This window comes from Candoia aspera, chromosome 5 (genome assembly GCF_035149785.1).
Source record: "Candoia aspera isolate rCanAsp1 chromosome 5, rCanAsp1.hap2, whole genome shotgun sequence".
In the NCBI taxonomy this organism is placed as follows: domain Eukaryota; kingdom Metazoa; phylum Chordata; class Lepidosauria; order Squamata; family Boidae; genus Candoia; species Candoia aspera.
The window spans coordinates 75,239,046-75,300,807 of NC_086157.1; the positions used below are offsets into that span (position 1 = coordinate 75,239,046).

Below are 61,762 nucleotides of genomic sequence, written 5' to 3' on the forward strand. Positions count from 1 at the left end.
GATAAGCTTCCAAAAGCATCAGCAGCAACATTTAGAACTTAGATAAGGTCAGTGGGTTTTATGCATCATATATTCCTAAAAATAAGCAAAGCATATTGCAGTTTGCATTAGCAACATAAATAGATACAGTAGGAAATCCATGCAAATTTGCATGGCACCACATACTATGGAGGAACTGCTAGTACTGAGTATAATCAATCTAGAAACTCAACTGACACACCTTTTCATTACCAATATACAGTATCCTGCCTCCCTATGAGCTTTGACACTTTCTGCATGTAGTTATTTGATTTTTTTAGGCAAGAAGCATTCTCTAAAACACTTCTGTGGCAAAGCTTATGCATGTGACAAATTACAATTCCTGATTTTCCTAATCAGAGTTATGGTGTTCTGTTTAACGGGATTTCTGTGTATTCAGATTAATCTCACATTTTATGCCAGCTAGAATCATTTGAGAACTAATGGTTGACTAATAGCTTGTAATAAGGACTAGCTTGAGAATGAAAGAAACATAGTCTAAGAATACTCCTTTATTTGAATTAGTTTAGATCTCCAGGACCAGATAAACTGCCTCATAGGGTTTTGAAGGTATTACTGATGGTCAGCCTAAACCGTTACATAGTATATTTAAGAAAAATATGGAAAAATTATGAATTGCCAGATGAGTGGACAGGGTCAAAAGTTGACTCAATCTTCAAACAAGGAAAAAGATGTCCCTTCAGACTAGAAACCAGTCATTATGACATTGGTACCGAGGAAGATTCCAGAGCAGATAATTAAGAAATCAATCTATAAGCACCTTGAAAACAATGTGATAATTATCTAAAGTCAGCAACTAAATCTTATCTAAAGTCACCGTGTGTCCTGATTACCAGGAAACACACTGAGACAATGACTTGGTCTCTAATATTTATTAGTAGTACTTAACAAGAATCCTAACAAACTGAGGAAGCGTGGGAAAACCCAGCCATATAAACCCCAAAGGTTAAGGCGGTCCCGATCTGTCTCTCTTTGAATGGCTGAACAGTTCCTCAGTGCTACGCATGCGCTTGACAGTCTGGGTGGGAGCCCCCTGCTCGCCATCCTTACTCATGACACCGTGTAAATAAAAAATAAATCTTGCCACACTAAATTTTTCACCGATTAAGTTTCTTCCGTAATAAATTGTGTGAATATTCGAGACATAGTATATCTTGGCTTCAGCAAAACATTTGACAAAGTAGCCCATGATATCATTATTAGCAGCCAAATCAAACATGGACTTTAAGAAGCATGGTGATGGGTCCAGCAGAGTATTATAGCTGAGTAATATTGCAGTAAGCAATAATGTGGTTTATCTTGGTTGGGCATAGCACAGAATTGACTTAGCCCTTAATTTCCCCTTTACAGTGACATCTTTTGTCATGTATATGGTGAAAATATGTATAAAACCAATACAGTAGGCATTTATTTATTTATTTATCATATTTTTATCACCACCCATCTCCCCCACATGGGGGACCCTAGGCGGTTCACAATAAAAACAATTTAAAATTCAATAAAATTATAAATAATACCATTAATCAATAAATATAAAATACAATAAAATTCAAGTAAGGGCAGATCAAATTCAGTCCATAAAGGGGTAAGACCGATCCCAGCAGGGCTAGGGAACCAACCAACCCCAAGAATGGCTCTTCCTCTTCCCACTCCAAGCCAGGTTACACAACCAGGTCTTCAACTGTTTTCTGAAGTCCAGGAGGAAGGCGGCTAACCTCACTTCCGGGGGAAGGATGTTCCAAAGGGCGGGAGCTGCTGAAGAGAAGGCCCACCTCCTGGACCCCACTGATGGAATTCTCTTACAGAGAGAGTCCGTAGCATGCCCTCTCTGCATGACCAGGTGGGACAAGTTGATGTTATGGGGATGAGACGGTCCCTTAGGTAACCTGGACCCATGCCATGTAGGGCTTTAAAGGTGATAACAAACACCTTGAATTGGACCCAGAAGCAAACTGGCACCCAATGCAGCTTGCGGAGCAGAGGAGTTATATGTGCTGATCTTGAGGCACCTAAACTTGTCCGCACAGCTGCATTTTGGACCAGCTGTAGCTTCTGGATACTCTTCAAGGGTAGCCCCATGCAGAGCGCACTACAGTAGTCTATATGGGAGATGACCAGGCATGAGTGACCGTTTGAAGGGCCTCTTGCTCCAGGAAGGGGCATAACTGGTGCACAACACAAAGTTGTGCAAAGGTCTTTCTGGCAGGAGTCATGAGTCCAAAAGGACCCCCAAGTTACTCACCAGGTCTGTCTGGGGCAGTGTAACCCCATCCAGAACTAGAGATGGCAAATTCCTGGGAGCCGAGAGGCCTTTAACCACAGCCACTCCGTCTTACCAGGGTTCAGCTGAGGCCTGTTGTTCCCCATCCAGAGCCCAACAGACCCCAGGCACCTGGAAAGGGCAGCCACAGCATCCCTTACTTCCCCCGGGATGGAGATGTATAGCTGAGTATCATCAGCATATTGATGATACCTTATCCCGTGGAGATGATCTCACCCAGCGGTTTCATGTAGATATTAAAAAGGAGAGGAGAGAGTACTGAACCCTGTGGCATCTCACAAAGGAAGGGGCGTGGGCCCGATCTCTCCTCTCCTATTAACACCGATTGGCCCTGGAGAAAGGAGGTGAACCAGCGTAAAATGCCGCCCACCCCCAACTCCCTGAGCCGACCCAAAAAGATACCATGGTTGATGGTATCAAAAGCCTCTGAGAGGTCAAGGAGAGCCAGGATGCATGCAGTGCCTGCATCCCACTCCTGCCAGAGATCATCTATAAGTGCAACCAATGCTGTTTCTGTTCCATATCCAGGCCTGAAACCTGACTGGAAGGGGTCTAGATAATCCGCTTCATCCAGGATCTTCTGGAGTTGCAGTGTCACCACCTTCTCAACCACCTTTCCCATAAAGGGCAGGTGGGAGACTGAACGAAAATTATCCAGCATGTTAGGGTCCAGTGATGGTTTCTTGAGGAGTGGACGCAGCAGCATCTCCTTAAAGGCTGCTGGAAACACCCCTTCCTGCAAGGATGTATTTACCATCGACTGGGCCCAACCACATGTCACCTCCCGACTGCCTTCACCAGCCAGGAGGGGCATGGGTCCAATTGACAGGTGGTGGCATTTACAGTCCAGAGGATCTTGCCCACTTCCTCAGGTGCAACAAGATCAAACTGTTCCCAGATAACTGGCTAAGTAAGTTCCCCAGGCATCTCCACAGACCCTGTCTCATGCTTGGAGTCCAGCTTAGCATGAATCTGAGCGATTTTATCCTGCAGATGCTCTGAAAACTCCTCAGCACGGCCCTGTAGATGATTCTCCGGATCCCCTTTCCCCAACAGGGATTGGGTGATCCTAAACAGGGCCACTGGGTGGCGTTCTGCAGATGCAATAAGAGTGGAGAAATACTGGAATATGGGTCACTTAGACTTTAAGATAACTAATGTGGCAGATATCAATTACACAAGGAACAATGCAATATATATGTTAATCTCTGGAGCATTCTTCTCAAACTTCCATATGTTTTGGACTATAACTCCAGTCAACTCCAGCATGGCCAAATAAGATGGGAGTAGTAGTCCAACACAGGGTTGCAGTGATTATGTTAGTTGTACTGGATGTCATGCTGCTGGAAAGAAAGCTTGAGTAGCCTAGACTGCTAGAACAGCTTCTGCTCCCTAAATCCCACCATTCAGAAAATGTCGTGTTTGTCTTCTCCTTCAGTCAGCACAGGGAACAGGATTTTGTCAAGCCATATAAATGAGTGCTTTTTTTGTTAGGTTTCCATATGTCTGTTGAAAATCAAATGGCTTGAATTGCCCTACTTGACCTCTGAAAGTCTTGTGGAAATATTTTTGAAATGGAAAAATTCATTAAATATTTTATGCCTGCATTCCGTGCCCCCTGCTTCTTTTTTTTAGCACTAGATGGTTTTGTAACAACAATGGCATGCATCAGAATGGTGGGGTTTGGGGGCCAAATAGCTACATCAGGGCTAAAAAAAGAATGGCCTATTCCCACGACCATCTCAGCCCATGGCTGTCGTGTGTTTTCAGCAGTCCTGTTGGTAACCATTTACAATAGTTCATGATAAAATGGTCAAACAATACTCCAGAATTTATTTATTTATTTATTATTCAAATTTTGCTACCGCCCATCTCCCCCAAAAGAATCACACGTGACTTACCCTGGATCAAACCTTTGGCATGTGATGACGCAGGGTTTTTTTTTGTGTGCTATTTAAATTGTGCTATTTAAAAAAGCATAACTTTGCTTCATTTCATCAAATTTTATATGCTTATGAGCACTATAAATATAGATTCAAATCTTCTCAGGAAGCAAACTGGGTCTCCTCCCAATCAGTTGATTGCCATAATAGCAGGAAGAAGGCAAGACCAGGCATAATGGTGAGCGCCCACCAATGTCACCGACAGGGCTGGCTCTAGGCTAAGGCCGAGTAGGCACTGGACTAGGGGCACCAATTTTGGTGGGCACCAAAATTGAAAAGATTTCCAATTAAAAAGGGAAAAACAGTAACAATGCATTCTGTGAGCCAGCATGCCAGCTTGAGGGTTAAATATAATTTTGCAGGATTGTTGCCATATGGCAACAATGGGTGCTGATATAATTAAAATTACTTACTGTGTAAATAGGGTGAAAATTTCTCAGAAAATAAAAAAAAATTGTCCAGTGTTGAAAATCATAAGTGTAAAGCTCAAAAACTCGAAGAAAAAAAAAGAAACAAGAGGCTGCCTTTTTGAAATTCCTAACAAAATCAGAAGATGAGCCAAACCATTGGGGGTGCCAGCGTATGACTTTGCCTAGGGCACCGAAATGTCTAAAGCCAGCCCTGGTCACTGACGGTCTATGAGGGGATCAATTCACTTATTGCATGGATATGAAGCAGAATTTGGTAATGCTCTACGAACAGATGCAACCATAAATCAACATCAAATGGCCAAGAACTATCACAGTTAAACATCTCAAGGACAATCATGATAACAGCTGCAGCTCTGGGCAAAGTTGTTTATACCAGTTCTAGTTGTAACCAAGCTGTAATTTATGCTGTTTCCAGTGCCCAAGGGCCACTGATTGGAGACCACTGTCCAGCTGTTCTATTATTTTTCTTCTTTAATGGATATTCTCTGAAAAGAAACATAATGAAGGAAGAGGTGGCAAAAAAACAGCAGGTTACAAATCAAAGGCAATACTAGCTAGATTCCCTGCCCTCAGATTCCATAAATAATACTCTTTGATCCTTCAATAAGAATCAATTAAAAATATCTCTGGCTGTTGCCAGCTCAAGATGCTGCCAAATAGATCAGAAATATCTTTCAATATATGAGCTTTTATTGGGGGTTCTGCTCAAATAAGCCAGCCAAGGATGGGAATGTGCAGAGGCTGATTGATAGTTGCTGTTGTATTGTTTCAAAAATTGACAAGATCACTAGTCAGATGAAAAATTAACAAACAACAGAGAGGTTTCAGATATATCCAAACTACCACATGACTCAGTGTCTAGGCAGCATATTGGTTAGAAAGGCCATTCTTTATAGCTCTGCTATTGTTTAGCATTCACCCTGTCCTTCCGTGGGAACCTAGCAGATTGAGTCTATGTTAAATATCCTATTATCAACAAGGCAAGTGTAAAACCTCTCTCCTCCATGTGGAAATGGGAGATAGGCAGTGCTTATAGTAAATTATTTTCCTGAAATATCATGACATATATCCTGTAAATATAGCCCAGACCTTTTTGCCAGTGCAGTCTTTCACAGGGAAAGATACAGTAGAAAAATAAAGTAACTTGAAAGAAAAGAAAAACAAAGATCTTCAGTACATTAAATGTGTGTGTGTATATATGTGCATATATGTACGTGTGTGGGTGTGTGTATCTTTACACACACACACACACACACACAGATAGATAGATACACATACACATAGACACATATATACATACAGTAAAGTAAAATAAAATAATACTTGGTGACATCACTCTAGGCCTTTCTAGAGCAAAACACTATACAATATTTATGTCATTCATTTTTCAAAAAGTAATTAAAGCAGGCAAGATTATATTTTGCTTGGCAACCTGGCAAAATTATAGGACTGCCTTCCCCAACTGGCACCTTCCAGATGTTTAGGACTACATCTCCCACTATGCCCAGCCAGCAGGGTCGTGCAAAGCAGATTGGATCTGCTAAGAGATGTAGCCCAGCTTGCAATCAGCATGTTGGATATTCAAAACTATGACTATCAGTTCCAAGACAATATTATGAGCCCCCCCCCCTCCAAATGTCTAATTTCATGACAGAAAAGAAATATTGCTTTTTAAAGCACTAAAACTGCTGCAATAACTACTGAAAGAACCAGGAAAGAAAATTAAAAGAGTCACAAAATAAAATATAAGTTATCATTGCACAAAAAAGGGGCATCACCATTGCAGTGACACTTACTTCCTGGTAAGTAGGTACAACAAGCCAACTGTCACTCTTACCACGTATCATCTGAGTGGCCAAGGCCAGTGGCAGTCTCATAATAAACTTCAGTGTAGTATTCCCCATCCATGCACAAAGATGTTATGCTCTCCATACCCAGATCATCACACAACTGCAAGGCAAAAATGCTAGAGGTTAACTTAAAGAATATATCATGAAACATTATTCTAGAAAATTGGCTTGACTAGTATATTGTGTGTCATGTCTGCAAGTGGAAGGTGATAGAGCCATTAGCTCTGCCAGGGGATACCTTTGAGTGTATATCTTAACACATGATGAGTGGCAAATAGCCGTTTTCCATTCTAACTTGCACAGTGGTATCAACAAGCCATTCAGAAGTACAGCATGATTGTCTGCAGCCAGAAGTCACATAAACTGTCCACCCACACAGAAGCAGCCTAGTGTGTGTGAATGCTCCATTCTACAGAGAATCACACTGCACCCATGAAAACAGGCCAAACTACTTAAACCAATGCTTCTCTATCCATAAATAGATTTCATTTGTCTGTGGTTCTCCAACTGGTGCCAAACAATATCTCCTACAAACTCTATCCAGCATGCTGGATAACAGTTTCTGGAGGCCATCAGTTCCTAGCTTTAGAGTCTTAGGATGCTTCAGGACACTAAAACTTGTAATGCTACCAATCAAAAAACATCTTACTGTTATTTTGTTCTTCCCTCTCTACATTTTTGGTGCTTAGTGGTTTGCCTGCTGCACTTCATTGTATTATAGACAAATGCCCTTGGTCCAATTGGCTGCTCTGTACTGCTCTGTCCTCTGCAAGGACACTCCTTCCCCTACATTTGCTGCTCACGGCCCTTTAGAGATATTTTATCTTGGGCTGATGACTGATGGCCCCCTTTTGAAGAAGCCGTCCCATAATAGACTGGTTAAAGATTGGCGTGTGTGTTGTTTTTTAAGGTGAAATGGACATTTAGAAAAACCAGTGAAATTGACAAGAATTCTGTCAGTTTCCCCTATCTAAGCCATTTGTAAAAAGAATGGTTAAATTATGGTGGTTCTTTCTTTCTTTCTTTCTTTCTACAAGAAATTGTGGAGGATGTGAGGCTGCCAAGTACAAGCTAGAATCAACCCTGGGATCTCATAGGGACTTTTTTTTTTATTTTAAATTGAATAATAACAGAAAAAGAACAAAACACGAAGAAGACTACAATGCAAATACATACATTCTCAAGGAAAAAAACAAAGCATAAAAAGTGCTTTTAAAAAAAGTGAAAAAAGAGAAAAATATATTGTTATGACATTTAACAGTTACAATTCTATATATACTTATCTAATGTGTTATTTAAGTGCATATATATATATTTATTTCTAATACACTTATATAACTATCATTCTTTTTTAACCTACATTTTGAATAAATGAGTTCTATATTTCATTATACTTGTCCATACAAAGTCTATGTCTATAGCAATCCTCTATACCACCATACAGAGGTGGCAAGTATAATCAGGTTTTCAATCCATTGAGTAAATGAGGTCATACATTTATCTTTCTAATACTGCAATATTAGTCTTTTGGCCATAGTAAGGGCACAGAGAATCCATTTACATTGTCCAGTTGTCAAATTCCATGTAATAGGTATGTAATTCAAGAGGATATTATCCTCTGAAAATTTTAGCTTTGTCACACAGTGACATCTATATAGTCTGCTACATTCTCCCAAAATTTAGTAAATATAGGATATTGTAAAAACATGTGTTTTAAAGAAGCATTATGTCCTAACAACCAGGAAACACACTGAGACAAGGAACTGGTCTCTAATATTTATTGCTAGTACTTAACAGGAATCCTAACAAACTGAAGAAGCGTGGGAAAACCCAGACATATAACCCCCAAGGGTTAAGGCGGTCCCGATCTGTGTCTCTTTGAATGGCTGAACAATTCATCAGTGCTACGCATGCGCTTGACAGTCTGGATGGGAGCCCCCTGCTCGCCATCCTTACTCATGACACATTACCCTTATTACATCTCCAACAGAATGCTATCTTAGTCCTTTTTTATACAAGTGAAGTGGAGTCCAATAAATTCTAAATATTATTTTTTGTTGTATAAATCATAGTTTGAAGTCCATTGACACTGTTGCTGTAGAAGTTAAGATGTTAGAAATGCATAAAAAGTGCTTTTTATGTCTTGGCAATATCAGAACCTCTATTTCTTTATGCCACTCATATATTAACATCTGTATTTTATAACTGATTTTTTGATAGCAAATATCTATAAAAACAAATAGTATTTTAGTTTTAAAGGATTTAACAAGTTGTTCTAGTATCTCAGGTGTCTCAGAAGCTGGAAATGCTGCTGGTCCAAATGATGTTGTTAATAAATGTTGTAGCTGTAAATATTGCCACTGGGTTACATCTGTAGATGATATTTACCTCGTAACACAGCATATACTAAAAATTCATCTTCAACATCTATCAGTTGGTCCAAACTCAATATCCCTGTCTCTGTCCAATTTTTCCATATCACCATCTTTTTCCCCAATTTTTAAAATTGGGTTTCTCCATAAAGCATGGGAAAAGGGGTCAGATCTTTTATTAGATATTACATTCCATAACTTTCTAATTGATATCATTGTTTCCATAGATACTAGAATTATAGTATAGTTTGATCCTAATGCTGTCTATCCAACCTAGGTGATATGTGTGTGTGTGTATAAATATATATATATATATATTTATATTTCCCAAAGTTGCCCAAATCAGAAAATTGACACCAGTTGTTGGCTTTTAGTATTTAATACTTGACAATTGGTAAGCATGATGATATATCTCCAGATTCAGAAAAATGAATCCTCCCTCATTAATTGGTAGTTGCATTTTCTGTAAAGATATTCTTGGAATCAAAGAACCCCATAGAAATTTTCTAAACAACGAATTGATTTTCTGAAAATATTTTCCAGATATATGAACTGGAATAACTCTCAGAATATAAATTAATCTGGGAATAATGTTCATTTTGAGAGCATTCACCTTTCCCCAAAGGTGAGGTTTAATGATTCCCATCTATTGAAGAAACCTCTCTATATATTTTATTTATATTACATACTACTAACTGAATTATATATTTTGGTATGCACATGCCTAGATATTGAATGGATTTGGTACAAATACGGAATTGATATTCCTTAAATGGATGGGTAACCAAATTTTCACCTTGTTGTTTATTCGTTCAGTCACTTCTGAGTTTTCGTGACTTCATGGATCAGCCCATGCCAGAGCTTCCTGTTGGTTGTTGCCACCCCCAGCTCCCCCAGGGATGAGTCCGTCACCTCTAGAATATCATCCATCCACCTTGCCCTTGGTCGGCCCCTCTTCCTTTTGCCCTCCACTCTCCCTAGCATCAGCATCTTCTCCAGGGTGTCCTGTCTTCTCATTATGTGGCCAAAGTATTTCAGTTTTGCCTTTAATATCATCCCCTCAAGTGAGCAGTCTGGCTTTATTTCCTGGAGGATGGACTGGTTTGATCTTCTTGCAGTCCAAGGCACTCTCAGAATTTTCCTCCAACCATAGTGGATGTATCTTCCTTCGCTCAGCCTTCCTTATGGTCCAGCTCTTGCAGCCATATGTTACTACGGGGAATACCATTGCTTTAACTATGCGGACCTTTGTTGTCAGTGTGATGTCTCTGCTCTTAACTCTTTTATCGAGATTTGTCATTGCTCTCCTCCCAAGAATTAAATGTCTTCTGATTTCCTGGCTGCAGTCAGCATCTGCAGTAATCTGAAATACAAAGTCTGTCACTGCCTCTACATTTTCTCCATCTGTTTGCCAGTTATCAATTAAGCTGGCTGCCATAATCTTTTTTTTTTTTTTTAGGTTAAACTGCAATTCAGCTTTTGCACTTTCTTCTTTCACCTTTGTCATGAGGCTCCTTAGTTCCTCCTTGCTTTCAGCCATCAAAGCGGTATCATCTGCATATCTGAGATTGTTAATGTTTCTTCCAGTGATCTTAACCCCAGCCTTGGATTCATTCAGCCCAGCACGTTGCATGATGTGTTTTGCATACAAGTTGAATAGGTAGGGTGAGAGTATACAACCCTGCCACACTCCTTTCCCAATCTTAAACCAGTCCGTTGTTCCATGGTCTGTTCTTACTGTTGCTACTTAGTCATTATACAGATTCTTCAGGAGGCAGACAAGATGACTTGGTATCCCCATACCACTAAGAACTTGCCACAGTTTGTTATGGTCCACGCAGTCAAAGGCATTAGAATAGTCAATAAAACAGAAATAGATGTTTTTCTGAAACTCCCTGGCTTTTTCCTTTATCCAGCAGATATTGGCAATTTTCACCTACTGGCATTAATTCTGATTTGGAACAGTTAATGGAATATCCTACTATTTTACTAAAGGCATCTATCATTTGCATCAACACTGGAACAGTAGTGTGAGGTTTAGAAATAAACAAAACAATGTCATCTGCAAATAAAACCAATTTGTATTCAGCTGAGTTATACACTACCCCATAGATCTCTCTATGTTGCCTAATAACCCAAGCCAACGGTTCCACACAGATATTAAAAAGCAAGAGTGAAAGTGGACAACTTTGTCTAGTTCCTCTAAATAGCCGGAAAGTAGCAGAGAACATACCATTAACTTTTAGACATATATAGCTTGATCCATTTTATGAATTCCAGAGGAAATCCAAACCTGTTTAATATGGCAAGCATGTACTGTTTATATATTTTGTCAAAGGCTTTTTTCAGCATCTAATGACAAAACTACAAATTGATCTTTGCTTTTATTCAAATCTATTAAATCCTCAACCAGCCTAATGTTATCTGCTGTTTGCCTAGTTTTTATAAACCCTGCCTGATCATTCTTAATAACGAACAATATCACTTGCTGTAATTTATTTGCTAACACTCCTGTTAAGATCTTTGTATCAATATTAATTAATGAGATTGTATGATAATTAGCACACTTATCCTTAGTGATCTTGCCTGCTTTTGGTATAACTGTAATATAAGTCTGATTAAATGCCACAGATAAAATTCTCTTACCAAATATCTCATCATACAGTTGACAAAGTTTTGGCACTAAAAGGTCTGTAAATGTTTTATAGCACTCTGTAGGGAATCCATCCAGTCCTGGTGTTTTACCATTTGCCATTTTTAAAATTATTTGTTTAATCTCTAACTCAGATAGTGGAGCAAGTAAAAGTTGTTTTTATGTGTCATCCAAATGTGGTAGGTTAATTTTATTTAGAAAGGCCTCTATATCCTTATTCAATACATTCTCTGGTTTGCTATATAATTCTGAAAAAAAAATTATGAAACTGACAATTTATATGTATTGAAGTTTTATATATTTCATCTCTTTCACTGCTAACAATTGGAATCGTTGCCCTTTCTTTTGCTTTAAATGATTAGCCAAAATCTTGCTGGCTGTTTCACCATTCTCCCAGTTGCAGACATGTTAGCATGAATTCTGTCTGCTGTGATATTATAGTATTTAGTTCATATTTCTTTTTCTGTATTCTTTGTACAAAGTAGCAGATGGGCATCTAAGCATCTGTGTCCTTAAAATTTTCTTTCACCTTTAAAATTATTTTCCCTTTTATTTTTGATCTTATTTTTGTATGATGCATATGCAATAATTCAACCTCAGATGTATGTTTTATATGCTTCCCATTCAAAAATTCAGGCACTTAATGGTTCTGAGTTCAGAGTGAAGCATTGTAAGGTCTCTACCCACATTTGTTGTACAAATTATTTATCATTCAATAAGGAGACATTGAAATACCAATCTTGCAATACCTTGACTGGTTTCAGAAACACACATTTCAAAATAATTGCACTATGATCTAATGCATAACAAACATCAATACTACATTCTTGAATTTGGTGATATAAAGTCAATGTTATTAAAAAAAAAAAGTTCTGGTGCACACTTGAATAAAATGTATATTCTCTTTAAAGAGCAACCTACAGAAAGGAAAGAAATCAGTGCATGCTTTCCCAGCATGGGTGAGATGTTTAAAAAAGCAAGGAATCCATCAATCAGGAACCAGGGTAATCACCATTGAGACAGGAGAGTTCCACTGCCAAAGCTAAAGAACTATTGAAATCTGGACCACAATTCCTTATGATGGATACATTTCCAGCCAATTTCAGCATGGGAAACAAGCCAGCCAAAGCTGCCCTATATTCCATCAGACCTTCCCATCCCACTCTAATCTGGTACAAGTAAGGCAGAGCAATGACACAATAAAAAGGCACGGGACCAGGTTATCTGAGGAACTGCCTCTCCCTGAGGGTATCTGCCCATCGTACCACAGTGGACTGGGTAGGCATGCTCCAGGTCCCTTCCCTTAAACATTGTCACCTTGTGGGTCCTAGAAAGCATGCCTTTTCCATTGCAGCCCCTGCCCTATAGAATACCCTCCCCTTGGAGGTCCGACAGGCCCCCACCCTTTTAATCATAGAGCTGGCTCTTCCCTCAACATCAGGGGGATGAATGGAAAACAGCTTTTAATTGTGCATTTGGGGCTTTTCAGTATAAAGTGTTACCGTTTGGATTGGCTGGGGCACCTGGGGTTTTTATGCAGTTGATAAATGAGGTCTTGCACGACCACTTGTTCAATGGGGTTTTGGTTTATTTAGATGATGTGTTAATATATTCAAAAACCATGAGGGAACATGTGCAATTGGTTAGGCAAGTGTTAACCAAATTGAGAAAGGCTGACTTGTATGCCAAGCTATCCAAATGTGCATTTCATCAAACACAAATTGATTATTTGGGGTATAGGATTTCAGATAAAGGCATTGAAATGGATCCTGCCAAAATTGAGGCTATTTTAGTATGGGAGCCCCCACGCACACGCAAACAGCTGCAATCGTTTCTCGGATTTGCGAATTTTTATCGTCCATTTTTGGAAAAATTTGCTGAGATTGCCTTACCCCTAACCGAATTACTCAAAACAAAGGGTGTGGGAGACACCCGCAAATCAAAGAATCCAGGGGCACTCCTAAAATGGACGCCTGCTTGTCAACAGGCGTTTGACCAACTCAAGCAACTGTTTACCTCTGAACCAATCTTGCAACACCCTGATCCTGACAAACCATTTGTGGTGCAAGTCGATGCCTCAGACTTTTCTATTGGTGCCCTCTTATTGCAAGGCAATGAGCAAGGACAATTAAAGCCTTGTGCTTATCTGTCACGTAAATTCTCTGAGACAGAGAGACACTGGCATGTTTGGGAGAAGGAGGCTTTTGCAGTGAAAGCCGCTTTGGAGAATTGGAGGCATCTATTGGAGGGGGCGGCACACCCTTTTGAAGTGTGGACTGATCATAAAAACTTGGAGTCCCTTACTGCCTCTCGTAAGCTCAGCCCTAAGCAAGTGCGATGGGCTCAGTACTTCAGCCGCTTTGATTTTAAACTCAGATTCATTCCGGGAAAGAAAAACTTTTTAGCTGATGCACTGTCGCGCCAACCCCAGGATTCAGGAACAGCCCCAGATGTGGTGGGAACCCTCTGGACAGATTCCCAAATGGCACTAGCAGCAGTCACTCGCAGTCAGACGCGAGCGCAGCAACCTGACACCCCTGCCGGTCCTAGCGCGATACATGTATCCGTTCCTGCAGATTTGCAACAAAGGTTTCTGGCAGAGTTGAAATCGGATACTTGGTTGCAAAACAATCAGAGCGCGGTTACTTTGAAGCAAGGTTTGGCATGGAAAGATGATCGCCTCTATGTGCCTGTAACCTTGCGCAAAACTGTGCTATTCAGGTCTCATGACGATAAAACAGCTGGGCATTTTGGCTTTACAAAAACTATTCATCTAGTGCGTCGACAGTTCTGGTGGCCAACCCTCCGGCGAGATGTAAAAGCCTATGTCAAGTCTTGCCCTGTCTGTGCTACTGCAAAACGAAAAGGGGGGAAACCCCAGGGCTTTGTGCAGCCAGTGGCCAATCCCTCCCACCCCTGGGAGGAAATCTCTATGGATTTTATTGTGGATCTACCTCCTAGCCAGAGAAAGACTGTCATTTGGGTTGTTAAGGATTTTTTCTCGAAGCAAGCTCATTTCGTCCCTTGTGCGTCTCTACCATCTGCACAACAGCTGGCACGCCTCTTTCTAGTTCACGTGTACAGATTACACGGTAGCCCCGCCCGCTTGGTGACCGACAGAGGAACACAATTTACTTCACGCTTTTGGCGGGAATTTATGAAACTATTGGGCACTAAACAGGCGCTATCCACGGCTTTTCATCCCCAAACAGATGGGAATACTGAGGCGGTTAATGCCACGTTGGAGCAATATTTACGTGCTTTTGTTAATTATCAACAAGACAACTGGGTAGACCTCCTGCCATTTGCTGAAGTTGCTTACAATAATGCTGTGCATCAAAGTACTGGGGCGGTGCCCTTTCGTACTGTATTTGGCCATGACTTTGTCCCTATTCCTGAATTGCCTCCACCGTCTACTTCGCCCACCTCCCCGACCGATTGGGCCTCACAACTGGCAGATTCCTGGCCAAAACTACAGCAAGCTTTAGCCGATGCTCAAGCCACTTATCAACGACATGCCAACGAAAAAAGGGCACCACAACCTCTTTTTCAAATAGGGGATAGAGTATACCTTTCCACCAAATACATCAAATCCCCTCAACCATCCAAAAAACTGGCGCCCAAGTTCATAGGTCCATTTCCTATTGTTGCTCAGATTAATCCTGTTACCTTTAAGTTGGACTTACCTCACAATCTCAAGCGCTTACACCCTGTTTTTCATTGCAGTTTGCTTAAACCATTCGTGGAGTCTACCCATTGGCATCCTGAGCCGCCTGCACCTCCCCCCATAATGATTGATGGTCAACAACATTTCGAAGTCAAGGAAATACTAGACTCTAGACGTTTCCATTCCACTCTGCAATATCTGATTCGCTGGAAGCATTTCTCTCATCCAGAGTGGGTCCCTGCACAACATGTGCGCTCTCCCCACTTGGTTGCTCAGTTTCATGCTGCTTACCCTGATAAACCTGCGCCTTAACAATTAAGGTTTTTTTTCTTTGTGGGGGGGCGGTATGTCATGTTCCCGTTCCGATGTTTATGCTTCCTCGTAACGTTTCACATGTCATATCTGCAGTTGCGTGCCTGCCTGGGCACGCTGGTAAATTTCCTTTGTGCTGACTTGTGATCTTCTGGAATGTATGTTTGGGTTATCTCTGCTGTTCAAGGTTACTTTCTCAGGCCGATTCTAACGGTTGCTAGCATCTGGGGTGGGTGGTTGCTATGCTAGCCTGAGGGGAGGGTTCGCAACGGGAGCAAGGCTTTTTAAGTTTGTAATTGGCGCGCTTTTGCTCATTCTCAGCTTTCTTCGTACTTTGCATACTATTCATTCAATAAATTAGTTTTCTCTAGTAATTACTGATGAGACTCCTTTTATTGGAATAGGCAATCATTACAGTGGGAGACTGGGTGAAAGTTGTCCAGGACAGTAGGGTCCAGCAATGGCTTTTTGAGGAGCGGGTGTACCAGTGCCTCTTTAAAGGCAACCGGAACCACTCCCTCCCTCAAATATGCATTAACCATCGCCTGGACCCAACCACATGTCACCTCCCAGGCTTTCACAAGCCAGGAAGGGCATGGGTCTAGATGACATGTGGTGGTGTTTACAATCCAGAGGATCCTGTCCACTTCCTCAGGCCCAACAGGATCAAACTGTTCCCAGATAACTGGGTAAGTACGTTCCCTCAGCATCTCCCCAGACTCTGCCCCACGCTTAGAGTCCAACTTAGACCAAATCTGAGCGATTTTACCCTGAAGATGCTCAGCAAATTCCTCCACACAGCCCTGTAGGTAGGAGACAGAGCCTCCCCTACCTAATAACGATTGCATAATTTTAAACAGGGCTGTTGGGCAGCATTCTGCGGATGCAATAAGAGCGGAGAAATATTGACATTTCGCCGCTCTTACCGCCACAAGGTAGGGCTTAATAACGGCTCTAGCTTGTGTTCAGTCAGTTTCAGTCTTTGTCTTCCTCCAGCGGCGCTCTAGGTATCTTTTCACCCTCTTCAAAACCCGCAGTTCCTCCGTAAACCACGGGGAGTGCCGGGTTTGAGTGGGCAAGAGAGGCCGCACAGGCACGATCTTGTCCAAGGCCCTGGCTGCTTCTCTATTCCAGGTTGCAGCCAGGACCTCTGCTGGACTGTGCAGTAGATCCCAGGGTATAACCCCCAGCTCCTTCTGAAACCTCACTGGGTCCATCAGTTGCTGGGGGCAGACCAATTGAATGGGTCCTGTCTCCCTGTGGAGGGGGGCAGCACAAGAGAATCTCAGGGCCACCAGGGCGTGGTCTGACCATGACAATGAGGACAGATCTACCTCTCCCCTCAGATCACATTGCCACTGCTCCGACAAGAAAACCAAGTCCTGAGTGAGGCCACTGTCTCGAGTTGGGTCCCAAATGATCTGAAACAGGCCCATGGCTGCCATGGTAGCCATGAACTCCTGAGCCACATCCGAGGCACGTCCCAGGGAAGGTAGGTTGAAGTCCCCCAAGACCATAAGCCTGGGGAACTCCACCACCAACCCTGAGACGGCCTCAAGCAGCTCAGGCAGGGAGGTTACCATGCAGCAGGGAGGCTGGTACAGCAGCAACACTCCCAACTGTTCTTGGGTGCCCAACTTGAGAAACAGGGTCTCACACCGGCTACCTGTGGAGCAGCGCCCCTGAAGACTACTAGAGATTCTCGGATGACAACTGCTGCCCCACCTCCCCTGCCCCAGTGTCACAGCTGGTGCCACACCTGAAACCCGGCCAGGCACATTTCTGAAAGGGATACCCCGCCTTCCTGACCCAGCCAGGTCTCGGTGATACACGCCAGGTCTGCCCCCTCCTCTGCGATCAAGTCACTTATAAGGGGGGCTTTGTTGTTGACTGACCTGGCGTTCAGAAGCAGTAGCCGGAGCCGAAGGCCCTCAGGGATCTGCTGACCAGGACCTGGGTATGAACCTGGAGGGCCGGAACACGCTACCGGTAACAGACACTGGGAGCGTCTTCCCCGGAAATGGCCTGCCCTCCAGTTCCCGTCATAACATCCCTGGCCCTTCACTACCTCGATAGTGAAACCCGCCCTATAACCCCCAGAGTCGCCAGGCCCAGTTGCCTCCACTCCCAAACCACTGGCCACCCTGGGATAATGCAAGGGTCCCCTCCCCCATGCACACATCCTCCCACCCTCAGTCAACTCTCACCCCCGGAGGTAAGCTCACACTCACTCTGAGGGGCCCACCAAACCACTCTGCCGCTTCTAACAAACAGGCATTCCCCAGACCCCCAGACACAGAGTCTGAGAACCCCAACAATCCCCAGTCCACCGATGTCTATGAGTGTTCCACCAGAGTCCTGCCAGAGATCACAAGGTCCACCCAGGGGCCCGCGGTCCTCTGGTCCACACCATGGGACTCCACCTCCAAGGCCTCCAGTCTTCTGCCACCTTGTGGAGGCTGTCCAGATCTGCCAGGGTCTCTCGGGTCTGGCAGGGTCCCAGGCCCACCGAAGATCTCCTGCGGTCAACCTGGGTCCACTGCTGTCCCCAGGAAGCCGTGTCCACTGTTTCCCACAAAGGGAAACCGCCCCAGGGCCTGCTGCATTCTCTCCAGAATCCTGCACACACTGCCGTGTTCTATCAGGCATCCGCCAGGGCCTACGAGTCCAACCAGGCATCCAGGGTCCACCCGGGTCCGCAGAGGTCTCCCCGAATCCACGGGAGGCTCCCTCATCCACGGAGGCTCCACAGAGTCAGCGGCCACCCCAAAGGTCCGCCGCATTCCTCCGCTGTGCTCTGCTGCTCCACAGGGGGAGGGGCTCCTGCTGCCTCCAATGCCGGCTGCAGGTGTCAAGGCCAGAGAACCCAAAATTTCAACAGGGTCTGTCTGTCCTCCCCAAGCCCCCCACAAGGGAAGGGGCTGGTAACAAGGCCTGCGGGGCTCTCAGTGACCCGAATTCTCCCCACGCCAGGAGCCGCGATCAGCGTCTGCTCCCAGTCACCATCTTGGTATGAGAGCATTTGAGGAACTTTTGCTAAACTATATTACTTCACTTCTTTGTCTTTTTAAGCATACAAAGTCTTCAATATTTCTTTTCTTTCATGTCTGCCCTGTTTCTTGCCAAGAGTAGGCAAAATTTCCCTTTCATAAGGATGTGTCTGTGAATATGGTTTGAGATGTCATTTTCACGGCTCTGCCAAAGCATTTTGCCTGACTCTTAAACCATTTCTAATATTCTGTTAATAAAGCTACTATCTGGAACATCCCGTGGTATCTTTCACTTATTGCCAAAATTTTCAAATACTGGGTGCATTGTGTTAAGCCAGTCGAAAATTTCTTTTGAACTTTGAAGAACCAGTTAAATGATTTGATTTATATGGAGATAGAATAACCTTCTGAAAGGCTTTCAGAAGCCCACATGAGGATCACATGTGGCATAGATGTTCCATTCTTTTTCAGGCAGGCAGATCATTTTTAAAGACAAATTATTTTATCACTTTTAAAGACAAGTTCAGAGCTTCATCCAGACTTCCTAACCTGTCACCCATTTTCCAGTGTGTACATATTAACATTTTTTATTTTTATTTTTTTCCCCCTAAATGTTCTGACTGGCAGATTGCAGGTTTCTTGTGGCATTTCCTGTCATAGAAACAGTTTGAGATTGCTGGACTGAAAGATGTACTGTAGATAACATGAAATAAGAGATTAGCTCTATATTTATAGCTGCTTTTCCTTCTTAAGAACACACATAATGCACATTCACACGGTATTTATATTAAGAAAATATCCTTTGGAACTCCAGTTGAAAGAGAAACTTGGCTGCTTGTAAAATAATGCAGGGGAAAGCAACCCTACTGTCCCAGTGGCCAGGGTCCCTGTACAAAGACATATGTCTACACACACACTAACTATGGGGGTATTCCAGTTTCTGCTGAATTGGGACTTCTGTGAGAGTTAAAGATACCTTTTCCCAAGCAATTGTAGTACCTGTTTTCTCCAAGTACTACACTGGGATTGGAGTGATTTTAAAGTCTTTTCCTGATCCTAATAGCAGCATTAAGCACTAATCAATTACCTGATAGCCTCTGCACACAATCATAAGCTAAATGGACCCATTGGCTGATTCAGTAGGAGTCAGTTTCCTATGTTCTTACTTGAAACCCAAGGCGACCCAAAATTATTACCTCAGATAGTCTGGCTTGAGCGCCTACAAAGGTTTCATCTCTTCCGCGTTCCTCACAGTGCATACACATTGCAACAGATGCAAAAAAAAAAAAAAAACTTTCCGTAGCATAGAATATTGGGGTATTTCTGATTTCTCTCAGCTGCAGCCTGGGAATCCAGCATTGTACAGTCACGATCCAAGAGGGTAACTTAGTGTAATTGTCAAAAGGAATGTTCTTTGGATTTATCTTGTCATGAAACTCAGTTTCAGATCAGCAAGAGTTTTAAATTTTATGTATAAAGTCTCCACTGTTCTATTTGCTAGTTATGATCTACTGTCTCATCCAACATTTTATCAATATTTGCAATGTCTTTGGAAAGTGAATCTTTCTTTAAAGGGGTCAGGGAGTTTTCTGGGTATGTACATTAGGTAACATCAGCCTTGCTCAAATAATTATTTCCCATTATATGTGAGTTTTAATCAAAACACTGCAATCCCAGTCAAAATAAAGATATATAATATTTTCCTTCTTCCCTCCCTCCCTTCCTTCCCCCCCACCCCTCAAACAGGGCATATGGCTGATCTAGAATTAGTGTTTTCATCAAAGCTGTGAGTCAGAGGCATAGGCCTGGCAATTTTACATATATAGAACATGAAGTACCTGTAAAATTCATTTGCTCTTTTGAGATTATTAGGTCACATGGAAATAGTTTCATTACCGTACAAGAAGTCATCAAATTTGCCCAAAGGGCAAAAATGCTTTTAATTACAGAAATGAAAAGGTAAAGATAGTATGAGTGTGTGTGCGCGCACCTTCGAGTCAGTTTTGACTCCTGGCGACTGCCTGGACTAGGCCCTGCCGTTTTCTTGGCAAGATTTTGGAATGGTTTGCCATTGTCTCCTTCCTAGGGCTGAGAGTGTGACTGGCCCAAGGTCGCCCAGCTGGTTTCATTTCTAAAACAGGACTAGAACTCATGGTCTCCAGGTTCCTAACCTGATGCCTTAACCTCTACACCAAACTGGCTCTCTCCAGGTTTCATCCATGCTGGCACAGATTCAGACTGGATGTGAGCCCACAGTGGGCCAGATCATTCATTTTGTTTCTTCTAAATAATGGTGTCTATCTGTCAAAATTAGTTGGACTAGGAATTCACCCCCCTAAACTTGTTTAAATCAATACTTTGACCAGCAGAGTTGTGATCAAGCCTCAAATGAAATGCAGCTGAGCTCTAGCCAGAGAAGTGTATTAGTGACAGAACAGTGAATTCAAAGTGCCAGGAGCAGTATTAATTGGCTGACCCATTTTAATTTCCCATAATCCTTCAGAGTGATGCTTTTTCAAGGGTTTTATGGGAATTAAGATGAAAGGAGATTCAGCTGTTTAGTATTAGGCCAGGGAGGAAAAAATATGAAGAGGAAGCAGACAGGAGGAGACTGTCTAAGGTTGCCAGAAGCTATTACCAACTCTGGAAGGTGGAAACAAATAATGCCATCACTCTCATGACACAATTTACATGCAAACAAAATGGCACCAGGAATGACTTTATGGAATGATTACCTTCTCACCATTCTCTTTTAATGTTCTCCCATCGTTAACCTGAATTCTATTAAGCTAATAAGGGTAATTAATGCTTCTGGCCCTTCTGTGACAGAGAAGAGAATGGAATTACTTTGTGTAGCAAAATAGGCAGTCAGGAATGTGGACTCTCAAAGAAGACTCCAACACAAAATTCTCCAGATGCCAGCACTGTAATGTTTAGTCTTCCAATGTGCAGCCAGTTTCTCAGCAAGCAGCTGTACTAAATAGCAGTTTTCATGCCTCTCCTAACATACTCTCATTAGGAGTAATTTTACTGATTAGCAAAGAAGAAAAGAAAAATGGAAACAAAGCATTTTGGCACAGCCATCCTGCTGTTACAGTTGACACCAGGTTGCTTACAAACAGGCAACACATTACACAAACTGGAGACTTGATGGTGAAAAGCCACTGTCATCCACAAATCCATATTTTGATAAGAATTTTTTTTTAAATGGAAAATTCCTTCTCTAGGAAAAGAAAGAGCAAGCATCTCCTTCTACAAAGGAGGTTTTCCAATCAAGTGTAATGCAGTAGCCTAAAAAAAGAATTTTGGATATATATTTCAGTGACTATATCTATGCTGCAGAAATATCTATTTTGGGAAGCCAAGCTAACAACCTCTAGGAACTGCACTTGAGTGGTTAAGATCCTTCTATTTAGGAAGGTGTTCATTCTGTAGACAGTATACATTTTACTTGCCTGCTTTTCCCTCAAAAAAATCTTTTTTGTAACTTTTTTGTCTTATTTTTGCTTTTTGTTTGAAATATTTTATATTGATTGTTATAAATAAGTAACCCACTTCTGATTCTATTAATACATGCATAACAAAAAGTACATCTTCCATGTTGGACAAATTCAGACAGTTTAACTTATTTGTGATTTTCTAGCATCACTCATTATAGAATTTGTAGCTGATTTCTGCCCTTCTACAACTTGTACACTTCTGATATGAGGACTGTAACCCACATCATTCTTACAGTATGGTTAATATGAAGGACTGTTGATGATGGAGAGCATAGCCTGTAAATCTGGAGGCACTAACTTTGGAGAGGTTTCTTAACAAAGTAAGCACATACTAAAAAGTATTTTCAGAAAGCTTAAAATTTCTTGCCAGAGATGTTTGAAAGCGAAGGTCTCAAGCTAAGATACTAAGGAAATAGTCTAATTATTCATTTCACATTAGTGTGATTGTGTGAACATCTGATACTTATAGGGGAGAAATCATTTATTTTACATGGACCAAAGTTTTTAATCATTCAACATTTGTATTTTTCCAAATTTTGCAATATAGTTTACATTTTTTTTAAAAAGACTATTATTTCCTTCCCAGTCTGAGAGAAAATGATAAATTCATTAAAATAATGTTAAAATAATGGTGGAGAACGTTCTGCAAAAACTAGGAATGTTAAGCAAAAATTGGAAACAAAAATCCATATATCTGGAGAAATGTGCACCAAAATTCTTTGTGAACTTCAAAGAGAAGTTCTTGAGTTTTATCAAGGAATCTTATTTGCAAAAAAAAAAAAAAGGAAACTGAAATTGACTAATTCATCATCCATAAACAGATGATACTGATTGCTCTCACATCATCTCAATCATCACACAACTGTTTTGATTGCAAGCAGGCTGCCTCCACTATTAGAGGGAATACAACTTCAAACCAGTTTCTGGGATGCACAAGTGGAAGGGTGGTATTCCTATAGACATCTGGTGGGTCCAATGGGAAACCGTTTAAATAAGTTTTTGTTTTGATCCACCAAGGCTCTTCTCACTTGCTTAAGTTGATTGACTGTTTAGGCAAAATACTGTTTCCCACTCTGTTCTCCATCTACAGTATGTCTATGTGCACTATAATGTGCCTGTAACAGGTCTTGTCTCTTACATTTCTAAACTGTTCTAGCATTTCTAAGCTACCAGTTTCCAACTGGTATGTAACACTGGATTGAAACTTGAAATACCAAGTTTCAAAGTTACAATTAAGACTTAGCGGAAGAAAACCAACCTTCCTTCCTTCCTTCGAAAGTGAAAAGTTAGCAGTATCATTGTTTGCCCTTTATGCACACATAACCTTTTCTTTTGCCCACTACGGTATCAGGCTTTTCAGAAAATATCAGAAACTTGCAACAGCCCGATTACTGGAAAGAGTCGTTTTGAGATGGGTGGTGGAAAAATAAGATAAATAAATAAATAAATGATAGCATGGCAGCTCAACACATCACAGGAAAAGTCCTCTCTGTTCTAACACTTTCAACACTCTATTTCCAGCTATAGATGATTAAATGGAGGAGATAATCGTCAGCCATCATACTATTTTACTTGAAGTTATTCTTAAGAGTGCAAACTACTTGGCATATATGGAAAAATGTTTAATAAGTTTAAGATAAAAAAAGTGCTGAACTTTTATTTTAAGAAATAATGATAAAAATGTACATCAAGGGCCCAGAACCCTGGGACATTCTCCCCAGCATTTTCTACTTACAGTTTAAAAGCAACTTATGAATATTCTTGTATGCTGTTTCATAAATTTCAGTGAAGCTTGTGCAAGCAAATGTCCCAGTGGATTGTGCTTAAAGAGGCACAGCAGAAGATTACTGTTTTCTCTATTTGGAGCAGAATGGATTGGGAAGACTTTCTTTTACTTTTAAAACAGAGTTAATATGGAATCGCTTAACTGGGAAAACACTGTGGAGAGGTGAGCAATAAGGGCATTTAAACATTTAGCTTTAGAGAAAACCATATCACAGCCATATACTCTAACAGATACTACAACTATATTGCCACTAACGTCTTACTTGCACTGCTAAACTGCAGCTTGGCTTAGATTTCAGTTTTCTTAAAGGTGTAAACAAGATTGGGAATGTGAGCCCTGTGATTTTTTTTTTAAATAAATACTCCATCCATCACATTAGTCCAATTGACAAGTCCATTCCAGGCCACAGGGGAGGAAACTAATAAACATTTACTTTGCTATTGTTTTCCGAAAACAATTTGACTTCCTTTGCGATAGCCCTGAATTCCTTAATTAAAAATAGAGAGGCTGAGAGCCAGAGGAAGTGCTTGGCTGGAGCCAAGTCCTGCTTACAATAAAGCTTTCTTGGGACCACGTTTAATTCCCAAATCACAGTGACGACTCTATAGGAGGCTGACAGCTGCTGGGGCATGTCATACATCACACAGAAGCTGAAAGACCCTCCACTCTGCTTCTTTCAGATTTTTTGGGATCCTTCAGCCAGTCGGCTGATTCCTGACAAGAAGGCTTGGAGCTCCAGCAACGATCTGAACTGTGTTTATCCCACTTAAAGTGTCCTATATCAGACAAGAATCCCTACTGGATATAAACAGAAAAGGTACAGTCCTGCAAACTCTAAAAGAGATCTGAAAGCTAATGTATTATTAGCAATTATATTATTAGCAACATTTTTAATTTGATGTTCGTGGTTTTCTTCTGTCTAGCCAATATCTAATGAAAAATATAAAAAACATTTTGGATGTGTATATGTGTCTATGACTCTGTTTCATTCTATACTTGCATACTCACATTTAATCCAAGGATTAGCAGATCTTGTTGAATACAAATGTGAAGTTCTATAGTTTCTAAAGATGGTGTTGCTAGATGGTTCTTGGCAAATAATGTATTATTGCAAATGCATGTTCTGCAAGATAACCTGATAAATTAGAGTTCTTTTCAGTCTTGGCAGACAGGATGCTTCCAAATGGAGGTCTCCTAAGCCTACCAATCAAACATTTTCTATCTGATTAATGAATTTTTTTGTGGATTTTTTTTAAAGATAGAATTAGTGATGGGAAAACATAGCCAATAGCAATGCAAGATCCCCTAAAACAGTAATAATAACTGGAGTGATGGATGATGAATGCCTTTTCTGGAAGCATTCTATGTCCTAGTGAAGTCAATGGGATTTATACTCAAGTAACTGTGCACAGCCACTGCCTATACTAGACAAATATTCATGAGAGTGGCATGATAAAAAAGCTGAGGAATAGCAGCTACAGATAATGAAATTCTATTCACCAGCTATCACAAAAACCATTACAAGAGTCATATTTTGAGAAATATGTTTTCTTTTGCTTAACTATCCTGACATTTTGTTATTTAAATCCTTGATTTTCGCCCATAATTCAAAATAGATTATCTGAATTATTTCAGGACCTGCTGAACTATTAAATGGAATCTCTGTCTGCTTTTATGTTACTGTGTGAAAATGACTGACCGTGAGGCATGTGGACTGAAAATAGATTGAAGATAATGGTCCAGATTTAACACCAAGAAATAATTTTCATACAAAGCAACATTTCTTTCATCTCCCTCAGAGTTAAAAACCTTGGATAATTACTGGAATAATTATCTATAATGCTGTTTGAAATGTAACACACATAACAGCCAATGGTTTTAATAGGGCATATATATATATGCAATATGTTCAGGCTACAAATCTATATTCATTGAACAAGTCAGAACACTAAGTACACTGACAATAGAGCTGTTGAGAACTGAATAGATTACAATTTTTATGAACAGCTGACCTGCAACATTAGTTTAACAAATCTGATAGTTGATTAGCAGGAACAGCCATCACCTGATACTGACAAGCAGATAATAGAAATCAAAAGCTGATGAAATATATTCACAAACTGGTATAGAATTAGGAAGTGATATGTTTTCTCTAGTTTTGTATACCACCCAGAGTCCACTGGAGTTAAATTTAAATAAATTAATAACATGTTAAATCAATTAAATTTTGAATGGTGGTTCAGTTTTGAAATCCAGATTTCCAAGAAATTTGTGAAATTTGCAAGTTTGCCAGTTTCCCCTTGTACTGTAGCTCAAATGACTGAAAGAACAACAAAAGGATGGTATGGTTTTTTTTCCACCAGTCTGTCAGTGGATCAGTGAAATACTCACTGTGAGCAAGCAACCACTGCACTGAGCACGAATTGGACAAGATGATTTCTAAGGTCCTCTCCATTGCATGATTCTATGACCACCGGATGTTCTTTGCCCATAAAGATGGAAACTACATCACCACAAAGACCCTCCCACAGAAAAGAAAGTGAATGGTGCTTTCTTTCTCAGCCTCAGAGGGAGGGGCAAAGAAACAGGGGAATCCACAAATTGGGCACAGTGATACATGCTGTCCAGACACGTATAGCAGTTCACACTTGGTCTGCTTTTCAGACTTTGGAGCAACTGATTAATAAATAGTATACATTATCAGGGAGCATTCCCATTAAAAATAAGGAACATACTTTCTAGTAAACTTGCATAGGATCATACTGCATATTTATTGGAAATAATAAAAAATAGTTAAGTTCAAATGGTAAGAAAGGGTAGCGGATAGAATTTCCCAACTCACTGGGTGTCCTTGGCCCATTTCTTATCTTTCAGTTTGGCAGACCACAATGGCTGTTACAGGGGTCAAACAGATGTGGATAACCATGTATATAGGCTCAAGATTTTTTGGAAGGATATATCCAAATTTGGAAGATGGTTTCTTTAAATTAATAAATTTAGAAATTAGTAGATTCTTCCCATTCTTTCAACTGGCAAGAATGTAGTTCCTGCATATGAAAAGCTTACATGGATTTTCATGGAAAGCAAAATCAACTGTCACAGACTGGATGTCCAAAGAGAGAAACACACACACACCCAAAGCTTTGCAGAGTTTCCTATCTTTAAGCCTCTCTGACTCAGTCAAAAACACAGCCTGAATACAAATGCCTTGGCCTTTTCTCATTTACATTTAGCTTCTCACTGGCTCAGGAAAAAGTGTGTTTGTGATCTACTTTTCTTAGGTCATTTTACCAACAACCCCCTAAATCAAAGGTGTGCCTGGCAATAATGTCACTGAACGTTAGAATCCGTTGCCATCATCCTGGTCCCATGAATCCTTTACCATCTCCTCCTTCCTTCAAGCTTAGGACTTCCATGTTATCTCTGACTCTCAGCTTTGCACAGACTTGCTCCATATTCTCAAAGCAACATAAAAGGGATATTCCCATTTCATACTTACATTAGTTTTAAAAGCCCTTTTTTATGTTAACTCTGTTTTTGGCCTCTTAAAGCTCCAGACGTTTCTTTTTTAATTAGATTGTAATATGTTAAGATATTTAAAACCAACAAATTATGATATTCATTTTTTAAAATCCATATTCATTCAATATATTACCTTACCAATATATTAATTCTCCTCCCACTTTGTTTTCCTTCCCCACTATCAGCATTATACATCTCTTCCCCACATTCAGGCCTTACATGACTTTTCACCCCTCAGCTTCCTGTATATCCTGGGTAAGCAACCTACAGCTCTAAAACTATATGGCCCTTGGCTTAAATATCCTCTGCAAGAATCAATTCCTGCATTTGGCAGAATCTGTATCATCAGCCTTCCAGCTGAAAAAGGCCAAAAATGGGAAAAGCCTTCCTGAGTACCAGGTCCATCTGCTGCTGTAACAGGAGGTGTGAATCCAGGATCACTCCAAAACCATAGACCTGCTGCTTTAAGAAGAGTGAAACCACCTTCAGCATCAAAGTTGGAACTAATATTGAGCCAGAATGATCACTGAAATATGGTAACTTCATCTTCAAGGGATTTAGTCTGAGCTTGTTTTTGAAGCCATTTAGTGGCCTGCTAAAACCATGGAAATGGAGCAGAGCTTAACACAGCTGAGAAGCTGTACACAGAAAAAGAATATTATCTTTAAAATTGCTTTAATGAGCACATCAGAGAAACACAGGTTATTGATCTTACACATTCAGCCCTCCCAAGCATAAAGAATCAAAAAGCTTAGACAGAGTAGGTTAAGAATTAAAAAGAGTCTTACTGACTTTTTGTTACATTCATCTTTGGTGGAAAAATTATGTTCCTTGTTTCTTCTGTTCTTTAACTATACTTAGTGATCTCTTAGCCCTACAGCTGCCAAGAGCTGCGTGAAAGAAAGGCGCAGAATCCTTCTTTTCTTAGACCCAGCCGCATGGCCCAAGATGGAGGGAGGAGCAGCCAAAACATGCTGCTTCTCCTCGGTGGAAGGAGGAAGAGAGAGTGGGAGTGGTAACAAACAGCTTCCTCACACATAGACAGTTTGCATCCTAGAGCAGCCATCCATGTGCTAATGAGGCATGCTGGATTTGCCAGGATCTCCAACAGTTTTGAGCTCCATGCCCTCACAGCCTCAAAGGACCAATATAGAACTTAAATGGAATCGCCAATCTGGTCTAATGATACTTTAGCCCAACTTGATGGATTATCTCCCCCAGTAGCTTCATGTAGATATTACATAACATGGGGGAGAGGATCAAGCCCTGTGCAACCCCACATTGGAGCAAACATTAACATGATTACTCTTTCCCATGCATACCAACTGGAAATGTGGAAGGAGGGGGACCATTGTAAGTCCCAACCCTCATAGCAAGTTGATGGTATTGAATGGCACCCAGACCTCTAATAGGACTAGGAGGGGTACACACCTTCCATTTAGATTGTAATATGGGTCATCCTAATATAAGGCTGACCAGTGATGTATCCTTCTCATACCCAGGTCTGAATCTTTACTCAAGAGAGCTGTAATATCCATTTCCTCCAGGACTCTCTATAGTTGACACTCAACCATCTTCTTCTCCAAAAGAAAAGATTGGCAATTAGCTGATAGTTATCAGAAATAGCTGGATTGAGAGATGGTCTCTTCAGAAGGGGGCATACCATACCACCTCCTCTTTCAAGGCAATCTGCACCAACCCCTCCCTTAAAGAGGCATTAGCCCACTCCTAAATCCAGTCAAATATGACCTGCCCAGACATACAAGCAAGCCACATTGGCCATGTATCAAGCCTACCAATGACACAGTTCATGCCACAGAGGGCTGTCTGCTTCTTTAGTTTCCACAAGCTCAAAAGAATCCCAGATGATCTTAAAAGACCTTGCTGAAGTCATCTTGCCAGACATTAACATTTCACACTCAGTCAGGTGCTAATAACAAGCTCCTGAAAGCATTTGCAAACTGCACTTGGTATTGCAAATTTTACGGATCATGGTGTGGTAAGGCTCGATATGAATGGTGCCTCAAAACCACCATTCTTATTAAACTGGTTGCTTTGCAAGCAAAGTTCACTAGCTTCCAATTCTGTTTTTATCTTTTGAGCCATGCAGTATAATTTGTGTCTGTCTATCTCCTTCCTTAAGAAACACATCTTTGATAAATGAGGGACTTGCTGAATAAAGGATTGTTCTTTGATTGGCTGAGGTTTTCAGGAGTAACTAGGGTCAACCTATTTCTGCCCCACCCATTGACATCAACCATTCTTTTTCTTTATGAGTGGGGAAAACTTTCTCATAAAGCTCCAGCTGCAAAAGGACTAACACTGTTTCTCAGTTTTGAAGAATACTTGACAAACAGTACTTGCTCTCCTGACAACCAAAAAGAACACAACCAAAAGCCAGCTCATGCAGTGGTATTCATGCAGGAACAACTGTAAATGTAGACCATGAAGGAAGAAAGAAACCTATAAAATTACTAATTTTGCTAAAAAAAATATCTAGGAAAGGGGTGAGCAAGACACATAATGGGGAAGTAAATGCACTTACAAAGAGAGAAGACAGTAAGTGTCTGACAAGCTGCAGATGGAGAAAAATGAATAAAGATAGAACTATTGAACACAAAATCCTAAGGCTCTATGCTGGATAACAAGAATGACTAATTTCAGAAAAAAAGAACTTAGGTAAGTAAAACTGTTGTTTGAAAATAATTACAAACAGAAAGCTAGATTGCAATGAGATGGTAAAAGTGTAGTCATTTCTACCTTGAGGCAAAGAAATGTATTTCTAAAAAACAATTAAGGTAAACTGGCAGCTTTTATGGGTATAAGAATTTGAACTTTTTATATTAAATTTAAAATACCTTAAAGTACATTAGCATCCATGATTAATCCAGAGATATAACTGGTTCGCTTTCATTGCCTAAATTTAAGCTTATATCAGAATGAGTGCAGGGACCGGCTCTTTCTGAGTTGGGAAGCAACTCTGGGGCAATACAAGAACGAACACTAGCAGTGCTATAATTTTCTGTATATAAACTTCACCTTTATCTCATTTCTATGCTCCTTTTGTAAGTCAGGACTAATCATCTTCACCTGTAAGGTATTTTCAGAATTGTAGTTTCAACACATTTGAGGGGCACCACAGGTAGTGGAAACTTAAATATATTCTCTTGTTGATATCTCATAACCACAGAAATCTATAATAATTGGCCAACCTTTTGTTGTAGAAATGGATTCTTGTTGCTATTGAATTTTATGGGAGGGGGAGAGTTCTATTTTCATGAGGAAGAGATTTATAGAATGTTGCTTTTAGCTTCTTGCAGAGTATTGAAATTGACAGTGCAGTCCTATACATTTTTGCTCAGGAGCCAGTTCCAGTTGCTCAGGAGTTTGGATAGGACTGAAGCTTTCTGCCTTCTGATTTGAGGCTTACAACTGATTAATAAGGTAGAGAGGTGTACTATTAAATAGTCTATTCGCATGCTGATTTTTTTCTCCCATACACTTCTAATTTTAGAAAACCAGTGAGCACATTCTCCTATGATTTGGAAGCACAACAGAGTTGATTAAGTGCAAGCTAGAGATGAGCCATAGTCTGTAGAACTAGTACAATAAATACTTATACTCTTATTTCATGAGATTTATAATAAAATGTACATGGAAAGCCAAGACATGCTGTTAATATGCATACACTGCTGTTTGGTGGTCTGGTTGAAAGTATTTTTTTCCCTTTGTATTTCTAGAGTGCTTGAGTTTGCCTCATTAGAATTAGAAGTGCCATTTAATTAGTATTGGCTGCAATTCATTAAAAAACTGTAGCAAACTGAAAGAATGTAAATGCCAAATACCAAGTGAAATATAATTTTGGGATTTCCAGGTTTCTGGTTAGAATATCAGATTATCTAAATTAGTTTAAGAAAGAGGAGTGGGAACTGGAGAAGCCTTGGCTTAAGGATAGCAGGATAGATGACCCTCCTGGAACAGTGAGGATTCCTCCCGCATTCTAATCCAGCATATACAGTATGTACCTGATACCACCCCCTACCCACACATGTGGATTTCCATTCCAAGAGTTATCAGCAATGGCTATACTGACTGGGGAATTCTGGGAATTGGTCCATACATGGCAGGAGGGGAGCATGTAGGTTGGAGAAGGCTGCTGTAACTATTAGGCTGCATTGGAGGCTTAATCAGGCAACAACAAGTTTAAAGGTAAAGATGCCCCTCTGTATCAAGAACAGATCCATGCAATTTTTGTGGCAACAGTGCATCTTCTGGATTTTTTTTTCCAGTTTCCCAGACTAGCCCCAGCTTTGGAAACTAGATATGGTCAGCCAGGTACTGCCAGAATATATGTCTTCTTCCAAAAATATTTTTAAGTACAGCATTTACCCTAGTACTGATTTAAATATTGCCTTGTGAAGCAAAGAATGAAAAATGTGATCATTCATGTATTAACTAAGCTGTAGCTTCTTGATATATAAGGAAATGTAAAAGAAATAACTAGTTAGGCAAATTTACTCACAACTTTATCTAAATTTTGCTATGTGAAGTTCAAAATAATGAAATTCATGATCACTTGGGAATTATGCAAAGTATAAATATATCATTCTTTTTATCACATTTTATTTTATTCCTCTATTTTGCCCTTGGAATCCTAAAGTTAGAAAGATTCAGAAACATGACAGAATGTGCTGTTATTTTTCTTTCAGTTCTTACTCTTTTGGCTTGAGAGCAAATTTCACACATCCTTCTCCACTATACTTGTCTCCTTTGTCACATGGCACAAAAAAGAAAAGAAAAGAAACAACGAAGTTTATATGTCCTGAAGAAGAATCAATTGTGCTCCATTCCTTTGGTAAAGCAGCAAAAGAATTCCTTTTTTATCAATATAACCAGTAATTTTGCTCCCTTCTTTAGAAAGAAAAGTTGGAAAAAAATGCGAATTTTGCATGATATTAAAGATCCATAATGTTCTGCAGAATGCGTAGGTTGCATCTGCTATTTTATAGTGGGATCATGTTGCTCCTATCATTAGCAGCAAATTAAATTAAAAACAAACACCTTGCTAGGAAGTTTCATTAACCTAGCAAAATTGCAACAGAATTTAAATACAGGATTATTGTCACATATAAGCGAGAAACACCTGTCCATGAATATGGACATACCAGAGGTGGACAGAAAGTATATTTTGCATGGGTTTATTGATCTTTAGCTGTTTAATGAGTGATCATAATTTTTATTTCTAATATAATTAGCTAAATAGAATGAACACCATCTGTGTTTGCCACTGCCCCAGAAAACCTGCACAATTATATTCATAGGGCTTCCTCAATCATCAGCTACACTACCCCTTCCCCATCTCCCTCAATACTCCCAATTCCCAATTTATACCATGAGTTGAACCTGGGGCTCTTGGATCCAGAAGATGAGATACAATAAACATCCAAAATGTTGTTCTCATCAGTCTCCTGCAAATTCAAATTTGATGTTTGGAGAGAAAGTGTTAGCAACTCTCCTCCCTTAGTTAGTTCCTGGATGTATCCTCAGTCCTTTACACAACAATGCAACAAAAAAGATAACGATTACAAATGTGGATATATTTCACACTTGACTGTGTGTGCAACAACTGTAGCCCTGTGTTTCCTGAGCCCTGGAGATTGTGACATAGTCTGTTATGGGCTAGAGCCCACTTTATTTTATGCATTATTCAGTTAGGATACACTGCCAGGGGAAAGACAGAAAATGAAAGGTGATGAAAAGATTATAAACCACAATATTTATGCAATTTAGTATAAAATCCAGAAGGAGGAATCTGAAGGAGGAACAAGAGATAAGGGAATCATAAGAAGGACAGTTGGGAATGTGGATTATTAGAGATACAGTGAGAGAATGGGGACTCTCTTGCTACTCAGGAAGAATCTAGTTTAAGTTGCAGTTACTGTTTATATTAAGCTGTGAGTTGTTTCTTTAATCATCTAAACAGAATCACATGAAACACAGATGATGCACACTCAGTGATACTTTTCTGCAAAACTTAAGCATATAAGCACACAACACAAGTATTCATAATGTCCTGTTCATAATGTCCTTCTGCAGCTAAAGATCACATGGTATTTTTGCTACTTTACTGCCTTTAATTATCCCCCATCTTTAAAATGTATTCTTAAAAGAAAGTATCTGTTGCTGGCTGCAAACTAGTAAAACTTGGAAAAATTCAGCTGCAACAGCTGTAACCTTTGGTTTCCACTGCCTTAAAACTATGCCAATATTTTCTAATCTCTCTAGGTTCATCAAAATTATTTGGCTGTCCTCACAGATGTATCCAACACCTCCCAATTTAGTACCAGCCCTACAATTTACATGCTTAGTTATATACTGGTTAACTTGACGTTGAAGTCACTGATAACAAACAAGCAAAACTAGACCTAACACCTATCTGGACAGCAGCCTTCTGCACACTCACACCCAAGGTCATTATCTGCCACTTAGCATTATCCTTTGGTTACAGTCTGAAGCTAGTTTCTCAAGTATTCATTGGAACTTTGGTGTTAGAATTTCTTTAAAGCTGCATACGCTTCAAACAAATCTGTACATCTGTCAAGCATTCTAATTTCAGCACAGCTGAAAAATCAGTCAATAATAAAAAAGCAGATTTCCTGTTACATTATTTCAAAATTGTGCCTATGGGTAGCATTTTTGTAGCAGCAATGTGAGAACTAATTTTTCTTTTATTATTCCTTCTTCCCAGATTTTGACAAAAGCCTCTAGGTAGCTTGCAAAATCAGTCTCTCAAAAATACAGGATCAAAGCAACCAAATAAAGCAGTCCAAATCCGTAACATTTGGCAGAGTGTGCTGGTTGGGTCAGGTGATACATTATGGAGGTGGCATCAAATCTTTGTCATGCCCTGGTCTTGCACCAGTCCATCTAAGCTAGTGATCTAACTTAACTGCTGCAACCTGTATACACATCCCAAAATGGTTGACAAGAGTCTTAAGAACAGGCAGGACACTATCAATCACCAAACACACCCCTTCTTTTTCCCTGAAGTGCATTTGCTGCTGCATAGTGAGAAGATCCAGTTCTAAGGAGGCTTCTGATTCTTGGAGAAGAACGTTTCATCTGGAGGTCAGCAGTTTATGGCTGATGCTTGCCTGGCAGCAACTCTCCCTGTTCTGGCTTTTTATACTTTCCCTTCTCTTTTTTTCCACTGGTTCCCCTCTCCCCCAACCCCCAATATGAGGTGTTTTTATTATTCAAATTGTGTTACTGCCCATTTCCCCCAAAAGAGGGACTCTAGCGGTTTATTTTTTCTTTCCCATTATTATTTCAAATTTACATCGTGTGTGTGTGTTTTCTTGTGCCTATTTTTTTCTCTCCATTTTCTTGTCTGCCATTTCCCACCATTCTATCTGCCATTATTTCTTCCGCATTCTGCATTCCTCTTTTTTCTTCTTTCAATTCTTCTTCACAGCTTCAACCAAAACTATAGCTAACAGTATAGCCAAGTTAATACATGTGTGCCTGGGACAATCAGGAAATGATAGAACCAGGATTGGTGGAATACGCAATCAGTCTCAGTAGAACTCAGTAGAACTGAAAAGTATGTTCCATTGAATTCCATGGTACTTACAAGCCGTGTTGGTTCCCAGCCATGGAAGCAAGGAGAAGGCAAACATTGGATTAACAATCTGGTTCAACAAGCTGTTGGGCACACAAGTGGGCTGCCAAGTAGGCTTTGTGTCAGGTTACGCCACAGCTATGGCCATTACAAATATAACAATGGTACAAGCTCCTCAAAGAAACAATGTTTCTGCAGAGAAAATTATTCCCAAATAGAAAATTTCTAGTTTGGATCATCACAGAATTAATCATCACAGAAATTAATTGGAAAGCAAATTTTTTTTCATCCATCCATCTCACAGAATTTCTGTGTTTATAAATATCCAACACTATACATTAATTATGAGATGAGCATCTAAGCAGGTGAAGAGAAACACTTTTGCAATAAGTAACTTTATAATTGGTTCCAGTCAAGAGATGCAGTCTAAAATGTTAGAAAAACAAAAAAGAATAAACGCTAGAAAAAACTTTCCCAAGTCACATATGAAACCAAAGTTAAACACCTTCAATGCTTTCCCTTTTGAACAAGCCTTCTTGCTTAAAAACAGACTTGTATTCGTTGGTCTTATATTATGCGTATGTCTTAATTATATCTCAATTGCTAATTAATTTAAAAACAAAAAAAACAGGAAAATAGAAAGTATGCTTAGCATCAGTGTTCCTTTGTAGACTCTTTAGCCACATATGGTTCATTGCAAGATGGCTTTATTTTGCCAGGCAAATGCACAGACATGCACTCTAAGATTATTTTTTTCAGGCCTGCATTAATCAATTACATCTAAGTTCCAGCTGGTGGAAAATATGGATTCACATTAAGATATGCATAAGGTCATACTTACTGCCGACCCTGTTCTGTAGGTTTGGTAGTAACATTTAGTCACCTTTCTTGTGGAAAAATAATAGAGTGAGCTATCAAGGGCTCCTATTTATATTTCAGCTTGTTCAATTTCAGCTAGGCCTTCAGGATTTTTTTTAATGAAGGGTTCTTTTTAAATTTAAAAAGTGTCTGTTCCTAAGGCAGAGAATAGACCTTCTTCTACAAAAGGAGTTCTCTGAAGCAGAAATTTATATGGGGTGGGATGCCCAGCTCATTGTGAGTTCTTCAAACAACTTTACAGTGCTCACTAGGACAACAAATAATGGTGCGCTGTGGCTTTCCCCTCACTCTCGTTCAATGCATGAGATCACACAAGTGACACGAGGTATAACTTTGAATCCTTTGGAAAGAAAAACATCCTTCCTTTGAAATAAAACAACAAAACATTTTAATAGTTGGATGATCCTGAAGAGGGTCATGGACATTTCAAGTACAACATCTATGAGTGCTTCCGGATTAGGATTTTATTTTGAGGTCACTCTGCCTCATTCGTAGGATATAACCAGGATCTAAACCACTGTGTCTCCCATTTATAATAAGCTGTTTCTCTGGACGGCAGATGTATGGTACCACCAGGCAAATGACATTCTGTAGCTATTCCATCTTTACCTTTTTAATTCTTTTCTCTTTTGGAGGAGAAAATGATGGCAGAAGCATCAGAACGGAGGGAGAGTGCAAGATAGAGGACTGCAACATCTAACCTCTTAAATAAGGCAGACAGATTATATAATAAAGCCTCAATTGGAAACACTAACCCATGTTTTCCTATTTATCTTCTGTCATTTTTCTTTTAACCAAGATAAACCAATGTATTGAGGAGTCAGAGATGGACAGCTATAAAACGCCTTATGACTGGCAGTGCTAAGAACCCTTGGAGTCTTTCTTCACAAGTGTTTCTCAGTGGGAAACCAGCCCTTCCTGTAGTTTCAAAAATGAGGGCTGGCCTTGTTCTAACTTCCCACACTATCCAGGTGTGTTGTGTGGCCACCAAAGGCAGTGGGATGATGATGCATATATGATAGTCTAAAGCCTGAGAATATGAACAAGTAAGGCAAAAGTCAAAGGGTGTATCACTTAAATTCCTGAATATATTTTGACACAATCATCCTATTTTTCTATACTGCATTGATTTAATGTTAAAACATTGCAAATAGATAATCTGCTTCCCTTATTACCTCTGTGATAATCTGCCTTTTATTGTGATATTTTAATGCCTTTTAAATCCACTCCATTTACAAAGGCTGACATCCTTCTCCAATGTGTCATTGAGATGTGATGGACTTCAACTCCAGTTATCAGTAAGACACTGCATTACCAATGCCCATCAGGAAAAGAATTAGAATCCAATACATTTGGATGGCATCAAGTTGGGGAAGACTTCACTGTGCAATATATTGTTCACCATAACTCCCTCTTTTGTTTCTTTTTCCCACAGACTCCAGTCTCCCAATTGAGTAAACATGGGTGATTGGAGCTTCCTAGGAGAATTCCTTGAAGAAGTCCATAAACATTCAACAGTAGTGGGAAAAGTCTGGTTGACTGTCCTTTTTATCTTCCGGATGCTTGTCCTGGGCACAGCTGCAGAATCTTCCTGGGGAGATGAACAGTCTGATTTCAAATGTGACACCCAGCAACCCGGCTGTGAGAATGTTTGCTATGACAAAGCTTTTCCAATCTCCCACATCAGGTACTGGGTCCTTCAGATTATCTTTGTCTCCACACCATCCCTGTTATACATGGGTCATGCAATGCATACTGTGCGCATGCAGGAGAAGAGGAAACTTAAAGAGGCCAAGGAAGGATCAAGGACAATACAGAGCAAGTGTGACTCTTTTTCCCAGCAGGATTATCCAGCACCAGAGAAGATAGAGCTGTCCTGCTGGGATGAACCCAGTGGGAGGATAATTCTTCAGGGCACTTTGCTGAACACCTATGTCTGCAGTATTTTAATCCGTACCACTATGGAGATTGCTTTCATTGTTGGGCAATATATGCTATATGGAATCTTCCTGGAGACCCTCTATGTCTGTCACCGGCAGCCCTGTCCTAATCCAGTCAACTGTTATATTTCTCGGCCAACAGAAAAAAATATCTTTATCATTTTCATGCTCGTGGTAGCAGCCTTCTCTCTCTTCCTAAGCCTGGCTGAACTATATCACTTAGGATGGAAGAAAGCTAAGCACACCTTCTCTCAGAAAATCAGCCCTACTCCAGCAATTGGCAAACTGGAGGAAGACTCTCAAGTGAAGACAGATGAAAGCTGCACCCCTCCTCCAGATTTTAATCAGTGTTTGGCCAACCCTACTGGGAAATATATCAGCCCTTTCAGTAACAAAATGGCCTCTCAGCAAAACACAGTCAACTTTGCAACAGAGAGGGTTCACAATCCAGATGATACAGGTGGAGAAGCCCCCTTTATCCAAGTAAACTACATGCAACATCCAGAAGCCAGTATAAATTCTGCACCAAATCTGACCCCCAATGGATACTTTCAGAACAAACGCAGACTCAGCAAAACTAGCCACGTAAGCAGCAAGGCAAGGTCTGATGACTTGTCAGTCTGAAGTGCTTCTAGTGGAGCTAGAGGAAGGGAAGAAGCTGTTACAGCAAATACCTGCAGTTAAGTTTTTCAAATCCTGCCAGTCTAAACTCCTGATCAATCAGCCAATTAATTCACGTTTAGCTGACATATTCCAAAAAAGCTTTTTGCATGGTTTGAATCCATCACTGTTCCAAAAGAAGAGCTGTTGCATTTCAAAACAGCCAAGCGGCTTTGGCAGTTACTTGGGGTTCTTGTACTTGAGGTGATTATCTCATATCCTGCACTAAGTTGGTATAATCATTGCAACATCCCCAAGAACCTTGGAAATTGTAGTCTGGGGACAATGCTGAGGAGTCTCTGTTCCAAGCCCTTGCACAGAATTATAGTTCTCAAGAATTCTTGACTCAGGAAGGGAGTCAAGTTATAATTCTGGAGAAAAACTCAGGGCATTTCCACAATCCTCTGTGGGGTTGGCTCCAGGCTAAATGGATTTCATGCTGTAATCTGTTTTTGTGAATTGAGTCAGTTTATTTCTGACTCTACTCAGGTTTATTTAAAACTATTGAAAAAAAATTCTTTTAAACCATGGAGGTTCTGCAAACTTTCTGGGCAGTCTGTGTTCTCACTGGTGATAACTATTGTCTTACCCTTCCCCTCAGGTCCTGGGCTAAAGCTAGCCATTACTACCCAACTCCATAGAAGTTCAAGGTCATGTTCACTGTCCTTGACTCTTTATGCATTGTTTACACTAATGCCTCCCCCTCTCCAAGTCCAGCCACCACAGTCATATTGCAAGCATGGATACAGCTATTGGGAAAAGTCAGAACATGTTTTACCAATGATGGGAGTATTTAAATGCAAAAATGGAATAGTGGCAGAGCAGGGCAATGTCTGATCCTTTGCTTATTTTTTTTTCTTTTACAACTGAACTTTCCTTATCTAACTTTCCACATAGCTGCTTTTCAGATTGTTTTGCCAGCCACCATACAAATGCACATAAACCCATATACTGAAAACACATGGATAAAGGGGCAGTAACAATTTCTTGGATTTCATCTTTGTGTGGAATGCGCTGAGAGGATTTTGTTATTCCATAGCAATTCAGGGGATGGAGCACTTGAATTACATTTGACATTCTCCTTTTGGTTAACTAGAGGATGAACATTGATTGACTCATGGAGGTTTCTGCATTTTCTGTGTTTCAAAGACAACAGATGTGAAGACAATAGCAGATCAGATTCAAAATGCTTTGTGAAGGATTTGGGAGAAAGGCTATGTGGGAATGTTACTGAGGTAGAAGTTACATAGCACTATTTTTTTTCTCTCCTCTGAGATGAAGCTCAGGCACTGACTTGCTAAATCTCAGTGTAACTTCAAGTTCTCATTTACAGTGCAAATATGGGGCCAAGGCCTACTCCACCTCTTTTAAAATAATTGGACCATTTGCAAGCACACCAACAAGCAATCTCCCTCCTCCTGGAAAAGTAAAATCTTACCTTTTTCTTGTCTCAAAACTATATAAAACACCATGCTAATACCAAGGAAAATACAATGAATCCTACTTGAATTTTTGATATATTTGTCTATAATACATCTAGAATTTTGAATGGCCTTATAGTATTAAATATGCACCATCTCAGCAAGACGGCAGTTGAAAATACTTTGAGTTATTTCAACAAAAATATTTACTTGATAAACAAAGTCTCCCAGTGAAATTAATATTCTCATATGAAAAATGAATTCTCTGTGGAACAGAAATAAATTGTGGGTTTTTAAATGTCATACTCTTTATTCTTTATTTTAAAAAAAGTGCTGCTGGGAACATAGCCACCGGGCTTGCATACATCAAAGAACAAAAAGGAAACATAAAGATCACAGAGGCAGACAATCTTACCACATCCAAACACCATGCTTCTCTTTAGTAGTTTTTTCAGCATGAGAGGGTCATAGGAAGACAGCTGTTAGTGATATCATAACATCCTGTGGAAAGCTTGGGGTCAAATTGGGAAGGTAGGTTTTCAGGGAGTTTTTAGGAATTTTCAGTTTCAGGTGTGGATCATTTTCTCACAACACAGGTGTGCTAAGCCTACGCTGAAGACTTACAGCACCTTTTTTAGCTTTCTGTCAGAAAGATGCCTATTAATTTTCAGCAATTTGTGGTGTGATGTTACTGGTATGATCCTGTTGAGGTCAGAGAATGCCTAAAAAGTTGGCTGCATCTTTTTATGAAGTCAACAGTACCAACGTCAGTTCTAGTTGTTGAGTAATTCTTGTGCTGAAATAGTAAGCAGCAGACACTGGTAGGAGATGAGAACTGGGGTAGCAAATGGAGGCCTAGTCAGGCAATTAGAGAAGGCAAGATCATTTTAAAGCAACCAGATCAGAAGATCCATATTCAGGAGTTCAGGGTGGCCAACAGATAAACAATTTTTATAGTATTTCTGAACAATCTAAATTCATGCCACACCTACAGGAAATACAATTCTCATGTGACAGTTGTATATTTCTGCAGCTTTCTTTGGGAAGTAGAAACATCTGTTCCTGGCCTTCAGATATTTGACTTCAAGCTGCAGAGGTGCTAGAAATGTCTGATTTTTTTTATAGGAAGCCAAAGGCCTTGATCTTTCATCTAAGACCTTAACACTTGATTCACATCTACTTGTTAAGTCACTATAGATTTTGCTCACACATGACTGTTCTAACTGGGATTTTTTTACTATGGGATATTAACTAGTGGGTCAACTACTATTGATACTTTTTTTCCTTTAAAAAGCCTGTGAACACTGTAATTTAGAATAGATGTTGCACTCAATACCACACAAGAAACATTTAACTTGCTCATGTGAACCATAATAGTTTGATATAGAACTAAGCTAAGGAAAGTAATTTCATCTTCCAGCTGTAACAATGTGCTCCACTTCATGTTCCAAAATATTTGTTTTACATAGTATCATAGAGTATATGGTGCACAAATGATTGAAGATATAGGAAATTAGTGCCCTCACTGTTTTCAAGGCAAGTGAGTATTTCCTCCTGTTTCTAGGGAAGGAAAGTAAGGCACTGGGAGTATTTGTTTTAGTGCTAAAGGGCTTGAGAAAGTTTGTGTCTTTAAGCTTCCCTTCTTTATGGTCTCTATTTTCTTCCATAATGTAAGCTCAGATGGGAAAATGCATGTTATCTTTGATTATGTACTGTGCCTTGTTATATTTTAATAAAGTTTGGGTTAAAACTTGTCTTACTGGCATTTTTGTTCTTAAGATGGTCTTGGTAGGAGAGTAACATTTCACCTAGGTGGTTATCCTCTTTGGATCCCTGTCACCCCAAAAGCTGACCTTCAAAATCCATCACAAAGTAGAATGGCTTCATCATTGGAATGAGGAAAGCCCAACGATGTTTTTGTTTTGTTTTTGTTACAACAAACTCAGCAAAGACTCCCAGCTTCTGTCCCCAGGCACATTAAAGACAAGTTTAGCAGTGTCTGTGTTTCTACAACCAGGATCCAAGTTTCCAGGCCTCTTTTTTTTTTTTCCAGAAACTCTATTTCTGAGATTAAAGGTAGAGATGAGTTCAGCTACAACATTGCAGCAGCCTGCATATAATAAGTAAGCACATGTTCTTTGACACAGCTTCAGATTTTTGTTTTGCTCATCTGGGCTAGATGCAAAAAAAAAAAAAAAAAAGTGAAAGATTCCTCATGCAATATACCTCTCTAAAAGCTTTGTTTTTGCTTTTGCACTTTTCTCCCTAAAAAGCTTTATTCTGGGACTTGGAGTATGGCAAGTAATGGCTTTATATGGGAGGGGAATAATTTCAGATCTAGAAATCCCCTTTGTAACATGCCACTGATTGATTTTCAGCAATCTCTCTTATACACTCACTATTCAAGAATAGTCATCCCAAACCTACATGAGGCTTTTTAAAAGGACCTGGAAGGGCTTCATTGGCCTAATTTGTATATCACACTAAGCCATGGTTTGCTTAACCATGTTCATAATTCACAATTGGCTCAGCTTCTAGATCATGCTAAGTCAATAATTATGGTTTTGAAACCATAAAGATTAAGTTCACATAATGTACTACACCCAGACTTGGAAGAATCTGGTAGCCTTAGATTACTTGCAAACCTTAAGAGAACTTGGTTGGTCTATTCATTTGCAGGAAAGATGAAATTGTTCAGAATCGTTTGCAGCAGAAGCACAATTCACTACACTGACATAATGTATTTCCTGCAATCCAGTGCTAAAACTTTGGTTCAATCTTACTGGATTAGGGTTAAGTATTAATTAAGCATCACCCCTCCTCCACAAAACCTTGCATAAAATTCACATCTGCTAATTCTTATGAAAAGAAGCCATTGTTGAAAGAATTAATATAATTTAAATAGAAATACAGATTGCTATATTAGCAGACTGTGACCAAAGCCATGCCCATTCAGTTTGGACACATTCAGGATGTTTCAGGATGGGACTTAGTATAGAGACAGCATTGGTTATGCTTGTTGATGACCTTTAATGGAGCCAGGATGGGAGTGGCTTTTGATACCATTGATTGAAACCAATGGATTGGTTGTGAAGTCTGAAAACCAGGGGCATCATTTTATGGTGGTTGTCCTTCATGGCCTGTTCCATGTGGTATTGATGAGGAGTAGAAGCTGCTTCCTTGCCCCTGCCCCTTTTGTGGGGTACCACAGGTTTTGACACTCCCTTTCCTTCTGTTTAACATCTATATGAAACCAGTTTGGAATTCAGAATACTCAATATGCTGATGATACCCAATTATATCTCTCAACTCTGAGCCGACCAAGTGATGTTGTCGGGGGCCTGTCCCAATGGCTGGAAGCTATGTAGGCCTGGAGATAGAGAAACCAACTCTGACTAAATTCTACTAAGATTAAGTGGCCGTGGATATTGGGGCCACTGAGATCTGGGAATTTTCCATCTTTGTTAGGTGCTAAGCTACAGCTGAAATTATCTCTCCCCAATGTTCTTTACCTTGGGACTCCTGAGATTTTTTACCTCACCCAACTTATTTACACAATTCCATCCACAATCCCACCAGGATTGCTATGTTTCTGAAAATAACATTCATGGAACAGCTGGGCAGACCAAGAATGTCTTGAATGCAGATACCACGATTCCCAAGATCAGGCTAAAGCTGTTCACTCACCCCCACCATCCTTTTTGCTACTAGATTTTCTTTCCATATCAAGGAGCTGGTTGGCAATTAAATTAAAATAGAAATTAGTTGGAGGGGGGAAATCATAAAAAGGCATGAAACTTTAAATAACAATTGCATGTTAAATCAGTCTCATGACAATACACTTGCTTCAGATTTGTCCTGAAGATAACTGAGTGCTTTCAAGTCAGCAGCTTATTAAATAAGATTTGGAGGTGGGATACAGATGGTGAAAATGCTCTGCCCTTGGTGCAACTATAATAAATTACTAAGTTGGGTTCTCAAAAATGCTAGCCGTGAACTGTGGTTTACTAAATTGAACTATGGTTTACTAAATCTAATAACGTTGGTTTATAGAACACACTGAATTATAAATTAATCACATTAGCTGGGTTTACACAACACTCTGAGACATAAATTAGCCAAACACATTTTAGCCTAATGTGGTGAGAAACCAGTCCTTGTTTAATAGTACCATAAGACTGTCAGGTATTTTTCTCTTCTATATTAATTTCTTAAATGTTATAAAATTGCAGATCCCTTCTAAAATGGTAAGAGCGCAGGCTCTCTCTCATGCACACACCTTTTTGTTCCCATCTAGTTCTCATATGTACCATTGATGGCTTAGTGATGAACAATTCCACCCATAATCTGTGTGACTTCCTGGATTCACAGCTCCTGCTTGAAAAGCAAATGGAGATTGTGTCTAGAAAACTCTTTGCACAGCTTCAGCTTCAGCTGTGTTTATCCAGTCAGGGATGGACAGATGTTAATGGTGAGGTCTTTTCTGACAGACACTTATTTTTCTCAGTTTGGTGGCTGATAGTAAATGAGGTGGGGTTTTTTTGTTTTTGTTTTCTCCATGATTGCAAAGGCGTTTAGTGAAGGGGAAGGGAGATAGTAGTATAAGAACCTGGGAACACAAGCAGAGCCCTGCTGGATTGGACCCCTGGCCCATCTAGTCCAGCAGTCTATTCTCACAGTGGCCAGTGGTTCGTGCTTGTGTTACTTTTGGATATTCATGAGGAAAACTTACCCTTTATACTTCCTCCCAATTAAGGATTTTGAGAAGAACTTAGAAATAGTTCTGTTCTGCATTATTAAAAGATTACTGTACAAATAAAACTGATATATCTTTTTGTTTGCTTGTTTACACGGATAAAAATGCTATATTCCATAACCAGTTCTCCATCATTATCTTTTCCCTGGTTTAAGGGTACTCATTTCAACCTTATGAGTTTCTTAAAGTTTCTTATATTTATGGATGCTGTTCATGAATAACTAGCTTAGACAGATAGAAAATAGCATATTATATCCTGCCACATAAAAAAGGAAGGGCCCTTTTTTCTTTCTTCAGCAGGAGGAGATCTACCTGACTTTGTAATTCACTTCCAAATCCCTCTATTGCCCTCTAGTGGTCAATGAAATTTAATATAAACTTACAATTTGAAATCGTATCAAATGCTAATGAAAGGCCCATCCTAATATGATAAATGGAATAAAACATAAAGGGGATCTCTTGTCAATATCCATACCACTAGTTTATCTTGATTTTTGCTTAAGGAAAGACAGAACAGATAAAGAGGTGGCATGAAAAACATACAGAAGTCCTTGGTGATGTTTTCTACTAGGATAGAACTGTCCTTTGAATATAACAGAAGCTTCCAGCTGGACTGGATCTTCATTTCCCAAATACGTATTGGAGAGGGATTAGTGGTTTCTCCCCTCACACTGCTGCATAGCCCTTTTGGGAAAGTTGTGCCTAACCCCCCCCCCCAAATATTCTAACAATTTGTTTCCCATAACACACTTGATGCATGAAACTTCTGTGTCTAGTATATTGACTGATCCTCTCCTTCCCCAAGATGTATGGAAGAGCTTGGGTAGAGAGTTAGGAAGCATATGCCATAGTTAAACCCCAGACCCTAATTTCACTTCTCCTTCCAGGATATGTTTGCCCAACCTTATCCACCTAAGGACCTTTACGTATATAATTAATCCCAGATATTAATTATCTATGAAATTAATCCCATGCTAGGAGACCCTTTTTGTTGTTTAGGACTTTTAAAAGGTTGTTGTATGCAGCATTTACAAAATTAATAGAATTAGTGATGGTATATTCTCATTATGGTACATATTCCTTTACCCTAATTTTCTCATTTCAGGGTTCTGTGCAGCCCTTTGCAATTTAGTGGTTTATAGATTGTTGGACTGTAATTCCAGTCTGTATACCCATTCCCCTGCTGACTGGCAAAGCATGGGGACTGTAGTCCAACATATCTGGAAAGTGTTCAGAAAGCTACAACAGGGAATTAAAGGCTTGATTCATCTATTTGCCTCATTTTCATTCACTTGGGATGTGTAACTCATGGCTTCTTTTAACTACTGTTCACTGACTAGCATGTTAAAAAAGAGTTGTTTGTCCAGATGGGCAGTGAAGAAATGCAATAAACAAACAAACAAACATCTTAAGGCAGTATTTCTCAACGTTGGCAAGTTTAAGATGTGTGGACCTCAACTCCCAGAATTCCCCAGCCAGCAAGGCTGAGTTTAACTCCACACATCTTAAAGTTGCCAAGGTTGAAAAACACTGTCTTAATGCAAGCTAAGAGCGAACAAACGTTCACATATGCTTTGATTTTCCCATCCTGCTTAGCAGAACCTCATGGGTTCATCAGTATTTGCAGGGGGGAAAAGCCAGACTCTAAAAATTTTCTGGAATGCTCTTCCTCAATTTGCCACCCTCCAGATGTGTTGGGATGCAACTCCCAGAATTCCTAGTGGCAGTTTCCATCCAAGCCATCTGGAGGACTCCTCTGGGTATTCTTGCCTGGGGGAAAATAATATTTTAACTAAGCATCACCACTGTACCATTACCCAACCAAAAAAAAACTGGATTTTGATGTCAGACACTAGAGTACTAATCATATTCCTCATTAGAACTCATGATATGGTTCTGACTTTTTTTATGAAAAAAAAATCTCTTTCAAGTCAAGCTCAACTGTTACTGATGATGTGGAATGTGGGTTTTTTTAACCAACAATATGCCAGGAATGTTGCCTTCTTCTGGGATGTTGCTGTTGTTGTTGCTACTTCCTAGTGTAGCCTATAGCCCTGACATTCCAGATGGTCTTCCATCTAAATACTAGTCTCTCTGGTGGAGGAGATGGGCAGTGACAAATTTGATTGATAAATAAATAATAAATATTAATCAGATCTAACCCTGCTTGGCTTTTCCAAAATCAACCAAGGTCAGCTAGGTGCTGCTAACTGCTGTGGACAATTCACATGTATAAATTAATTACTTGAATCCTTCCTCACTGACTTAGTGTGTGACTTAGCTAAATTGTGAACCAGGGCCTACTTAAAAATCCAATTATCTGATTCTCTCTCCCTGCCATCCCATTCCCTTCTTGCAGCATCCTAGTCAATGGACTTTATAACTGATTTTTCTCCATTGCAAGTCAGTATTCTGAAAGCATGCAGGGAAATCTGAAAGGCTTAAGTCCTGGCATTATTTTTAACTGATTAATTTAAATGAAATGAAAAAAATCTTAGAAAATACTGATAAATACTGAATAATGTTTAGACCGGCCAACCTCCATGTGCTGAGCCAATTACTCAACTGCTGTCATTTAATAAGTCCAGGTGTAAACAGATTCCATGGGAAATAATTGATTTTCTCACTATAGGAGAATTACAGCAGAAGCATTAAATTTGTGATCATGTTTCAGAAGGGAAATTGTTCCTAGTTGATATGCAATGTAAATCATCTCTCTGCCCCAGGTACAAAATAAGATCATTGTACTAATTTTAAAATCATTACCAGAGTTCCAGGTTGTAGGATATTTTAAACTGGCACTTTTTGCATCTATTTATTAGTGATTAATACGACGAAATTAATATGCAACCGACTTGAGCTACTTTGTTATACTGCGAAAGGGCACGCCATAACTAAGTTAAAACCAAAACCAAAACCAAACTCTCCCGCGGAACAGCCTCCAGCTCCCCAAAGAACCTCCACCCCTTTCCCCTACCTACAACAGCCACGTGACCGAATAAAATGAACACGCAGCTGCCGCACTGAGATGTTAAGTGCCCTGATGAACTCTGGGAGTCGTAGTTTTTTAGCGTTATTTGTCTCGGGAAGAAGGAACAGAAAAGAAAAAGGAAACCTCATTTCCCACGATCCATCTCCATCCCTAATAGGTTAGGGAGTTTCTTTCAGGAAGTCTTATCAGCTGGGTTATTTGTAAATCAGAGGATAAAAGTGGTTCGCGTTGCATGCCCAAGCAAAGGCAGAGAAGGACGCAGGCGGCTTGTCTTGAGAGATCTTCTACTTCCTCTTAATTTTTAAAGACTAATTTCCGTTAGCATGAATCTGTGGGCTCGGGCAGGCACGGTGGGCGCCCTGTCTTGTTACGTGCACAGCAGGAAGATGGTACTGGCCGAAGCTGAAAGGAGCACCACAGAGAGCAGCAGCAACAACAGCCAGCCAGAGCTGAAACTGGTGCAGGTTCTGTTTCGGCATGGCGCTCGCACGCCCCTCAAGCCAATCCCAGCCGTTCAGCAGGTGAGGAGGAGAGCGCTGGAGTCGGCGAAGTAGGGGCTGCCTTGCCCGCTCCCAACTGGAATGCTAGCGGCTCATACGGTCGGTAGAGAAAGCGCGGGTGGGAGCGATACAAAAAACCTCGAGTGCTACTGAGTTATCTGAATAAACTTGGTGGCAAACCTGTAAAGGAGACTGGTAGTTATGATTGCCTAATGCACTTCTCCAGAACTTTGGGTGTCAACCACGTTTTAGCTCGGTATGTGCTGCACACCTAGCCTGGGTGGTTAGTTGTGGTTCAGTGTGCTATTAGTTACTTGAGTAATCATGGGTAATCATGTTTTACAAACATCATCTGTGAAAGATGGTACCTGGCTTGGGAGATTTCTTCTTAGAAACAGTAAGTGCTGCTCTTTAAGAACGCTCCCCTTTTTCAGCTGAGCAGCAACAAAAGTTGCCTTCTTCTGTGGAGATGGCCTACCATGATCGGTAACCATGACTAAAGCACAAATAAGACAGAGGGTTGTTTTACTCATGTGGCAAAGTTCACTTTACAGTACATAGATCACACTATGAAAAGCAACATATCTTCCAATGGCAGAATTGCAGCCTAATAAAATTGATTTTCAAGGGAATTTTAGTCCCTACAGATTTGGAAACCATTTTTTTCAACTTGCTGATGTGGAATAATGATTCTGCATCCAGTGAATAACTGATAGGAAAAAAAATGGTATCGTGGGGTTTGGCCCACAAATCAAAGGACAGAGTTAAAAATGTTAGTGTTTATAGGTTCAGAGACAAGCATAACACAGTGCACCTATTTCATGGGCTGTGTATGTTACTACTCTTCATGGCAAAGCATTACATTGTTACACATATATAGCACATTCTCTAAGTAGTAACCTGTATTCAAAAACTGACTTGTCATTTCCCCAATTTGAAGTCCTCTTGACATGTATACTGAATTTATGATAGTTGCTTCTTTGCACTTGACTTGCTTAGCTGGAGATAATGGTGGAGGATATTCATTTGTTATAAATGTTCGTTAAAAAATTGTTATTTCTACACTCTTTCAGATATGGTGGACTGTAACTTTCATTATTCTCCAGTCCAACACATCTGGAAGGCACCAGGTTGTATACCTCTGACTTAATGAAAACACTTAATCTGTATCATAGCAGATTATTTATAAAGTAGGCAAGGAAGTATAATGCCTTCTCATCAGTTCCTATTTTAATAATAGTGTCCTGAAAAAGCCTTGTTCTGGTCAAATCATGGGTCAGAAATTCAAGATCTGCTATACAAACTATCATAGAGAACATCAGTAAATAGACTGATGTGCTGAAATAAATTATATGCTATATTTAGAAGTAAGCTTGAATGGGGACTATATTCCAAATGCATGAAATTGAAAGTACAGGTTGAATGGATGATGACTTTACTTACTTCTAAACAAGCAGCATTTATAAATTGTAGTTATTTATTTATTTATTTATCTAATTTGTCCCTGCCCATCTCCTCCCATCGGGGGACCCTGGGTGGTTTACAACGATCGATTAAAAACAACAACCATAAAATACACAGGATAAAAATACAATAATGAATAATATAAATAAAGGTAAAGATAAAGTTATAAGATTTAAATGGAAATTTAAAGGAACCATGAATTAAAATCCCACTTATTGATGCTGCCAGTTGCTTTTGCAACAGTAGTACTTCGATGGAATTTCTATGCAATAATTTCTAATAGTCATGGTTTGATGGTGTGTGGACAAGGGAAATTTCCTGAAAAAATACTTGCTGACATTGAACGCTAGTGACTGGTACATTACATATCTGTATTCTTGATTTTGCATACAATTCAATGGTCTGTAGGAGCCTTTTCCAACCCAGTGTCTCTTAATATGCTGGGGACAGCCAAATCGGAAGTATCTGAAGGGCAATAGATAGATAAAGCTAAACTAGATATTTAGTATCCTTTTCTGTATAACATTTTCAGTATTAAGGTTCATTGTAATAAATTTAGTTTTCCATTGTATCAGTTGTTGATTTTTGTTCAGATGTAGAAACTTTTCCAATAAAGTTGGTTTTCTAAGTCCTGTCATCCCAATCATTGACCAAGTTGGCTGGGATTCAGCTGAAGTTAAGCAGTACCTGAAATTGAGCAGTACCTGGAGGATCATATAAGCGATTTAGAGATTACGATTTTTTAATCAAACCTTTGTCATTTTGTTTTTGAAGCAGGTGGAGTGGGATCCTGCTCTTCTGGAGATCCCTGATCAAACAAAGTTTCATTACACAGTAACTAATCTCACAGGTGGACCAAGACCATATTCTCCTTATGAAGAAAACTACAGAAAAACACTGCTGAAGGTAACATATTTTGCTTCCAAAGCATTGTACTTTCCTGCCTGCTAGTGAGCAGTTTTAAGTGAAAATTTCTCTTTCCAGGGAGGTGTACTTGCGGGGCAATTGACAAAAGTTGGCATGCTGCAAATGTTCGCACTGGGGGAACGGCTAAGGAAACGTTACATTGAGGAGTCCAATTTCCTCTCATCATCATACAAACCTTCTGAGGTCTTGTAAGTTAGTATTTAGTAGTATATTTTATGTGGTATGCACTAATATTGAAGAAAGTGCAAGACCTGTTTTTTCCCCCAAAATAGGGGAAAAGGTGGGCTAGGCTAAGACAGAGCGACTAGTTCAATCACCCAGTGAGTGTCCATGGTTGAGAATGGACTAGAACTTGTATCTCTTCCCCGTCATAGTTCAGCCCCTTAACCTTTATGCCACATTCAGTTTCCAAAGTCTTACCTATAATGTTTGTAAGTGTGTGTTGGAAATAGTGGCCATCTCTACTTCATTTCATTGGCTACCTTCTGTCTTTTCAGCATCCGTTCCACTAATATTGTTCGGAATCTGGAATCCACACGGTGTTTGCTAGCTGGGCTGTTCCAACAACAGAAAGAAGGTTAGCAGTGAAGAGAAGCTTTTCACTGTCATGTTTTTTGTCCTGCTTCATATCATGTCTGCCACCATGGATCCTCACTTGTTTTGTCACACTGTCTAGGTGGCTCTTTTTATTTTACTTATTTTCTATCCCTTTATTATTTTTATAAATAACTCAAGGTGGGCAACATACCTAATACTCCTTCCTCCTCCTGTTTTCCCCACAACAACAACCCTGTGAAGTGTGTTGGGCTGAGAGAGAGTGACTGGCCCAAGGTCACCCAGCTGGCTTTCATGCCTAAGGTGGGACTAGAACTCAGTCTCCTGGTTTCTAGCCGATGGTCTAGTGGTTAAGGCAAAACTGGCTTTCTGTTGATTTGTTATTTCACACTCTGGCCACCTCTTCTCCATAAATGAGAAAAGAGTGATTTTGTGGGTGTGATTTTTTTTTTTTTGTGCAAAGGAGTGTGTTAGGTCCCATTCCTAGAATTCTTAGGGAAGAAGCTGTTTTTAATGAGATTTGTGTTTTTAGATTTTGCTCAGGTGGGTGGCCCTCAGTGTTCTCTTGCACCTGGAGATCATGATTTGACCTCAAACAAAATTTTCAGTTTCCAAAATGGACCATGAGTAAAAATAAAACAGAATGCTCTTTTGTGTAACTGACACATAGATTCTATAGAGGAAGTTTTGGAACCATGAGATTCAGAACAAGTTGAAAGACAACTACATTTTGTCCAAAAGTAGTAGCATGCCAAGGGGACTAATAATACATATTACCCATTCCCAACTGGGTGTCTTTTTCAGCTGTTGAACTTCTCCCATTTCCAGATAATGCAAGCTATGGTTCTACTGTTAACATTATGGAAGTTAAAGTCCATCACTTCTCCAAGAAGAACTTCAGGCTTCTTGAAGGGCTCCAGGGAGAAAAATGCTGAAAAATACAGTGGTATATGGGCTTTAGAGTGTCAGTTGTTGAGTTGACCTCTTGCAACTTATTTGCTTGATCAATATTTTGTGGTGCAGGCAGGTATTTATTTAGATTTTACTTCTTCCAAAAAATGATATACTGCCCTATCACCAGACAGTTCACAAGACGTAAAATATATAATAAAAGCAATCCAATAACTCCATAAGAAACTAGTTAAACTTCTATCATAAATTGAGGTGTAAAAATACTAAAATCCATTATCTAAAACCCCACCAAAAAGCCTGCCCAATGAAATCCAGATTCTGTGTGGAATAGATGGTCCTGAAACTTCTGGGGCCCAAGACATTTGAGGATTTATAGGTTACCGGAAGCAAATTTGCCTTATTTGCCTTAAAGCCTGTAAGATGTTAGTCATGAAATTACAGGGAGGAGCAGCATCGACTTGACCTTAGTTCTAGTTTGGTATCCTCAGCTTTTATAATAATTGTTAAAGGTTTTGATTTAAGACGGTGTGAGCTGTTAAATGCAAGAGTTAAATATATCTCTGGCAAATATCTGATGAAACATGTTAATGTATTGTATTTTATTTGGCATTTGGTACAATGGGTCTTCTTTAGTACAATTGTCGTCTTAGTTTGCTGCCATGATATATCATTGGCTTGGTGTAGTAAGGTACTTGGGAATAGAGGCATGTAGGCTTTCAAGAATAGAGGAAGTTCTTTATTGAGGGCTTTTTCAATAGTAATAGAGATGGATAGGAGGTTCTACAAATGTTTAAAATCCAAAATGTAGTTCAAGGTGGTTTTAAATTGTTATAAAGTGCATGATGTCTTAGTATGAATCCTTTACATCTTTGATATTACAATTTGTGAAAGAACAAATTTTGTTTATCACACAGGACCTGTTACCATTGTCACAGATGAAGCAGAATCTGAAATCCTTTATCCCAATCCAATGAACTGCCAACAACTGAAACATAGGCATAGGTGAGCTGCCAGTATATTTCTAACTGATGTCATTTTATGCATAGAATACATTGTGAGGTGTCAAAACCCAGCTGATACAACCTTTCCAAAAGCACAGCCTATAACAGCCTTGTACAAAGTCAGCCATGAATTCTAGTTTGTATTTCTGAGCAGTATAAGTTCAGTATATATAGAAGGCTCCAGGTTGGTGACAACTGATGTAAGACCTCTTCATTATCAAAAACAGCATGCATTCTCCTAAATTCATTGGCTATGCTGTTGGGAATAGTAATTAAATTTGGCTTGTTGGCTTGTACAGTCGATTTTCTTCAAAGAACGGGGGGCAGAGGCAGATACTTTATCTGTGGAGCAAGTTCTACTTTGCTTCTTTCACCATCATTATAGGGTAAGTGTAGGTAGCTGCAAAAGCCTTCAGCAAATGATTGTAACAATTAGGGTTAGAGCCCCAGACTTCTGAGGTAAGAACAACTGCAAAATACTCAAGCAAAAGAGAAAGAAAAGGGCTCATTAGCACTTCAGATCATGGCACTGTTTCACCAATTGCTACCGTAGCTCCCAGGCAGCTATTATAAACAGCCTTATGCACAATCTATTTGCATTTTAGAGAATGAATGAAGTCCTTTTAGAAGGTTCCTTGGGATTGAAATGAAAAAAAATCTAACTAGTATGGTAGCTAATAACTCTTAATCATCTGCTATGCTGATATTCAAAGAAAGCCAGCGATATTTAGTTCTTGGGACCTTCAATGATAGCTACTAGATTCTGTGTGTCATGAGCTCTATTTTCTCCATATACTATTATTTCAAGACAATTAAATGGGAACTAGCATGCTGCAAAGCATCAGCCTCGCACATAACCCTACTTTCAGGAATGCTTCTGGGCCCTGTTCTTAGGGAGAAAAAGAAATACTGAAGGCTGCAGCCCAGTGATGTATATTTCAGTGTCCCTACTCATCCATACAAAAAAAGTAAGAGGGGGCGGTAATGAGCATCTTGTACAGCTATAAAAGCGGTTAGAAAAAATCTCACCCATATGCCTTCTGATAAAACGGTTGCATTCTTATTGACTTCCATGGCCATTTTGTTAAGAGTGCCACAATCTACATTCAGAATCCATGCTAGAAAGCCTGGTCACTACTGATCCAGTTGCACTAAAAGGAGAAGGAGTATAATGCAAATTTCAGTTCTGTCATTCTTGATGAAGCCAATATAGTGATTGTAGCTTGTATAAAGTTATGACAGCGCTGAATGAGTGGTGGTTATGACCGGCCCTCAAGGTTCTGGCCATCCCACCACCCCCATGGTCTCGTGATTCTGATCTGGGCACTCAGCAACCGGCTTGCGCTTAAGATGGTTGCAGCGTCCTGCCCACCGTCACAAGATAGCGATTTGCAAGCTTCCCTGCTGGCTTCCCACAGGCAAAGTCAGTGGGAAAGCTCACAGGGAAGGTCGCAAGCTGCCCAGGTAAGTCTCCTCCATCCGCACACCCTCCCCCAGCTCCTCTGTGCTCACACCATACCAGCTGCCTCCACATCCTCGCACAGCCTCCGAGCCTCCCTGCACTTGCGCTGTGCCTTCCCCACCACTCGCACACCCTCTCCCACCCAGCAGCAGTCATCCCAAGCCCCACCACACTCAAACTGCTCCTCCCTTGCCACTCATGCACCCTCTCCGAGCCTTGCTATGCTCACGCCACACCACTTACACACCTTCTCCCACCTGGCAGCAGCCAACCCAAGCCTCCCCACACTCACAGCGCACCTTCCTGGCCACCCGGGCACCCCCCCATTCCCTCTCCCACCCGGCAGCGGCCACTTCCCTGCTTGCCTCCTTGTGAACCGCCTGAGACTTGCAACTTTCTGCCAGCTTCCCCAATGACTTTGGTTGTTGGAAGCTGACAGGAAGTTGCAAGGAGGTGCTTGCTTAATGACCCATGATCCTCACTTAACAATGGCAACAGGGACTGCTGGGATTGCCATTGCTGAGCAATGTGGTCATGTGACATCACACTTTACAACCGCATCGCTTAGTGACAGAAATTCCAGTCCCAACTGCCATTGTAACTCGAGGACTACCTGTAGTCATGGGTGGATGGATGAAAGGATAGATCCTGAAGATTCTGGTGTTTTCTTAAACTACAATGTAACAAACACTTTTCATTTTTTTTTACTTAATTTTCTTTTTTTGAATGAAGATAAGTAGAAATTTAGTCTTATATCTGTTTGAATGAGGTCTTGCTCTTTTGAAACTGATTTTGTATCTTAGTATCTTCTATAACCACACATGTTTTGAAAATGATGCAGAAAGAGTGCTTCAAAACTTGAATAGTAAGAGTCTTAAAGTAGTTGCATCTTTTTTAGGCTACTACAGAAAGCTGAAGAAAAGACCTTACTGAAGTGAATAACCTAAAGTTTTATACTTAACAATGTTTATACTGAAACATGCAGAACTATACCTTCAGTCTGAATTTGACATTGCTATACCCATAATCCAAACCCTTTCTTTTTGAGAGGTGCAAGCACAAAAACTCACTACATTTACTATTGATTTTTCTGACTCAAAGCAATATTTAACAAGAGCCTGAAGCACTTTGTTTTTCTTGACAGAGATAGATTGGCTAGTGTGAATTTGCACCAAGACATAGCTGAAGATCTGAAGAACATTAAACAAAAGATGGGCATTAGCAATGAGCAAGAAGTAGACTTCTTCCTCCTCCTTGACAACATTTTTGCAGAACAGGTAAACTTCCTGTTTTCTTTAGCTATCAAAATGATGTACACAATTCTATGTGAAAACCCACACTCAAGACACTGTAATCAAGCATGCAAGAATCCTCATTGCAGAAGTAGGAAGATGGGTAAACATTCTAGCATGTGAGGGAATCATGTATCTTCCTTTAAACAACACAAAATGCATTCTTTTGCAAGTCTTAATCTTTTTATTCTCATCCTCTAACCAGCTGTACTTTGCATAAATGCTTGCTCACGTTTATTGCTTTTCACTCTCTCCCTACCCCCACCACATGTATTTTCAATGTCTATTTTTGCTTATAACCTTTTTATTATTATTAAATGTACCTCTTCATATATGCTGGATTTATCCAAGCTGGTGTCCATCTGCATTGGACTTCAAGTCTCATAATCCCCAGTCTGGATATTATAGGAATTAAACACAGATGGGAGGACAGCAGCTTGAGAATATTTGGCACAGCTTTTTACCAATGTCATATTATAATATAGGACCAAATAATACATAAACAGTTCCCATATTGAAATTAATATGAATTAGGCCTTTGTGTTAGGTTAAGGGGTACCTTTTAAAGTGCAGCTGTTTTTCCCTTTCAAACTTGCTGGATGTGATAAACCAAGTTAGACAAACCACACTCTAGTTCAAGATGGGACAGTTTCCCAGATGTCTGCTAAACAATCCCCCCCTCCCCAATTTCCCAATAAAATGTATATTGGGACCAAGAAATAATGTATGCTGATTTTCTTTCTAAAGATGCTAACACAGAAACAAGTGCAAAACTACTTATTTAAGCTGGGTACATACTACCATGGTACATACAGGGTTAGTAAGTTAGTATTTAGTAAGTACAGGTTTTTGAAATGCTTTGTCTTTAGCAGCAGCATTTAAAATTCCACTTCCATTTTTCTATATTCAGGGTTTGCTTTCTATGTTATTTACCTGACAAAATCTTTGAATGATAGATTTGGAGATCAGTTAATGTAAAAAACTGCTCAGGCTTTTTTTTAAGACGTTGTTATCCCACCTTTATTTTTTTTAATAAATAACTCAAGGCAGCAAACATACCTAATTCTCCTTCCTCCTTCAATTTTCTCCACAACAACCACCCTGTGAGGTGAGTTGGGCTGAGAGTGACTGGCCCATGGCCCAAAGTCACCCAGCCAGCTTTCATGCCTAAAACAGGACTAGAGCTCTCAGTCTTCTGAACATTTCCATTATTCCATAAATTGAAAATAATACCTGAACACACATTGCCATTTTGTTATGCAGCAAAGTTCACTGGTAGATAAGTTTTTTTTCTAGGAATCTTGGTATGCTATGAATGGCATTTATCTCTAGAAAGTCAGAGTTCATTGCAACATATTTAAAAATCATACTTGCAGTACCCAAATTTCTAGAGTTTTCAAGTTTTGTTCCAGACCAGCATTTTTCTGTTTTTGAATATTATGGTCTTAATTTAGATTAAGTATGTCAGCGTATCTAGATTCCTGACCATAATTCTATTATGGGCAAAGGAAATGTGCTGTTTTTCTATCACCTAAAATGTATGTCAAAATTACTACTAGGTACTAGTCTCAAGACATCAAGTAAAAAATGCAGGCGTATTATCCATGCTAGTGATCTGCTTATCACTTCCAGCTGACTTGTATTTTGCTTAATTCACATAACGTTGTCTTTTCAGGCACATGACCTACCAAGTTGCCCTGTTTTGAAGAATTTTATGCAGCTAATTGAGCAGAGAGCTGTTGACTCGTTCCTTTATGTTACAAAATACAGTTCAAGGTGAGCATGGGGTGGCTGAGTGGCAGCATCTATTGGATACTAATATCTTTAAAGCCTACTTTAGGTTCTCTTATGTGTTAAACCAAGTATGTAGAACTGTTAAAGAGGCTATATATTCAAGTCTTGCTTTGAAAGTATCTAATATTTTTGTTTCCCATAGGGAGATTCTTCAGATGTCTGTTGGTCCCCTCCTGTATGCAGTAGAGGAGAACATTCGGAAGGCAATAGAATCTTCCTCTTTTGATAGTAACACCAGGTATGATGTTAGTCTCCCTGTCTTCACTTGCAACAGAAAACATAATCCAGAAGTATTGAAAGATTACATGGACTATTTCACTGGACACATCTTGCTAGTAAAAAATCTGTATAGGTGGTTCTTATCTGCAATTGATAATTAGAGACCAGAACAAACTTAAGATTTTTGGGTATCTGCAGTTTTGGCTTTGCTTTTTATTACTCTACACATGAACAAAATGGTGGATGGACTTTTGCATAGGGTTAGATTTGCAATGTACCTACTTTTACTCTTCCTCCTCACTGGGTCATCTCAGTTATGAAACTCAATATGGTTTCCTCACAGCAGCTGGCCTTCAGTGATTTACCCAGCTGGTGATGGAGTGGCCTCATTCATGCAGTGTGGCTCACTTGGGCTTCTCTGCTTGGTGTGACTTTCAGTGAAAAGCCTCTCAGTTGTGTAGCTGGACACTAATATTGCCTGCAGACCATTTGCAGCAGCTTTCAATTTCTGTGAGCTGTCTGAACAGCAGTAGCATCCATTGGCATGATGCAGAAATTATTGCAAGTAGTATGTAGGAGTTCTAGTGTCCAGTGACCCTCCACCAAGATTGTGAAAGAGCTGCATGGAGTGGAGAACCTAGAATGAGTTACACAGGATGAGTGAGAAGATGTCCTCCATCAGTCAGACAGCAGATTGCTCTCATGAAGGCTAGGTACTACAGGGAAGCAACATGGAACCTGGTGACTGTACTGCCATGTGACATTCAATACAATCATGCAAGAAGACTGAGCCAGTACAGGTATGCTGTATGGACAACTACTATGAAAGAAAGAGAGAGAAGGTGTATGTTTGGAGGAAGAAAAAGATCATAGGCTTCTGAACATAGCCACCCAATTCCCAAAGATTCACAGTCTTTATTTGTGGTCTTGTTACTGGAAATTTTATGCTACAATGGACCACTTATGTATGATGAAAGCCTTCTATATTACACAACTGTAAGAAATATGGATAAACATTGGAAGACACTGGTGATTAACTGGGTTAAAGGAAACTTTTGTTAGTTCTCACATGTCTTGCTTGCATTCCTTATCTATGACAATTCTAATATTTTGGGTTTGTCTTTACATGCTTTAAATTGGGATCAGCTTTTTAAAGGTTCCTTGTAAATGGCTTGAATTATTTCTAATACAGATCACATGAGCTTTTGTTTCACAGTAGCTACTGTGAGGTACTTGAATGGTTCTGCCAGGTGGAAACTTTATTTAATTCAGTCACTTCTGCTTGTGTGAAATCTTGTTATTTATAGAACTGCTATCCTGTGTAAATGGAACTACCTCACAGAATTGCTACTGTGAGAATGAAATCCCTGAAAAACGGTGGGGTATTTTATTTTAAAATATTAGCTCACTTTTCATGAAAAGTAATCCTAAGTGGAATGAATATATATGTAATAGTAAAGTAATTGCTTATACATTGAATGTGTTAACTTAAAAGTAAGTTATGCTTGTTTTGCATTTAGGAAGCTCATTCTCTATGCTGTTCATGATGTCACACTCTTCCCGTTGCTGATGGCTATGGGGGTCTTCAATTCAAAGTGGCCTCCATATGCAGCAGATGTGACTCTGGAACTCTATCAGCATTCCAAGGACTGGTTTATACGACTGATCTATAATGGAGAGGTACAAATTCTGTGCTGATGCTTCTACTACATGGATACCCTTAGCAAGTGTCAGGTTGTACACGTTTCATCTGAATATTCAAGCAACATAACAGAACAAATAGCTTTTTAAAAACGGCATATTGGATCTTTGCCATCATGCTTTCTTCAATCTCTGCCTTGTTAAAAATTTAAACAATCAGTACTATTCCTGTACTAGATTGCTTTTGAAAAAAGAATCAAGAATGACGTGCTTTACAACTTGGGTCCATAACTGCAGGTACCAATGTGGCAATGAACCCTTCCCTAGATGCCATCTGGGTTCTGTATCTCATTGGATTTGTTTCGTTACTGTTCAGAGCAGCTGTTTTAGGAATGGGCAAGCTCCTTTTTCTCCCATGGCAATTGGCACATCCGTGAAAAGCTTTCAAAATTTGTAATGGGCCCAGTTACCAAAAAAGTTGGGAGTTGTGCTCAAAAATATATCCAGTGGCAATTCAAGGTGCTGATTATCACCTTTAAAGCTGTACATGGCATGGGACCAGGTTACCCACAGAACTGCTTTTCCCTGAGAACTGCTGTCCATCCCACTAGATTGTTAGGTGGGCTTGTTTCAGGTCCCCTTTTTTAAATGTTGTCATCCGGTGGGACCTAGGAAGCAGGCCTTTTCTGTAGCTGCGCCTTCCTTGTGGAACAGCCTCCCTCCTGAGTTGCAGAGAGCCCCTATCCTCTGGATGACTGCTAAGACTTGGATTTTCCCCCAGGTGCTAAGTTGGGAGCGGAGGGGAGCCCGATATTTGTGGTTCTGCAGTGGGATTTTTATCTTGGTGGTTTGAATTGTTTTTTATCTTTTGTTATGTAATTGTTAGCCACCCAGAGTTATTTTATATAAGGGTGGCCATAGAAATCTTTTTTAAAATAATAATATATATGTGTGTGTGTTTTTTTTTTACTATAGGAGCTGATTCCAAGAGGGTGTAAAGATGGTTTCTGTCCACTAGAAGATTTTTTAAATGCTCTTTCAGTATATAGCACAAAGCCACTGGTATATAAAATGATTTGTTCCCAGACAGAAGAGGCACTTTTACAACACAGTTGATCAGGAAGGCACAGCAACCTTGTTACTCTTTCTAAATAGTGTAAAAGTAATGTATTATTCATTGTATTTTAACTTGATAGCTTAAATAGATAGCAACCAAAAGCTTTTTATAATGGTGAAAATGGATGTTGGTTTCACATTCTGGAAATGAGCAGAAGTAGTAAAATGAAAGCTATTTTGGAGAGGGCATACTATATTACTACCTACAGGGAGTATTGATGGATAGTCAAAGAGTATCATTCTAACTATAGCACATCATTCTAATAATACATTTTTTTTCCAGTAATATATTTAAGTTCCCCTTTTATACCTAAAGAATTTGGCCTATTTTTTGAAGTGTTAATCTTATTGAACATTTTAACTTGAGCTGAGTATAGTTATCTTCTTCTCATACAATTTTTAAACTTCTTAAGGTATAGTCACAGAACTCTCTCTCCCTACATGTTTTTAATTAATCTGTTTAAATGACGAGCCTGCCTAAAAGTATAGCTCTTAGAAACTACTGCATTATGGATAATAAAGTTTTTCTGTAACTTTTAAGTCATTTTGTCCTAACTGTATCAGTCAATAATAAAGCTGAGGTTGAAAATTTCTCATTTGAAACCTGAAATAGGAAAGACAGCATAGTTGTTAGCTACTGTAGAACCAGGAAAGAGAAGGTGTTTCTCAAAAACATTTAGGTGTGCTTATTGGTGGGCCAGAAAGTCTGTGTGTGTCTGTTTTTAGGAATGCAGACAATGTTAATGTCGCTAAAGAGGTGAAATAATCACTGGCGATTCCACAGGATTCTTAACTGCAACTATAGTAGCCTTTGTGCAAATCAAGTTTATGTTGTGGGTTAAAGCAAATCTAAAGACTATCTAAATTCACTGTAGATGCTAAAACATTTTCTACATCTAGACAAGAATTGTAGTAGTATTCTTTACTCTTCAGCTGCCATGCCTTTCTAGTGGGCCAAACTTTTGTTCCAGGCCCCGTCCAGTGCTGAAAAGGGAAAGAGTTCACATCTGACCTGCAGATCTGTGTGGATCAGCTAAGATGATGGAATAGGAAAGAATATTTGTATGTTAAACTTAGGGGTGCAGACTGGTCATACCCACTATTCCCATGCAATTCCTTATATCTCAGCTTTGGTCAATTTACCTATGGCTGAAAAAAGTTTTCCAGTTCTGGCTTCATGTATCTTTCACAGCAATGTGAGTTAGGCAACAAACATATGGCAAAAATTGTTTAACCAATGTGCTTGTTAGAGGACTTGATGAAG

General features: G+C 39.8%; 2 protein-coding genes across 3 annotated transcripts; both read left to right on the forward strand.

Moving 5' to 3' along the window:
- The first annotated feature begins 37,297 nt into the window (after nt 1–37,297).
- GJA5 (gap junction protein alpha 5) lies at nt 37,298–39,048 on the forward strand. Its single transcript, XM_063304423.1, has one exon. The coding sequence runs from the start codon at nt 37,307–37,309 to the stop codon at nt 38,408–38,410; it is 1,104 nt and encodes a 367-aa protein (XP_063160493.1). The 5' UTR covers nt 37,298–37,306; the 3' UTR covers nt 38,411–39,048.
- Nucleotides 39,049–47,719: 8,671 nt separating this feature from the next.
- Nucleotides 47,720–60,721, forward strand: ACP6 (acid phosphatase 6, lysophosphatidic). 2 transcript variants are annotated; one of them, XM_063305504.1, is made up of 10 exons: nt 47,720–48,136; nt 50,357–50,485; nt 50,564–50,694; nt 51,004–51,081; nt 52,889–52,975; nt 55,581–55,713; nt 57,404–57,504; nt 57,665–57,760; nt 59,262–59,421; nt 60,358–60,721. In XM_063305504.1, exons 1-10 carry the CDS (start codon nt 47,939–47,941, stop codon nt 60,496–60,498), a joined length of 1,254 nt encoding a protein of 417 aa, XP_063161574.1. In that variant the 5' UTR covers nt 47,720–47,938; the 3' UTR covers nt 60,499–60,721. The 2 variants fall into 2 exon arrangements, with proteins under 2 accessions (XP_063161574.1, XP_063161573.1); XM_063305503.1 differs by having other exon boundaries at nt 47,722–48,136; nt 50,354–50,485.
- Nucleotides 60,722–61,762: the final 1,041 nt, after the last annotated feature.

Bases quoted from the DNA above. Each gene is read 5' to 3' on its own strand.
- GJA5 (XM_063304423.1), top strand. From the start codon at position 37,307: ATGGGTGATTGGAGCTTCCTAGGAGAATTCCTTGAAGAAGTCCATAAA.
- ACP6 (XM_063305503.1), top strand. From the start codon at position 47,939: ATGAATCTGTGGGCTCGGGCAGGCACGGTGGGCGCCCTGTCTTGTTAC. The intron at 48,137-50,353 runs GTGAGGAGGAGA...TTGTTTTTGAAG, and splicing joins CAATCCCAGCCGTTCAGCAG to CAGGTGGAGTGGGATCCTGC. The intron at 57,505-57,664 runs GTGAGCATGGGG...TGTTTCCCATAG, and splicing joins GTTACAAAATACAGTTCAAG to GGAGATTCTTCAGATGTCTG.